Source organism: Microtus pennsylvanicus, chromosome 5, assembly GCF_037038515.1.
Source record: "Microtus pennsylvanicus isolate mMicPen1 chromosome 5, mMicPen1.hap1, whole genome shotgun sequence".
In the NCBI taxonomy this organism is placed as follows: Eukaryota; Metazoa; Chordata; class Mammalia; order Rodentia; family Cricetidae; genus Microtus; species Microtus pennsylvanicus.
Window position 1 is genome coordinate 107,294,434 of NC_134583.1, and position 71,927 is coordinate 107,366,360.

General features: G+C 44.8%; 1 protein-coding gene across 5 annotated transcripts; it reads left to right on the plus strand.

The window, feature by feature from the left end:
* Positions 1-24,575: 24,575 nt before the first annotated feature.
* Vldlr (very low density lipoprotein receptor) lies at positions 24,576-59,835 on the plus strand. 5 transcript variants are annotated; one of them, XM_075973767.1, is made up of 20 exons: positions 24,576-24,704; positions 25,295-25,449; positions 39,203-39,322; positions 44,069-44,191; positions 45,528-45,650; positions 47,370-47,741; positions 47,828-47,950; positions 48,040-48,162; positions 48,752-48,871; positions 48,974-49,099; positions 49,565-49,736; positions 50,295-50,513; positions 51,924-52,042; positions 53,034-53,173; positions 53,460-53,601; positions 54,799-54,945; positions 56,004-56,087; positions 56,426-56,506; positions 57,931-58,100; positions 59,204-59,700. In XM_075973767.1, exons 2-20 carry the CDS (start codon positions 25,368-25,370, stop codon positions 59,237-59,239), a joined length of 2,622 nt encoding a protein of 873 aa, XP_075829882.1. In that variant the 5' UTR covers positions 24,576-24,704; positions 25,295-25,367; the 3' UTR covers positions 59,240-59,700. The 5 variants fall into 5 exon arrangements, with proteins under 5 accessions (XP_075829882.1, XP_075829886.1, XP_075829884.1 ...); XM_075973771.1 differs by lacking the exon at positions 24,576-24,704 and having other exon boundaries at positions 25,149-25,449; XM_075973769.1 differs by lacking the exons at positions 24,576-24,704; positions 45,528-45,650 and having other exon boundaries at positions 25,237-25,449; positions 59,204-59,389.
* The last annotated feature ends 12,092 nt before the right edge of the window (positions 59,836-71,927 follow it).

Sequence of the window (71,927 nt, forward strand, 5' to 3'; positions counted from 1 at the left end):
CCAGCCACCCTAGAAATAAGTGTGGGGAGTCCTCACAAAAAAAGAAAAAAAAAAGAAAAAAAAACAAGAAAGAAAAAAAAACACTAAAAATATAATTAATTTTAAATTTATTAATTAACTTCGCATTTATTGATTTATTTACTTATTTTGAGATAGAGTCTCACTGTGCAGCTCTGGCTGGTCTGGGACTTTCAACATAGCCTAGTCTAGCATCTAACTTATTCTGTCTTTAGACCTCTGCCTCCGGTGTGGGGACTTCAGACATGTGCCACCAGGCCTGGCTAACACTGCCATTTTAACCAGCTAATGTCATCTGACTGTCTTCAAAGTAATTCCTGGGCTCCCCGACTTTTCTCAGACATTCCAATTTAATTGGCTTAGGACAAAGGTCAGCCATAGGCACATTTGGTACTCCGTGTTGATTCTAATATGAGGCCAAAGCTGAGAGACACCCCAGGGAGAAAACAACCCACAGTGTTAATTGAAGATGTATTGGGGTACCCAGAAATACCAATACCTAAAGTTTAGGAACATCTGCTTAAACATATTTGGCAATATGTCAGATATCTAAGTAAATTGACCCCTTTTATAAGAGGCTCGTAAAGAAATAGACCAAAACTCAAAGATTAATATACTGAAATATTGGCTGCAACATCATAAGTTTAAAAAAAAATCAAAGAATGCTATTAAATAGTCTGATACACTTGCATTGAGGAATGTCAGTGAAAAGCTCAGAGCTGAGATGACACTAATGACATTTAAACCAAAGTAGGCTATCAGCATGTCTATTACAGTTGGGGTCACGTGATGCAAGCGTTGCATGCGTATAAGAAAAGCAAGAAGACCATTAACAAGTGGGAGTACAGACGCAGGGCGGAACTACACGGGGATTTACCTTTATACCTCCCTGTGTTTTTACAAATATTCTATGTACTCACTGATTTTATGATCCGATAAGGAAACATTTCTCTCCAAAGCTTTGCGTGACAGCAACCTTTGAGGTCCCCATTTGGCTGAACAATCCTTGCCTTAGCCCTGTGTATTGACTGAGCAGGAGGATAGCCAGTCTACAGGAAGAAAATAGGGCTCCTCAACATTAAATGACTGTTCAGAAAACTGGAAAGACTGAAAATATTTTTTTAAACTTCTTATAGTTCTTCAGTAAATTAACTTTTTATGTGTTTGTGTAAAATATGATTTGATTCCATTTAGAGGAGAAGAACTGAATGGGCAAGCTTGTGGAACTTTGTAGAACATGGATGGCAGTGTTTTCTATACTATGGTTTCCAAAATGTCTTGGCCTCTACTTAACCAGAAATTTTTCTTCATGTTTTCTAAATTATTTATTTATTTTTATTTTATGCGCATTCGTGTTTTGCCTGCATGTGTAGGTGTTTTGGCACATGTGAGGCCGTCAGATCCCCTGGAACTAGAGTTACAGACAGTGGTGAGCTGCCATTTGGGTGCTGGGAATTGAACTCAGGTCCTTTGGAAGAGCTGCCAGTGTTCTTAGCCACTGAGCCATCTCTCCAGTCCCCAGAAATATTTCTTAACATGCTAAATGTATCAAGTAATCCTTGACGTAATAACTGCTATGATCTGTCCGCTCAACTGGCTACCCTGTACCCTTAAGAGATAAGCCCCGCCCACTCCCCCCTTATGCTGCAGCAAAGTGGATCTTCCATGCCTCCAGCCTCCCTCACACCTCTCTCTTCTTCCTCCTCCTTCTTCTCCTTCCCCTTCCCTTCTATAACCCACTAAATAAATTCTATACCCAAACTCTCTCTGTATGGTGTGTCTCTCAGCAGCGGCAGCCTCGCGTCACCCGCTGCAGCCCTTTGTGGGACCCGCCACCCCTCATGGTCCACCGCTGCCCCTTGGGTAACCTCTGGGTCACCTGCCACTGCCCCACTTAGGACATCCACTGCTTTTTAAACAATAACAACATAGGGAGTCACTCTAATTGTCCCATCCTGAGTAATCTCTTTCTCTTTATCCTCAGGATATCCCCTTCTGAAAGAGAACGACTGGTGCCTCACTGTCCTATAATATCCTTATATTTATATTTACAAGTACAACATTGACTTTTATTTCATGGCAGTTCACGGCTCATCCAAGCATATCGCAACACTGGTTTCGAATTTTACATTCCCCGGGAAACAGCTGGCTTACGGTCATTATTATTGAGTTAACTGCTGTTCTGATGACTAAGGGCGATGGCTTGTGTGACCCTAATTGAAAGGTTTTCAGAAAATGTGCAGTAGTTCCGGTAGGTATGGACATGAGTACAAGCTGAGTCACTGTCCTCAAGACGGAAGAGGAGCGCTCTACTGTCACTCTGGCCGGAAGCTAGGCAGAGCCTGACAAGGTTGCTGGCTCTGTGCGGTGACCACCCTCAGCTGTGGGTAGGGGAAAGGACTCTTGCTCAATTGCCTGGGAGAGACAGCCTTGAGCCTTTATTGTCCAAGTCACGAGGCTTTTGCCCACAAGAGAGAAAGGTAGAGTAGTTATCATGAACACTCCAAGGAATACTGCAGCTTATGTGGATTAGGTGCAGCCCAATTAGTGAGAAAAGCAAAGCCGAGAGCCAGTGTGATTAGACAGTCCACATTTGTTAAGGGCAAAGACGGTGCGCTATATATAGACCATATCCCAAGCAGGCCTAGTGGAGGGGCGGCATGGAAATTAGCTCAGGAAAACCTATAAAACAGGCAGTTGGTCACTGACACTTCTCCCCTGCTCAACGCACTGCCTTTCCTCAGTACCAAACCCAGATCAGACTTTTGCTTTTAAGTATCAGCTAATCTCACTAACTCTAATACCATCAAAGGGTTGCTTTGTGTTAACACTCCACATGGTGACGGTTCTTGGGTGTGATTACATTTTGGAGGGAGAAGAGAGGCAGACTCCAGAACAAAGAACCTTCTTGGGTCTGGTGGAACCAGCTGTATCCCTTCTTACAGGATGCCAGCATCCCCCTCTCCACCAGCATCTCCACTATACCAGCATCCCCCCTATCCACCTGCATCCTCCCTCCCCACCAGCATCCCTCCTCTCAATCCATGCAGCCATAGTTTGTAGCTCCATCTCTCTGCCTCCATTCTAGGAGAGGCTGCCTCTGTTTCCATCTGCCAGGGAAGACTATGCTAGGAGGAAGGGCCCTACTATATAAGACTTCATTTACGTGAAAATGAGCAATATCCACATGCATCTTCCATGAAAAGACACTGAACAAATGACTAACATTTATAACACTTCACTCTGACCTCATCACAACTCGACCAACAACCCAGACGTTCAGCAGTTCAGCAACGTTTAATGATGGTTCCTTTTGTTTTGGTTTTGTCTGTCTGTCTGTCTATCTATCTATCTATCTATCTATCTATCTATCTATCTATCTATCTATTGAAAAGGTCTTTCTCTGTGACTCTAACTGTCTTGGAACTCTCTATGTAGACCAGGTTGGCCTGCCTTGAATTGACAGAGACCTGCCTGCTTTCTCGCTCCCAAATGCTAAGCTTAAAGGAACATCCTAATATTTTGATTTTGGAGACATTGTTAACAATAATTTTATACTAGCTAACATCTATTTGACTCTATTTTGTGTGCTTGTTTTTGTATTTAGCTAAAATTTTAAATGAACTTGATCTATCACCACTACGACCATCACCATCATTAAGTCTGAGATACACAAACCTCAGAATGGGGAAAGGTTTTGCCCCAGGTGACATACAAAAAAGGATGGAGCCAAGACAAGTCCCACATTGCCCATGTCAGGACTAAGTTCTGAATCACTGTAGAAGGAAGAGGCAGGCTGAAGGGTTTTGATCCCTTTAGTCAATGGGAATTACAAATCCAAGGACATGGTCCTGTCTGTGGATTTGACAATTTATATGCTTAGGGAGAGGGTTTCATTCTCTCTTGCTCCTGTGCTCTGTTTGGTGGTTGGGATCAGAGCAGGCGCAGCTTGCTCTTCATTTCTGAACAGAACAACTGGATGAAGGCAGCTGGATCAGAGACGGCGTCTAAACCATTCTGTATCAGTGTTTGCCCCTATTTGATACCTATATAAATTCTCGAGAGCCCTTGCCAGATTCTCGTAGCATCTCATTACAGTAGCTGGTTTCACCTGCATGCAAACACTACACTACCTTCTATGCTAAGCCACTGTCATGCTTTCCCGCTGTGCATCTCAAAAGCATCAATAGGTTTGTTTCATCACGACCTACCCCCTTACTTCATGTGAGAACGTGATATTCAGAAGGGGTCAATGAGTGACCAAATGCTGGCTTCTTTGAGCTTTCAGTTGCCAAGCTTTTTGAACCTCCATATTCCCCTAGTCGTTGCTAGGCCTTCTTATCCCCCCAGGTAAAGGTGAGTGCGCTATCCGCTCATTCTGTAGCCCCACAACACAGGACAGTCAGACGCGATAGGGAGTCAAGTCAAGCAGGAACTCAGTTTATTACTGTGAGTGTCGGTTTATATAGGTTAAGTGACATGGTGTGATGTAGGGGTACCTCCAGCCAATGAGAGGCAGCCAAACCCTCCCTCAGACTGGAGGGGCGTCTACCTAATTTCTGCTGTCTCATCCTCACTCAAACTCGAGCTAGGCTTTTCTCTGTCCTACAGGCCTCAAAGTACTCAAGCCAGGTTTTTTTTTTTTTTCTGTCCTATAGGCCTTGAGTTACAGGCCCTGAGATAATTTTGGCTCAACAACCAAAGGTCCCCAAACTGGTAAATTCTGGAGTCAACAAAAACCCACATAGTTAGATGCCCCAGTGCCATTTGACCCACACTTTCTGTCAACAAGAGGCACTTACAGAGAAGTCTGATTGGAAATATATTCTTTGAGTGTCCTTTTTTTCTTTGGAGGGTGGGAAATAATTTCACTAGGTCTTTGTCTGATGTTCGATGTCGTTTTGTTTGTTTTCCTTCCATAGCTTGGAAAGGGAGGAGGTGAGAGAGTCTTCTCATGCTGTAACTTAACCTTGAGAAAAGAAGACTCTGTGGCACAGAGAGAAAATGGATCAACTGCTCTTTCTTACAGACCACAAGTTAATCACTGGGGGGACATAAGACCAAAAAAGCTAAAAATGGAATTTGCAAAAATAGAGCTGTTCTTGGGGACCACTGCCTCTTTATAGAAGCCGAGACGCTCCCTACTGACAGCGGATGCTAAGTGGGGCGTCAGCCCTAAATTTCAGCTGCCTGATGGATCCCATGACTCACCGGTTTATTTCCCTGGTTATTTGATGCAAGCGAGAAAGACCGAAGACGATTTTGGCAGGCTTCATACAAGGCGGATCGATATTTTCCATTTCTCCATTTACGTAGCCCTACAATTCACTGGCTGGGGGAACAAGTTGACCAGGTGCTGTATGAGAAAGTCCAGCAGACCCATACGTCAAGGCAAAGAGAAAGAAGGCAGCGATGGGAGGAAGCTGAAGAGTTGGAGGGAGCAAAGCAAGAAGATGCACGTTAAGGAGTCTGCTAACTACTACTGCGCATGCGTTCCAGCACAGATGGCGGGTCCAGGAGAAGGTCCCCTCACATACTCAGTGCTAGCCCAGCGCTACTCTTTTGCACTCTGTGCCACAGTCAAGAACACCTAAAACCACAGAAATCAGAAGCTTCACGAAATCCCAAGAGAAGCTAGAACCCAGAGGCTGAAACCACTGGCATCATTCCTTGGTAGATGATCATCAGACTTGCCTTGGTAGGCAACCGGTCAGCTTTTGGAGCTGAGGTTGACACCTCGGGCTTCAGGCTCCCTGTCATGTTTTTTTGTGCCTCGCCTCTAGATCCTGCATTTATTCACAGAGAGGTGAAAGATGCCAATAAAGAAACAGCTGGCCAAATACTAGCCAGGTGAGCAGCAGCTTCTACCTAGGTCCACGCTTGCCCTGGTGGAGTAGGATGAGGGCTATCAGAAGTCACCGTATAGGCTTCAATTAGACAAGAGATAGAAGATAGTACAAACTTAAGGACATGAGAACGAAGCCACGACATGGTCAGGGAATTAGGAGACACCCACGAGACAAATGACCCTGCTATAGATACTAAAATTTGTGGAAAGCAGCGACAGTAAATAGTATGGAAAAATAGATTGACTGCCCCTAAACGAGGGGGAAGAGTCAAATTTAGGAGATAAAGCAACGCAGGCAGGGCCTTCCAAGCTTGAACATGTTCTATACTATTTTTAACAGAAGCATTTATTACATTTATTTCTGGATTACCTAGCACATGGGTTGAATATCCCTTACCTAAAATGGCTGGGATAAAAACTGTTGCAAGTTCCAGAGCATCACAGGTTAGGGGTGCTTAAACTATCTTTTGATTTAGTGATGCGGAGCAAAAAGACATCCCTTTTGTGAAGCAGATGCTGCAGATCTGTGCAGACAAACAAGAGATAGGGGAGTCGTGTAGTTTTCTGAGAGACTTAGCAGGTGGTCTCCTTCAGGAAGAAGAAGAGAAACAGAGGGTACAATCCAAGTATCCAAATGTTTTCAGGGAAAAGCACCGGCCCTCCACATCTGACAATTTGAGCTAAATCCCAAACTCCGAGAATTGTCCTCTGAATACACAGTGTGGTACTCCAGCACTATGTGGGTGCTCATGCGTGTGTGTGTGTGTGTGTGTGTGTGTGTGTGTGTGTGTGTGTGTACAGCAGGGAAATAATAAAATAAAATTAATTTTGTAAAGCCTTGATTTTATTTATAACATTTTATGATCAAAAAGTACATGAGTTTGAAGTGTTACTTTTAAGTGCTGTATGCATTTGCTCTAGGTTTTCAGGTATGAAAATAAAAGGAAGACGAGACCCTCCAAAGCTATGAGTAAGGAGGGTGAAGGAGAACAGCAAAGATGGAGTAGCGTCAGGAAAGGCCATAGGGTGTCCTTCTCCACGGTCTCCCTCTTCCCCTGAGGCAGAGTCTCTCCAGGAACACATTTTCTCAGCTGAGGCAGAAGCCAGCAAGTCCAGGCAATCCTCCCATCTCCATCCACCTTGGATCTTGGGCTATAGCGCAGCACTGGGCCCCCAGATTATTGACTTTTTTAGCAAGCACTCCTAACCATACAGACAACTCTTCAGACTTCAAGATAAAAGTTCTGAAAACCACAAATAGAGAAATTTTCTTAATCTAGGAGAAGACCCAGAGACACTCTCCTAGGAATGGTTCCACCGGAACTCCAAAAGATCGGCGTCAACATATAAATTTCAGGATTTGTCCCCATCGGAATATCACATCCATCTAAAATGGATGCATATCATCTGGCACACAGGTGTTTCTCTGAATTTAAAATTAAAGTTTGTGTGTACAGAGAATTCATTTCACAATCAAATTCTGAATCAATGTCCCAGGAAATGGACAGTCTGGGCTGGGCTGGTCTGTACAGTGGGGCGCATTTACAGTTCTAAAACCCCAGTGAGGGCCCTGAAGAAGCTGAGCACCTGGTGCTCACCACCTGCTGTGCTCGACACACAAAATCCCCTCCCATTTTGACCGAAAAGACGCCTTTGTTTTATACTTCCATTGGTATTTACTGTTAAATACTTCAGTATTTAGTAGTAAAGCTAGCAACTTCTGAGGTTCGCAGTGTTGACTAGAGGAAGAAAAACATTGCAAACGTGTATTGATTGCTCCCTGTCATTAACTGAATGTCAGATAATGGAGGAGTCTCCCTCACCACAGGCAGAAGCCACCCTCTCATCAATCCCAGTTGCTTAATTAAATCACCCCAAAGCTCCTAATTTCATTGTGTCCCTTCGGAGATCCACATTCATTCATTGGGAAAGGAAGACTCTCAGACAGTTAAATGTCTGTCATGTTGGTTGGGTGACTTCTGAGGAAACAGTCTCCACAGCAGAGTAGTTATCAGAGTCAAGTTAGTGACAGGTTCTTCCTCCCTAATTTTTAAGGCTATCGTTTTTTAAGATCCTGATTTCTGCGAGCCTCATCATCTAATGAGGTTTTACCAGAATTTAAGAAAATACAGTTCCATCCCCTTCCTGAAATAGAAGTAATACAGGGAAGCAAGGGGGTGGGGATGACCTATTTCAAAGCAATGTAATAGAGCCCTCTGCAAAAGATCATAGGAGGGGCATCAGAGCCTAGAGGTCACCGAAGACATGCTTTCGTGGCTGAGGACACAGCTCAGTACAGTGCTTGCTCTCCTTGCATGCAGAAGACTCTGAGTTCATTGCCAGCATGTACATATGTGTGCACGCACGCACACACACACACACACACACACACACACATTAATTAATTAATAATTCTGTTTTCTGAGGCTGAAGACATGGCCCAACATCCACATCAGGTGGATCACGGTTGTCTGTAACTCCTGTTCCAGATGATCCATGTCCTCTTCTAGATTCCACAAGCACATACATGGCACACATATACACATGCAGACCCAACACTCAAACATATAGAAAATAAAAATAAAGTGAAACATATAAAAAATAAAAATAAAGTGAACATTTTTCTTAAAAACATGCTTTCAATGAATTTGCTGTTGAATTAAGGAATCAGAAATTCTTAATATCTGGGAAAGCAGGATAGAAAAATGAAAAAAAAAACCAGGAGCAGATAATTAGGCATTTAGATGGGAGAACTAGTTCAAAAGTTAACACCGTATCTCTTTCTGTAATCAAGATTCTTTTCTGCCCGCCCCCTTTCCTAAGAGAAGTTCTTGACCATGACAAAAGTGGCCTCTGAAAAAGCTGCTTTAAAGGGCGTGGGGGGGGGATCTTAGCAAGTCACATCAGCTCCTGTCACTACCAGCAGCTGCTCTCATTTCACCTTCGATGAAAGGGCAGATGTCACACACACTTAGTCTTTTCAAAATTGTCTCAGGAGGCGCAGTAGTTCTGTCTTGAGACAGGTATAATTGAGTCCTCAGACCCCAAGGCTCCTCAACTCTCCATTGGTGTAAATTCCTACAGACACTTTCCCTTCTGATACCCAGGTCTCTCACCTCCCACCATCCCCCCATCCCTGGACTGATTCTCATCTCATTAAACAGCCCCTTTGCCTAATTTCCTAAGGCATCATTAACCGGTGGCATGTGGCATATGACATACTTTATGGAAGGTCTGAAACACAGTGAAGATCATATCATAGCACCCTGCACGCTCTGGTAATATAAAATGTAATAACCTATTTTATGCTGCTTGGTTAAGTGAAAAATGGAATGAATTTGTATGCACACCCTGATAGCGTTAACATTACCCATGAGAAGTTTTTTGTTTTTTTTTAAGATAGAAATATGCACAAATGTGACAAGCAGTTAAGGTAATAAAATCACTATTAATTTCTTTTCTTCCCCTCCATCAAATTTTCTGCCTCTTCTTGGAGGTGCTTGTTCCAGAGGCACGGTGGCCTTTCTTTGGCCCCATGCTTTGGGCTCCCTTTTTCTATAGCTAAGGGGATGTTGTCTTTGCCTGGCTAAGGGAACTAGTCCCGGAGCCTATGGCTTTGCACTTGGGTTCCTGCTAAGCAGAGCCGTGCCCTTGTGGCTCATCAGAGGTGACCTCTAGCTCTGTGGAGCTCCAAGCTTCGCATGCATTCATTCAGTGACAATAAACAGTGAGAACGGATGACTGCTTGCAACTTATTTCTTTCCCTTTATGGGACTGGACTTTGGCATGATACCAGTGACAGCCATTGTACAAAGCAGCCCTCTACAACTCGATGGCAGTCGGTACAGGGAAACCCAATCATGAGAGCTGCAAACACCCTTTTTACGAGTAGCTAAGGAAACTAACTCACTTCTGTTCTGTGTTTGAAGGAGGATGGAGCTGCTCCTGAGAACATTCATTTTCTTTTCAAGCAGGTAACCAGACATATGAGGTTCTTTTCCGTTTAGTTCTGGTCACCATGACACTCAAAGATAAATTTTTATATCACAGGAATGGATTTTCTATAGCTAACTTCACCTTATGGCTTTCATGTTTTCTCTATAGTACACATTTATGTTGTTAGAGAGAGAGAGAAAGACAGAGAGAGAGAGAGAGAGTCTCACATAACCTAAGATAGCTTTAAACTTGATATTTTAATACAGGCTGGCATTGAATTCTTGATCTTCCTGCTTTCAAGTCCTAAGATTATAGATGTGTACCAACACATCCAGCTATATTGTATCCTGAAAAAGAAAAGAAAAAAGAAAAAAACTCTAAATGTGAGTGTCTTAGCTGGGTTTTATTGTTGACTTTATACAACCTACAGTCAGAGTCACTGGGGAAGAAAGACCCCCAACTGAAGAATTTTCTCAACCCGACTGGCCCGTGGACACGTTGGGGAGGAATTGTCTAGATTAATGATTGATGTGGCAGGCTCCAGCCCACTGTGGGCAGCACCCCATTCCTAGGAAGGTGAACCTAAGACTGTATAAGAATGCCAGCAAACAACAATCCAGCAAGCAACTTTCTTTCATGGTTCTCAGGTTCCTGTCTTGAGTTCCTGTCCTGGTTTCCCTCAGGGGTGGATTGTGATCTGAAGTGGAAGACGAATAACCCTTTCCTTTCTGAGCTGCTTTTGGTCAGGGGGTTCATACCAGCAACAGAAGGACGCTAGAGCAGCAGTTACAAGAGGATTGACTCCCATCACAAAGAGAAAGAAAAATGGGAACCACCTATGGAATGACGGCCTCCCGTGATCAGAACCGCTCTCATTCTTCAGGAAGGGCACCGCCTGCATCTTCTTTGGCAGCACAGCACTGATAAAAGAAAAGAATGCTTGTCCCGCCTTCAGTGCTTTCTCCCAGAGTCCTGGGCCACGCTCCCTGATAAGCCCAACTCTTTCCCAAGGTCTAAGCGGGCAAAATGCTTTCATTGCCCATAGTCAAAAAGTTTTTCTCCGGGCTCTGTGCAGGGAAAGCGTGTGTGTAGAAGACTGGTCACTTGCTTTCCATCTGCACACGCACACATTAATATTCATTCATCCGTTTTTTTTTAAGGAAAAGAAAACCTTAGGCGACTCATAAGAATTCCTCTGCAAGTAACATCCTCTACACAGTGAGAGATCCCAGGTCTGCTGAGCCAGGGGAGCTAAGCATTAAATAGCAAACCTGGAGCTCCGTGAAGGCCTTGTGGACAGCCTCCACCCTGAAAAGCATTGGTTTTCAACCTGCTGGTCAAGACTCTTTTGGGTGGCAGAGCCAAATGACCCTTTCACAGGGGTTGCCCAAGACCTTGGGAAAACATAGAATTTTATATTAAAATTACACACCAAAGTTACAGTTATGAAGCAGCAGCGAAAATAATTTGTTTGGGGGTCACCACAACATGAGGAACTGTATTAAAGGGTCACAGCATTAGGAGGGCTGAGAACCACTGGTATAAAGGTTACTAAACACTGTAGTAACTCGGAGGTTCTGTCAAAACTCAGAATAAAGTATTAAGAGGGAATCCTCTTAATGCCAGGAGTGGTGGCACCTTTGTAATTCTGGCTCCCAGGAGACTGAGGTTGAAGGAGCTGGAATGAGGCCAGTCCGAGATGGATCGGGAGAGGTCAAGGGAGAGGCCACCCCCAAACAAGAGCAACTGCAGCAACAGTGGACACTCCTAAGCATGACAAATAAGAGAGGTGTTTTCTCTCAGGTTTAAAACATTCCATGCAATATGATCCAGAGTTATTTTGGTTTTCCTTTGCTAAATTATCATTTTTTTCTGAGGAAAATTATCTATATCCCTTTGTGCTAGAATATAGATTTGTGAGAGAGTTAGTCTCTATAGTGTCTGTTTTGATTGACTTCCCTTGAAAGAATAAGCTTCCTGAGGCACGGGTGTGCACACTGCAATCCCAGTTCTTGAAACGTGGACACAGGAGAATCAGGAGTTCAAGGCTAGCCTCAGCTACATTAGCCTCTGTTCAAACAAACAGTAAACTAAATCAATAAGCTTCCAAAGACGACTACATTATCATAAGTAACAGCAACTAAATGGAGCAAGTTCAAGTTCATACCATGTGTCTGGGACTATAAAAAGTTCTTTATTAAATTACTTGTGCCATGAAGTTGCAGTGGTCCGCATGCTTGCGTCCCTCCTAAATCCTCAAAGTCAACCTCTGAGCTTAAGGCAGAATCTTTTGTTTTTTGTAACAAGACAAGACATAGCCAGGCAGTGGTGGTGCATGCCTTTAATCCCAGCACTCAACAGGCAGAAGCAGGCGGATCTCTGTGTGTTCATACCAGCCTGGTCTACAAAGTGAGTTCCAGGACAGGCTCCAAAGCAACACTGAGAAACCCTGTCTCGAAAAACCAAAACAAACAAACAAACAAACAAAAACAAAACAAGTCCTAGCACAATTGCTCATAGGTTGCACAGACCATTCTGTGACAGACACCTTCAGACAGTGCTGTAAAGTCCCCATCACCCACTCCACCATGAAGATTTCTGTGACCTTTTGCAGTTGAGATTGAGATCATGGTCTTTCTCCCAAGGAGAACTGCTAGATTCCTTGCACAAATGTACTTACTCTTATTTTACAACCTTCTGAATTTAAAAATCAGAATATCAACACACGGTCACAGCAAATACCTCAGCAGAAGTAGAGAGGGAATCATGTCTCCCAGTGGAACTAAAGTGAGGCCCAGAAGGCGTTAAGGACCTTTGGAAAAGGCACGGAGCTCATAAATGGCAAAGCCTGGATAAAGACCCCAGCTTTAGAGCCCAAATGGCACCACGTAAAGGTGATGAAAACAGAAGAGTTTATGATTATCCTAGAGTCAAATGAGACCCTTCTACAACAAACAACATTGCGTAAGTTTATTCTTTCCCTCTTGCACAAAATAACTAGATTCAGTCCCTGGACAAACAGATAACAATACTTCAAGTGCAGAAAAAGTTTTCTAATTGATATGGGCGTCAAGTCTTTACAGTACACACTCACAAACTCACAAGGACACACAAACTCCTATTACTGGCTCAATTATTAGTGGTCCCTGTTCAGGTGATGGGACTTTGTATGTAGATGCTACAAGCTTCAGTACTGAATCACTAAACACCATGGGCTTATTAGGTCCTTAATTCCATAACTTCAAGGTCTCACAAAGCTGGGAAAGCTAGAAGCTCCAAGAGTGAGATTTCCAGGATTTTTCTCACTGTAGTAGGGGAGCTATGATCCCAGTAGCTCTAGCGCTTCATATTACAGAGCAGGGAAGACGGCTCAGTGGGTAAAGGGCTTGCTTTGTAAGCATGAATACCCCAGTTTGGACACCAGCACTCTCATAAGGAGCTGTTCACGGCCATGCGCCTCTGTATTGGTGGGGCAGAAGAGACACAACTAGCCCCCTGTTGCTCCCTAGCCAGCTGGTCTAACCAGTGAATGCCAAGTTCCGTGAGAGACCTCAAATACAAGCAGGTAGGTGTAACTCTCACTGCCCTCTCGTCAAAAAAAAAAAAAGAAAAAAGAAAAGAAAAGAAAAAAAGCTTATTTTTGCAGCAGAAGACTACTACAGGACCCACAGCTGTTTGAAATGCAGATAGTAAGTGACCTGGGGCACCCAGCCACAACTGGCACATCTACAATGTTCCAGTCTGTGAAGTCTATGCCTACAGCTCAGGGAACATCTGGGAGAGAGGGGTAGAAAGGATGAAAGCACCAGAGAACAGGATGCATGCTGCTAGATAATGTCTTCTAGATATGACAGGGATGCTGACCCCATGAAATCTCAACAACGTAATTGCCCAGATAAAATCCGAATAATGACAACACCGGTCAGCATGCCAACGTGGACAGGGACAATTCACAAGGTGCCAGTGCCACTCTAGATAAAGAGCTATAGCAATCAATGGCTCCTGAGAGAGGGAGAATCGGGTTTATCCAAGGACAAGATTTCTTAGAGATTATCCAATCCCAAGCAGTCACTTTCAAACATAAGTAATAGGAGTAACACTAAAAGAGTTGAGATATAGATTAGATAGATAAATAGATAGACAGACAGACAGATAGCAGTGATAATTACAAAAGAGATCACTAATTTGAGAGGAAATTGCTGGAAACATGTGTTGACATTAGCTCAATTCTGGGAATAACCAGGCTAGCTAAAAGATAAAACAATTATATTTTTATTTATTATAAGCAGAAAACTCACGAAACAGGAACAAGAAGTCCAAACTCAGATGTGCCGCGAGGGAATCACAAAGAGAGAGCACACCTCAGCCACATGCCTTGTTTTTCTCTGGGTCCCAGAAAGACACACCCTAATTTGGTCTCACCTGTTAAAGATAATTGTCTAAATAAGAGTGATCCAAACCCAATACAAAACTATTTACAATAGGAACAAATATGAAGTATAAAAATACAACCAACATAAAAAATATTAAGCAAGGAACACATGTTTTAATAGACATTCTATTTCAAAGAGTCTAAGTCTTGCATTGGAAATAAGCTTGGCTAAACCATAAGAGGATGGTAATTACAACTATCTAATCTTCAACCCCATCAAAGGCCTGAGAAAGGAAATAATATTACTTGAGTAGGCAGGAAGTGAAATCAAGCAGCTACCAAAGCAAGCAGTATATGACAGAAACAATTGACTATCTGAGCAATCACCCAAAGTCTCATTTGCAATGCTGAAGCAACCAACTTTGGCTAAGGCCTAGTATAACTGACAGACGATTTTCAGAGGCAGGAAATTTTTCAGAACCATCTTGCCCTGTCTTGGCTAGGTTTGGCAGTCCTTTTCCTTGTGTCCTGATTATCCAGTCCAGATACCATGAACTTTGTCAGTGGTTGTGGCATGGGCAGTTCCTTGCTCAAAGGCCTGTGCCAAGAAGAAAACAAACTCCAAGTGGAGTGTCTTTGGGGCTCAATATTCTCTTGGGAATAGATTGGTGCTGTCAGGAGCAATCATGTCTCATATCAACAGAACCCTAAGTTATTTAAATTCCATGTTCTACAGATCATTGAAGTGATTGAAGATTACCTCTCTAGGCAGAATACAATCTCTATGTATCTAAAGAACCTAATTAATCTGACTATATGTATAACAAACATGAACAACTATTGTCCTATAATATTTAATACCTGTATAACTTAAAGACTAAGAATTCATCTCAGAATATTAAATAATCGTAAACAAATGTGCAGCAAGTGAGGGCAATGACCTCAAAATGTAAACAATGTATAAGCTCCTGTTGTTATATCTTCTTCACCATGACAGAAGCCCCCTCTGGAACTTTAAGGCAAAGTAAATCCCTTTTCCCCTAAAACAATAACAAGATGGGGAGTTATAAAGGAAGTCACACAATGTCAACTTCTGGCTTCCACGTACATGCCCACACATGTGCATCTGCATATACATGTGCACATACGCATGCATGCACACACATACACACAAAAGAAATTCATATTGCTCTAAGAAGGTCATGCTTCCTTCTCCATCAGATGACTCTGGGCAGCGAAGCACTCTGCTCACGGATCATCTCAGAATCCTTGGAGAACATGCCAGACCCAGATAGGATGGATCTCCCGAGCATTTTCCAGGCTTAGTCCAGATGTAACTGCTCTGAGGGCACATGCAGATCTCAAGAAGAATGGCAACGGCTTCTGGAACATAGAAAGTCAGTGCTTGGTGCCTCTACTGGGCTATCTCCATGAAGAAGACATAGAACAGAAAAGGAACCTCCAATCTCCTCCGTCAGAGTATAAACTTAAGATTAGTGCCTGATCCACATTGTCTCCATCAGTGAACACACACAGCATCCCGCTCGGTAATTACAGCATACAGTGACATGTTTGCATTAATTTCTTTCCAGGAAACAACATTTGTTCAAGATAGACGTGGCTTGTATAGAGTCCAAGACTATGCTGCAGTTGCGCTGGAAAATTGGTACCATGTGTGCTTTTAACATGCTGGGTATGAATCTAGGTCCTTAGATGGATTTAAGTGGCTAAAGAAAGTACAGTAAGTAAACCTGAGCTACGTTACCCTCGTCATTACGGGACCTTTAGAGTACTTGTTGGGAAAGAGTATGCCCTGAATATCATGGGAATAATATCAGCACAATCAGGGAAAGGTTAAAAATAAACAGGGTAATGCTTTGTAGTCCCGACTTTGTCAAAAATGATGACATCTCTGCAATGACAACAATGTCACAAACCCTTCCCACATGATACGGCCATCAAGAGCGAAGGTAAGTATGAGAAAAATACGTGATTGTATCATGCAATTCTGTGTGGGAAGAGGGGGTAGGAACTCAACATGATGGGTGAGAGGAAGCTACAAGGGCCAATACAAAAGTATTTACTATGCCTTTGGAAGAAGAAACACAACCATTTATCAGCAAGAATAATGTGTACAGCAAGAACAGGTAAGAAGACGAAGTTGACAGTACAATTCTAAATACATGGCCAGTAACACTACTTTCTTATTCAGTCCAAATAAATCCAATACCCCCACCACAGACTCACAAAGGTTTTTTTTTCTTTTAATTGTTAGTATTTGGGGAGAAAACCAGAGTCCTCCCCAAATCCAGGTAACAACAGAAAGCCATTGCCAACAGACTGCTCAGTATAATGTCCGGTCAAGTCTAAATACAGGACAGGTATCTATAGCTGAGATTTACCTGGGTGGTACTGTTTCCTACCCAAAGAACCTTGGTAATTAAGAAACAAAGAATCTGGTGGTAATCAAGAGCCTTGAGGAAGTAAGGGACAATGAAAGTTGTGGGTCAAGGGGTACAGATAGAAGGGAAACATTTTGCCATCCACTGCACAGCCAATTGGGCATAAATCAAAATAGCATATTTTGTATTTCACAACTGGGAGCCGACATTTCGAATGTCCTGCCCTAAAAGGTGATAGACAAATGAGGTAAGGGGCCAATTAGCTTGATTTAATCATGCAACATTTATATAAAAACATGGCATCATATCCCAAAAAGGTGGACTGTCATGATTTGTTTATCAAATACAGCATTAATGTAATTTAAAATCAAATTTTATTTAAAAAATAAAAGAAAAAAGTAGAAGAAAAAGTAAGACACTAATGGAATAATAACTCTGTCTGACAGACTATCACTCAAGTCCAGGCCGCTCGGGTCAGAGGCAAAAGAAGCTGGAATAGAATTTGACCTGAGAAATAGTTCTCTTTTCAGTGTCAATTTGCAAATAACCCTGGCTGCCACAGTTCCGATAATTTCTCCAATGACTGTCTCCTGACTTGAGGAAATGTTATTAGATCCGTAAGGAACAGTTCCATTTTTCTTCATATCCTAGGAACTTTCTTCCCTGGTCAGAGCTCCTAAGATATTTTCAGACAGGCAAGCAGAAGAGAGAAAAGGGTTTGGGGGTGGAAGAGAATCAACAGAGGAAAAATGCAAGCAACTTGACTAAGATGTGACAGACATTTTCTTGCAACACACACACACACACAAAGAAGTTATAATGACTGAAGACGGTAACTTCCGCTTATAGTGTACACCTCAAGTTGTTAGCAAGATTTTGGCAACTGTACTTGACTGAGAAACAGCAAGAGGACATCGGAGAGGATTTTTTGTCTCCTCAGGGAGTGCTCTGAGACTCCAGGGACTTAATTCCAGGGGGTCCTGCTATGCTACTTGGTATCGCCTTTTGTTCTCACTTTATTTTTGCCTTGCTCAAAACAAAGATGTTTGACAAGTATATCTAAGTCCTAAGACTGATCATTAGGGAGGAACAAGCAAAAAGTGAGGACACTTCTGTCTGTCTTCCTAAAGTGTGAGTTTGCCAAGAGACCTCGCTTAGACTCATCCAGCCGACCATGAGTAATAATGACTGTAATAAAGCCCTATGGAGGGCTAGGATCAAATCCTTGGGGACGCTGCATGAACCCAAAATGGGCACTTGAGCTCCCCAAGCTCCTGAAAGGGAATTATTCTCCAAGGAGTTGGTCCGCAGTCTCCTTCCAAGGAGTAATGATGTCATGTTAGTGGAGTACTTTGAACCCACACAGAAGAAAGGCAACACACAAGTTGAAGACATTTTTCTCACGCTATGTAAGACATAGTTATCATAGTTCTGTTCTGCATGTAGAAATAATCTGTCCCTCTTGCAAAGTCGGCTCTATAAAGTCACTACACAAAGAGACAGACGATCCTCCATGGCCCTTCTAGATTGTTGAGGCCTTTGAATATCCTCTCCTTCTTTCCCTCTCCCTCGTTCTCTCTGTTCCAATCTCTCTGCTCTGTCCTTCCCTCTGCCTCTTTATTTCTGTATTTTGTGTTTGTTTGTTTCTTCATTTGCTTGTTTGCAAACCTTGGCAAAGGGGGATAAAGAGCAGAAATACAAAAAAAAAAACAAAACAATAGTCTACCCTCCTCATAGACACCCACTGAAAAAGAACCTGATGGAATATCTCCCAATACTTTTATTTGATATTACACAAACATGTATTTTAACCATAAGTTCTGCCCTCAGGGTATATATACTTCTTACACAGATAGCAAAGGAGTATGTTTTGATTAATATTAATATTCTGATGATGTTAGGACAATATGATTGAAAGAAATAAAAGTGTCAGAAGAAAGAGACAAACCTTGACAATGCTATGTAACCCAGGTTTGCCTAGAACTCAAGATCCAGCTTCTGCCTCCCAAAGCAGAAGGGTGAGCCACCATACCTAGGTTCTCTTTATGATTTAGCAAAATAACCACATTTTTGTGATGTCTGCTGAATGCATTATTCCTTTATGCTCCGAGTCATAATCTATTTTCTGTAGAGCTCATTGGAAAGATCTTTAAACCCTCAACGGAAGATCCAGCTCTTACTAAAAGAGCTTCTTCCCTAGTTGTAACAAAATCCACCCCCAACCCTCTGATCCATCTGTCTATTTGTTCCAGACTTCTGACTCGAAGAATCCTTAAGCGGTCTTTCCTTTCTCAGATGGCAAACCCTGTCATGCCTCATAATTGAGTGGGCACTCGATAAATGAATGCTATAGAGCTCTGCAAAATAATACACTTCCTATTGGCAGCAAATCCAAGAGAAACTTCCTTAGAAGAAAGGACTGTCAGTTACCACTTAACAAGCCGGAGTTGGCTCCCATAGAAAGAGCAAACAGAACAATAGCAACTTGCTCCCCAGCAGCAGCCCCATGGCTATCTGGTTGCTGCCTCCAGTCACCTGGCACGCTGCTGGTCCCACAGAAGGAGCTCAACAAGTCCTTGTTGTTAGATTGATTCAGAAAGGCATGCGACTGGTGATATGTAATCCATCACCTGATAGGTGGACGCCAGCTGCGTTTCTCACAGCCTGGCTGTGCCCAGCTTTTGACCTCCTGTGGTCTTTGGCTCCCTTACAGCTGACAAATTTAGCTGAGTGTGAGATGCCAGGCCGAGAGCAGGATGCCCAGAGCAAGGACGGGAAGCCTGTTCTGGAACTCTGATGGCCGATTAGCTTTTGCAAGACCCTCATTTTCTCTACAGATAGTGTCACCTTCAAACTCTATCCCAAGATGTCCTCTAGAACACTCCCAGCCACAGCTGCAGATTAAACTGGAGTAATTCAGAATTTAAATGTACACCAGACTTACCAGGGAAGCCTGAAGACGCTAGTGGGCAAACCCCACTTACAATTATTGCTCTTCTTTTTTTAACCCCCTCCTTTATTTTATTTTATTTATTTATTTATTTTATTTTTTATTTTTCCTGAGACAGGGTTTCTCGGTGTAACCTTGCTGTTCTGGAAACTCTCTGTAGACCACACTGACCTCGAACTCACAAACGTCCATCTGTCTCTGCCTCCCTAGTGCCAGGATTAAAGGCATGCGCCACTACCGCCCGCCAATTACTGCTATTCTTAAGAAAAACACCAACACTGAAATTCTCATAAACCAATCAAAAGGGCTCGTGTGCAGTATGGATCAAAAGCAATACCTTACATTTTTGCAAGGTCTGACTTCCCTCTGCCTCCCTTTTCACATTATCACAACAAAAAACATCACTGTTATTACCAACTGGAACCTTTTATTCATAACTTGCTATGTGCTGGATGCTGTTTTGAGCAATTGTTTGAATGTAATTGATTCTTGTAAGAAGTGGGTATGCTTGCTAACCCACTTCCAGGTCCGGAAGGGCTGATACAAAAAGTTTAAATAATTGGGCTAAGTTCTTACAACCAGTAAGCATCGGAGTCAGGCTTTGTGCCACCAAAAGCCTGCCTCCATTCCCCCTCTTAACCACTGACCCACACTTCCTCTCCATAGTCACTCAGTGGCAAAGACTTTCAGGCACCTAGAGGGTGCGCTCTGGATCCTGTGCAAAGAAAATCACCTTCTGGATCATAGTTCTAAATATGTGTATCAGTTCACGCCAACTCTTGAGCCCAGATCTTTCACGGGGACCTAGAAGCTCTGAACTCAGAGAAGACACCAGCATCTTCCTTAATTCACCGATTTCTCGGGTACCTCCACTCACTTTAAGTTAATCTGCTTTCCTCCAGCTCGGGAGGAAGCACATGTCTCCTTCATGGAGTACTACCTGTGATGTCACAGGAAGCACACACATAACCAACTAAGAAAACATTAGATCTATTGCTTCTACCCACACGCAAATCTCGTCAAAGTTCAAACCTGGAACTATCATGATGAAACTGCATGCATTTCACGTCACCCCCAAATTGGCTTCCTTCATGCTGTCACCATGACAAGTTCTGACCTTAACCCCCAGCCACATTGGTTAGAAGCAAATGTCTTTCTAACCAAGAGAAAGTTCTTGGGCTTCCCCACAACTCAGCAGATGGGGAAGGTGCTTAGGGCTTAAGCTTTCAATGGTGCACCTGGGGATAGCTCTGAATAATCATGCTCTTAAAGGAGGAAGTTCCACAGGTGGGTTAAGAGGTGATCCTCAATGGGCATTCCTTGACTAACAGGGTCCGTATTCCTGGGGAGTATGTCAAAAACTCCAAATCCTCAGCAGCGCCCTGAATCACAAACTCTGGGGGTGGAGCCAGGCACTCTACTGAGATTGGCCTTTCAAGTGGCTCTGATAGAAGTTAAAAATGTGTGACATCTTAGTTTACACCATCAGGCCTTGCCATGAGACCAGGAGAGAAGGCAAATCCTGGGGTTTCCGCCAGCCTCTCACACAATTAGAGAGGAGTAGAAGGGAGGCCTGGGTGTAAGCATCTCAGTACATCAGAGAGGGTCAGCTCTGTTCACTCTGGCTTGCCAAGGCTTCAGCGATCAGCAGTACAAATTAGTCAGCTGGTTGGAAGAAGACTTCTAAGACCTAAATGTCTTCTTCACTGCAGGACTTTGAAGAGGGGAGATGACAGAAGGGGATGAACTTTGTCATTTTCTGTGGTCCCTGCCCTGATGAAAGAGTCAAAGAAATTGGACAAATAAATTTACATAGTTTCCACAGAAAAAAACCTGCCCACTTCTCAAATAAAACCACATTGGAGTCATTCTCTAAAAACAGCTTCTTTCATACATTCACATATTTTAAATAATTTATTTCAGAGGGATTTTATGGATGTATACATTGAAATATGATCATCTCTGCCTCCCAAATCACAGGAATAAAATTATATATACAGACTTCTGAGGCGCTATTAAAGCAGGATTTTTGAGGAAGAGGTCTGGGAGTCTGCGCTGAGAGCAACATTTCTTCTTTCCGTTCTCTAATACACTCCACCACCCAGCATCTCTAGGTTTCCCTCCTCTGATGTTATTCTGCCCTATCTCAGGCCACTTCAGAGTCACCTTTCAAAAAGAAACTGGATGCCAAACCCCTGATCAATTCTACCCCCAGGCCTCCCTGTGCTTTATGGTAAGCCCCAAAGCCTCTGGGTGACTCACCAAGCCCCACTAAACCTGTCCCTGCCTCATTCTTCAGGACAGCTTCCCACCTCTAGTCCCTTGAGCAATTCTAAATTCTCACTCTGCCTTGAACGCAAGCTGCTCTCGTGCCTTGGCTTCCTCAACTCTCTGAGCCCTTCCTTCCCTCTCTCAGTGTAGCACTGGTCAAGTTACCCCCAGGTGACATTGTGCACAAACTCTCTGCAGGTTAAGTCAACATAGCTTGGTTCCTCTCTGTGTGTCAGTGGTCAGCAAGCCTTTTCCCTATCAGGACAAATGAGAAATCTTTTAGGCTTTGTGAGTAACATGGTCTATGATAGGTGAGTACATGGCTCCAAGCCTTTAAAGTGTATTTAGAATCCTTCTCATGCACAGGCATCATCAAAGATGTGTGTACAGCGACTCACGCAGTCAATGAGAAACCTGGACAAATGGCACAGCCACTTCTTGAATGTTCCCTGTTGCCAGGAAGACAAAAAGAGAGTCTCACACAAACAACTCCACAGGCCCAGAAGGATAGGACTTCTGTCCATTAATTAGTCAAAGTTAGTGTCTCACTCAACCAACAATAAAAGGTGGAGGCAGGATGTGACTTACTGGGTGAAAAATGCTGCCTACATCAGCACAAGGGCAAGCATCTGAGAAGGTCTTTTCTTATGGCCTCCTCCTGCAACTAACCCAGCTGGTTTTTCCTTGTAATCTCATGCATGCATGCATGCATGCATTCATTCATTTTGCGATGCTTCAGATGGAAGGCACAACCTTGTGCATGCTAGGCAAGCAACCCACCACAGAGCAACAGCCCCGGCCTCATCTCTGTATTTTATAGCATCTCAAACAACTCTGGATTACAATGCTGCGTGTAACAGGCTGGAATTTTCAACATGTTTGTCTTACCCGGACTAGCTCCCTCTTCAGACGAGCATCTATGTATGGCGGTTACCTTGCCTAGCACCACCCTTCCAGCATGGCTCAGGGTGTGTTGTTTAGACAAACTGACTCATGTGGCGGACCATGGGAGTAAAGAGGATCACCCGAAGGCTCCTGAATCCCTGTCGGTTGGTGCACATCATCTACTCATGATCAATTTATTCTGTGAGTTATTGGTTATTCTCTTTATATTAATCATATGCATGCCTCCTTGTTACTTCTCTCTGATAAATAATGGACGCCAAAGACAGCTGATTCTTGGGCCACAGAAAACTTTATCACATGGGCTGTTTTTGTTTGCAGTCTACAGGTCAGAGGGCAGGCAAAGAAAAAGGAGTGGTTTGGATTCTGTAGTTTGAAGTTGCGTAGCCAATCAGAGGCAGAGTGAAAATGACCGACCAAACGGCTGCAGGATGGAATACAGAGCCATAACTAAATCCACCAAGAGTTTATTCACGTTAAGAAGCAGAACACATGTTTGTCAAAGATAAGTCTTACTGTACCATATCAATATTTCCCTTGTGGTGTACCTTTCTCTCTCAAGGAAAACATTAAAAAAAAAACAAGCACGTGACAACTTCACCTTCATTCCCACCCATTCCATCAACTAACTGTAGAGTGACCATGAACTTTTCAAGTCCCAGGGATGCTGAAGATTCTGAAGGCCGAAAGTTAGACCATCCCCCTCAACTTGGTCTGGGAGGTAAATAACAGCTGTGAACACCTGTACTGTGAAATGGCATGAATTTGGTTTGTCACACAACATGTGTGTGGCTGGCTGGTGCAGTTTTCCTACCCACCAGTTTATACAAAACAGCATTTACCCTGAGCTGCTTAGAAAGACTGCTTCTGTATGGGGGCTTATCAATCAAAATGAGGATAAATTATAGGCACCAAAATGTGTCCTGGCTGAGAATTACCCCGTCTCTGGGTACAGGAAGTTCTCAGATAAACATCCCCCCTAGAAGCCTGCCACTGACCATTGCTCAGGAGAACCGAGGCGAGCAGAGTACAAAGCCAGAAGAGAGCTAGAACAGGAAATCTGAAATCTCTCAACTTTGTTTCTTTCAAGTTGCAGGAACTTATAAAAAGGAGAGTTCACACACTGTATCAGCAGTGAAGTAGCTCGGTGCCCCCCTTTACTCTGCTTAGGCCAGAGTAGAGAAGGCATCTCAACTGGGGGAAGATTTTCAAGAAAACTGAAGGACGGGAAGAGCAAATCTTAAGACTCGGATCCTGTCTGGCAAAAACCCAAAACTCCATCCTTTCTGGGAGGGTTGACTTTGCTTCTTCCTTCTTTGCCTCAACAAGGCTTATAATTGAATGTTACTAAGTATACCAAGAAGAAATCTACCCGGGCCCCCATCCCCCAACCAAAAAAAAAGGTTAAGCTTTTAATTACATGCCCTCAAACTATCATTTTGTGCAATTAGCAATTAACTATAATCGTTGATGAGAGAATGCAGAGCTGCGCTGGCAATTTCCCTCCTCCCCGTCCCAGACTCGGTTATTTTAGTCTTGTTCTATTACAGAGGAAAAGCCACAACCACGAGAGCTCTCTTGTTTTTTCTCTCTCTCACACACACTCTTACTTAAAGACACATTTAATTTTTAACAAAATGGCATCTCAATGTGCCTTTGAGACAGGACTCCGAACCCCACAGCAGAGCAGCGGAGATTCGCAACCCTCCTCTTCATCACTTTCAGGCTGGAAAGAAGAGTCCCCAGGAAGATGCTACCTACCGACCTCACAATACCAGCCCTTCCTATGGGCTCAGGAGAGGGAGGTAGAGGGTTTCTTGCCGCCCCCAGACCCCTCAACTGACAGCCCGGAGGCGGTGGCAACAGCAGCAATAGTTGCATCAGCGCTCTCGGCCCCGGCGCCAGGAGGGTACAGTAGCGACTGTAGGGAGCTAGGGAGCGCACAGCTGCTGCGGCCGCAGGTTCCCTGGATCAGGAAATTAGGACAGGCACCCGGGATTGGAGGTGAGGACGGTGTGCGAGCCAACCAGCGGCCGCCCCGGGTCCCCCGTGAGCCCCGGGCGGACGCGCGGAGCAGCCGGGCCCCTAGAGCCGTCAGGATGGCGGCGGGGACAGCCCGAGCCACTGCCACTCACGCACGCACGCTGCCACTTGCCCCCGCACCCTCCGCACCGCACGCGGTAGAGCAGTGCGTGCGGGAGCTGCTGAGCTGAGCTCCCCTGCTGGGGTCCCCGTGCCGCTCTGCCGTGCTCCTACCGCCGCCCGAGTGGGTGCCCCGACCGCTCGCCTTCGCTGTCCCCGGCGAACGGGCTCCCCGCCCCCTCCTCCCGCGCCGTCCCCTCCCCTCTCCCTCCCCTCCTCTGCAACGCCTGCATTATTTTCCGCCCGCAGGGTCCGCGCGCACACCGCGGCCTCGGCGGGGGGAGGTGACCGGGTGGGTGGCTGGGTGGGTGGCTGGCGGGGAGTAGAGCGTTCAAGTTGCAGGGAAGGGGTACCCGCTCCTTCCGCGCTCTCCGTGCTCCGGGCTCCTCACTCCTTCCCCCTCCTCCTCGCCTCCTCCCTCCCCGCCCCCACCTCCTTCCTCCTCTCCGAAGGGCTGGTAACTTGTTGTGCGGAGCGAACGGCGACAACGACGGCGGCGGCGGCGGCACCATCCGGGCGGGCAGCATGGGCACGTCCGCGCGCTGGGCGCTGTGGCTGCTGCTCGCGCTGTGCTGGGCGCCCCGGGACAGCGGCGCCTCTGCAAGCGGTGAGTGGGGACGCGCCCCTCCGCACTCGGCCCGTAACAAGCCGGGGCGCCCGCGATCGCTGCGTTTTGGGGGGCTCTGAGGCTCCTCTTGCCAACCCCCTCCTAAGAGGCGCCTCTCCGCGCTCCCCTCCTGCCTCCCCTCCCCGCCCGGGTGGCGCCTCTGAGCTGTCAGAACAGAGGCTACTAAGAGCTGGGCCCCGGGGACGGTGGGGTTTAGGGTGTCCTAAAGCGTCCCTTGAACTTGTTGTCATCCCCCTATGTCCTCTTTCTTCCCAGAACCTCTGTTTTACACGGTTTTCATCTCCCTTGACAAGGGCTTGGGGATGTGAGCTTTGGAGGCACTGAACAATGGTTCTGCCTCCTCTGCCAGGCGGGCTGTTAGGACCGTGGCAGAGCACCGGGCCTGAAAGCCCGGGTGCGCCCCTCAGACTTAAGCAGGGTTGAGAGCGCTCAGTGGGTGAAGGTGGGCGTCTCCGAGGACACCGGGCTCCAGGTGCCAGCCGGGCAGGGAGTCCTCTCGCAGCCGTGAGCAAGCGCACGTTCGGTGGGCGGCAGCCTGGAGGCCGAGCCATGACAAGTGCGCAGCCTGCGCACCGGGACTGCGACTCCCCAGGCGCCGGGCCGTCTCTCAGGCTCCAAGAGTGGCTTTCAACTGGACTGTCCTCCGAGTGCTTTTCTTCCTTCCTTCCCCGGGGATTCCGCAGCTAATGCGGCGTTTGTATAGTCTCTGTGATAACTGAACGGGGGAGGGGAGTAGGACCCAGACTTAATCAGGTTACTTTGCCGAGCCTCTTTCTGGGTTACGCTTCCCCCCAAAGAAACTGAGTCCCAGTATAGTGACGGCAGTTAGCCTTTATTCTACACAATAGATCGAAGGTGTAGTGCTAGAGCTGGGGTGTGACTGTAGCTTGGGGAGGACGGGGGTCACTATCGTACGTCCCCAGGGGTCAGCGCACTGACTTGGGGTCCCTGTGTGTTTTCAGTCTCCCATCTTGGTCGCACAACTTTCCAGAGCAGGCAATAAGACGCCTTCCCAACAAGGTCCCGTTTGTTCCTTGGCAAGTCACTTAAGAGGTCTTAGAGGTCTTACGAGGTGACACCAAAGAGCTTGCTTGCCAACCAGCTCTAGGTAATTAGGGCAGAATACTGTCCCAGCTCTAAGAGTCCACAGTGCCCATCTCCTGTCGCCGGATAACTTAGAAGGCCGGCCTGTGTGCGGTCACGTGTGTCTTGGAGTGAGAGCGAACTTTCAAGTGTGTGGTCAAGCCGTCTGTCGACTTATGCTGGGGTGTTTAATCTCCCAGCGCCCCTGAGCCTTTGGCTCCGCTGTCCCGAGCGTGAGAAGCTGGGCAGGGCTTTTCTGCCCCTTGCGATTGGCTGGTTACTGGATTGCGTTTAGCTTGGTCACGTGTTTTCACGGACTTAATTGAGCTGCCCCAGCTGGGTTACCTTTAAGATCAGCCAGGCTCAGAGGGGCTGTTCCTTCTGGTGCTTTCTCCTGCTGCACTCTGAAGAGTCCATGTGTAGTGAGGCTGGAGTACTATGTGTGGGGAGCCAGCAAGCCCAGAGAAGTCCCTGCTTCACAGAAATTTTCAGACGCTGACATTAATCATTAATGGATGAGTAACGCTAACTTATTAAACCATCTCTCAGAAAAAGTGACTTGTGTTATATATTTTGTAATATTTCAAAACATGACTGTATACAAATGTATTATTAACTGTGATCCATGGAGGTGGGAGAGAAAAGAGTCACTTTAGCTGCAGGTCCCTTTTGTATTCTGGGAACTTTTGATGTGCTAACTTTCCATTAGGTGCTGCTTTTTATGGGGTGGTAGGAAAGCACCCCAGGCTGCTGCAATGAGCTAGTCCGAAGTCAGAGCTGTTCAGTTGGGATCTGTAAAGCGAGGCTATTTTTTGTTCCTCCCCTACTACTGCAAGTGGAAGATGATGGTGCAGTAAAAAGTGGAAGGGAGAACCTGACACACCTAAACCATCAGAGTGGGTTCAGAGATGGGGTTCTGAACTGCCCAAACATCGAATTGGTTGAGGCAGGTATTGAACCCCAAGTCAACCCAGACTTTCCATGTCTCAAGTTCAAAATACCAAGATATGTGGACTGATTTTTCTACCCCTAGCCTTCTATGCTCAAGTTTTCCGTGTCGCCTTTCTCCCTGTCCGCCAATATCCATGCCCACTCAGAGCCTGCTCCAGACTACCTGACATGTGTCAGCGGGTTTGCACTAATTTCCTACAAGGAACTTAAGCGAGGCTAACAAGAGGTGTTACAAAGACTGATGACAAAATACACGGGGGGGGGGGGCGGGCTCTGGGGCTCTTTCCTCCAGCCTAGGTATACGATGTGAGATGCTGTCTAGTCTCCAAAGCCAGAGTTCTGCAAGAGCTCTTCCAATATGACCAATGTTCTTATGTCTCTTACTCTGTGAGCGAGTGACTTACCAGCAGTGCTAGGAATCTAAAAGGCCAGGAGAAATGCCTGGCTTACCAGTGCACCAAGAGAAGAGGGAGACCATAACAATTTCATCTACATCCAAGAAAGGCCTGTAGACAAGGGTGTTCTTTTTTTCCCCCTTTGGTTTTTCGAGACAGGGTTTCCCTGTGTATGAGTCCTAGCTGTCCTGGAACTAGCTCTTGTAGACCAGGCTGGCCTCGAAGTCACAGGGATTTGCCTGCCTCTGCCTCCTGAGTGCTGGGATTAAAGGCGTGCACCACCACCGCCCAGCCAAGGGTGTTCTTTTTTAAAAGAGGGTCATAATCCCAACTTGATGGGCAGTTCATTTCCTAAAGCCTGGAACAGCCTTTTTGGCTAGAATCATTCTCTTACCAGAAACTCTAGTGCTGGCCCTGTGATATTTCAACTCTTTATGCTCGAGTCTCCCGAGATCTACAGCATGAATATAAAGTCCAAGAGCAGCAGAGCTGGCACAAGTTGAGACTTCAGGCCGACACTGTGTTTGCCAACACCGTGCAGAACTTGCAAAGGTGGTGGTCTCTACCTCCCAAACAATTACCAGCTGACCATTGGGCTTCTCTTTCTTATTTAAAAACCGAATAACCATAGGCAGGATATATCTCTAATACTTTTGTGATGGTTCTGGGAGAGCTAGAGTGGCGTTGTAATCCTCCTTATGCTCCCTGAAACCTAATGTCCTAGAGCACAGCCTTAAGGTCAAGGGCGCAGCTAGGACCCTGGCTTCAGGCTTAGATGCTCAAACCCTGCCACTTACCAAATAGCATAGAAAGAGAACGTGTATAGGAAATATTTCCTAGCCCCTCACAGAGTGCAAAGTTGTTCTCAGTAAAGAAAACAGGATGGAGACGGGGCAGCTCCCTCTTCAGCCTCTGGTCCTGGCCCTGATTGGCGTCACTGACCTTGCTTCAGAAAGCCGCTGTCACGCGCTAGCCTATGAGACATTAAGCACATTACAGAGCCGAAATGGGCCTGAAACGGTGCTTGTCACACATATACCTGGCTAACACGGGTGAGTCTCATGGCAGGCTAAGGCAGCTGCCCCTTACATGTTAGGAGATAGATTCTTCTAACTTGAAATAATCTCAAGAAATTACCCAGACTACAGTGCAGGAGATGACTTTCAAGAAAAACAAAAGCCCTTCTTCAGAGGTTATGAGGGAAGTGTACATACTGAACAGGAGTAATCTAAGGCTGTCTTTCCTCCTCTCTGAGGAGGGGACAATCCAAGGACTGGTAGCTTGTCCTGAGGTCCCCCAAGGCATAATATAACCCAGTTCCTGAGAACCTGATTTTCTAAGTGAATACTGGCTCAATTTTTCTCTATATATTTGTTTTTGATAGAAATCAGTATCTCTCTGCTAAGCTCTAGTGTAAATTTACGATCAAGGCCCTGATAGTGGTAAATCCCAACAAGTTAGACGTGCTAACTAACTGCTGTTAACTAACTAACTGAGAAAGCAGGTGCCACCGTAAGCTGGGCCCAGTTTGCCTTCATGCGGAGAACCCTAGATGATTTGGGCCTGCCAGCCATTTTTTAGGCTCTAAATTAAAAATGTAAGAGAGAATCTGCTCTGAATAGGGAGAGTAAGCACAGAGACCATCCAGAAATGTTTCAGTGTTTCTGCAGAGGGCATTTTGCCAGCTTCGTGTGGTAGAGTGGGGAGGGGAGAGGGTATGCCAGAGCCAGCATTTAAGAAGTGCATTTAGGGCAAGAAACTACAACTCAGAAAGGTTAGACATTCACAAGAGAGGCCAGTCTTGCCACTAACTTGGGGCATCTGGGTTGGCAAGGTGGCCAGTTGCTGTGTGCCCAGAAATAGTATTGGCAGTGGAGGTGAGGGGGTAGGGGAACGTGCAGTTTGCCAGGAAATGATGATTGACATTTGAGAGTTTACACGTTTATAACTAAGCATTTCCGACACAGACGGTTAGTGTATACTATTTTGGTCTCCAGACCTGCCGCTGATCTTCACCTTGCCTAAGCATGCTTTCCTAAGGTCGTAGTTCTTAGCTGGCAGGGAGATTTAGCAGGCAGGCTAGAAACTGAAGCCAGTCCCCCTTGTCCATCTGCTCAGGACCACTTGATGGTCAGCACAGAGAGCTGGCCTCTTGGTGCCATTTTGGTTTCTTCGTAGGAAGTCAAACCAGGAAATTCAAGATCCAAAGAGAGCTGAGCATAGAAACTGTGAATGGAGTGAGCAGAGGGGGGTTTCTTAGTCCTGAAAGCCACAGACATCAGCTGAAGATGCCGTGAGAGTCCCCACATGCTGCTTTGATTATAGCTCAGGATGTTTCCCTAACATCACCAGCAACTCAGACTTCACGATGCCAGCGCCAGAAGGGGTTTTCTCTCTGCCAATGGTCCTGTGAAGGTGATGATTTAAACCACAGTGGGCGATTGACAGCATTCCCGAAGAGCAATAGCATGTCAGAAGTCAGTCTTGGGTTTGACATAGCTAACTCCGCACCTTACTAGATCTTCCACGCGTGTTAGAATCTCTCCTGTGTGGAAATGTGGCTGATACACTAATTATGGCAAGCAAATGTGCAAGTTATGTCGTTCTTCAATGATTACTTGCCACCCAGAGGAGATGAAAGTACCCTCACTGGTACAGGAAGAGGGTACCTCTTAAACTTTATCTTTCAAAGGGTTCTAGCAGGAAAAACTTCATTTAGCAGGCCACACTTCCTTTCAAGTTCAGAAAAGCGGGAAAAATATTTTGACAAAAGTCTCTAATGCACAACAGACTTGTGGGTTAATTCATTAACCAACTAATACATTCATGATATTTGGGTAGGACTTTGCAAATCTTTGGATGCTAGGTGACAAGCCCTAAGTGCACGGTGGCACTGGGACAGGTATGAAAAGTTTTGGGAAAGAAGCCAGATCGTATTTGTCACTGGGGAAATATTTAAGGGTCCATCGGACCTTAATGAGGAGGTGCTATCTGAACGTACTCCCGTGGGGAAGACCACAGGAACCATACGGACAAACAGAAAAAGCATTGGCGAGGGCGGTCAAAGGCAGGGAAAGTAAGGGGAACCCCTTAGAGCTGTTAGCTCAGCTGTGGTAGCCTGAGCAGATGGTGGGTGATGGAAAAAGGAAGAAGTCACGGGAAGCTGGTAGGGAGCTGAGACTCAATCCTGGAGTCAGTGGGAAGCCAGGAAATGATCCTATCCTTGGCCCTTCTGGATATTCCGAGGGGCTTAAATCACTGTCTTAATTTGGAGAGAGAAGGAGACAGCCTGGAGGCAAAGGGAAGGGTGATTTAAATTTAGATCAAGTGAGAGATGAGGGATTAGACGTGGCCAGGATCTGATGACCCAGTGTCAGGGGAGAAGAATCCGAGCTCCCTCTTGGGCTACTGATTTAGAGTAAGTGACAAGCCAACTAAAACGAAGAAGCCAACTAACACGAGAAGAGGGTACGTTTGGGAACATGCCACTTTGCTCTGCATGTTTGCTAAGGCATCTGGATGAATGTTACCTATACAGTGTCCCCAAAAGCTGTGTTCAGGCTGTCATCGACAGGTCTGTTATAAAACACTTCCATTTATCTCCTGTCTGCACACAGTGACAGTCATGAGGACTTAGGGGGATTAACAGTATATTCAGGGCTACAACCTTGAAAACAGAGCCTCTTCCATGATTTGTTGCCTCTGTAACTTCTTGGTCTTCATTCTGGTGTCCCCTGAGCTGTTCTCTAGCCCCAGGTAGATAAGGTAAGGATATGACTTGGTTAGTGCATCCTGCTCAAGAAAATCAAGAGACTCAGTTCTTCTAGAAAAAGCCACCACAGGAATTCTAGCAGCATATTTAAAGGCTACGATAAGAACAGGAAATAGGGCGCTATCTCATCCATAAAACTATACTGTAGAGTGTCTTTTTGAGAAGGGAAACCTTTTCACTCCTAATCGATACAAGCAGACCGTACTAGCTAAATTCCAAACAGATGGAATATTTCCAGAATTATATAGTCGCTAGTTGGCGAGTGTAGTTTGTGCTCTTGGTAGCATGGCATTTAGAGCCAGAATCTAACCTGGGTTCAAATCTTAGGTCAGCCCAGTGTAATCTTGGTCAAGTCACTGTTATGTTCCTTCTTTGTCCAAACTGTAAAGAGGAAAAGGGGAAAGAAAGGTCACATAGAACTAATGAGTTAAGACATGAGAAGTCTTAAGGCAGCAATTGGCCAACAACACAAAGCATTTGGATATGTCTTTGAATGTAAGATGCTCTCGGCCAGGTGTAAATGGAACAGCTTGTGACGGATGAAGTGTGGAGTTCATTCCTCGGCGTCTCAGGATCTCTTCCAGGCCACCTTGCTGCGGCGTTTTCCTCTGACAGCCTCTCATTCCAGTAGGAAAACTTATTTTGCTGACTCAGAAGTCTGCCTGTCCTAAAAGGAGTTTCAGCCTCTGAATAGAAGGCCTGGCATTAAATTAGCAAGCAGTAGAGATGAGGTAGACTAAAAATAAATGCCCTTGGAGGCCCTAGAAGTGCCAAAAGCAATGGACTGAAGAAATACCGGCGGATGATAACACCTTCCTGTGTAGGCAAGTGAACTGAATGCTGAGCCTGGCAGAGTGTGGCAACATGAGATTTCCCCCACCAAGAGATTCACGTTCTCTCTGAGCCTGACACTCTCGGCCATCTCCTCAATATCCTAGGTATCCAAGCAGAGGACTCCTGCCTATGGGGAAATCCGTGGCCCATCCTGAAGGCCAGCTAGGCTATTCACTATCAGGCCAGTGCAGGGTTTTACTGAAACATACGTGCTGGTTTTCCAAGTTAACCCTCACAGAAGCAATTAGATAATGGCAAGCTGACATCTCTGTGCACACAACCCCATGCTTCCTGGAGCCAGTGAACTGCTGGGTGTGGGTAGCAGGCACTGTCAACTATTTAGGTGAGCACAGCTCCTGGGGCTTAAACACCTTCGAGTAAGCTTGAAGTCTGGTGACATGTACAAGTGACAACAAAAGCAGGACATTCCTTGACATTTTGGGACATCTATTATTAACTTTAACTGGGAGTAATGGCGTACACCTTTAATCCCAGCACTCGGGAGGCAGAGGCAGGAGAATCTCAGTGAGTTCAAGGCCAGCCTAGTCTACAGAATGAATTCCAGGACAGTCAGGACTGTTACACAGAAAAACTCTGTCTCAAAAAACTAGAAAAAAGAAAGAAAAAAAAATAGAGCTTGCAGAAAACCTAGACAGTTTAATCTCTTGACAGAAGAGGACCCTTTTCATATTCCTAAACTAACACCAAGAGTCTTTCTGCCTTATGATGGAGGCAACTCCAGGGTCCCTGCCTCTCCCCCATCCCTTTAACCCCAGGGTATTTCCTGTCAACACTGCAGTTTTAAGGAGCCCACTGAAAACTATATTTTACTTCATCGTCCCACCTTTCAGAGCAGACAGATCTAGGGGTACAGAGTCCCCAGCATTTCCACTCCCAAGATTATTTATGTCTTACTGTGACTTTAGCTCCACTTAACAATGAAAAGAAACTCGGCTGTGGATGATTTCATGCCCGCTCTGTTCCCTCTATGAACTCTAATAGCGAGTTTGAGATTTAACATTCATGGATGAAAATAGACTGCGGGTCTACAATCCTATAATCCCCAAAGCTCTGAGAACCAAAAGCTTCTTAATTCATGTGGTGCTTTCAGTCCTGGACCTCCGAGCACCAGTGGTCTCAGAGGAACACCCAGATGGGAGGTAGAATCTCTTTGGAACCTGCAGGGAAAACCCACAATGTTCTGGGCGGGTGGCTGAGGTCTCTGCACTCTACTTAGTGGCTGAGCTCTTCAGGCTGCGCATGAGACAGAGAACTAAACAGAAGCAGGGAGCACTTTCTGCCTAGCCGTAGCCTCTCAAAGTGCTTAGCAAGCTAAGAATCTGAGAGGCATGGCCGAAAAGCTTCCAGTCTTTTTGTTTCTCTTTAGAGGATCCTTTATCAATCTGACTGGCTCTCCATCCTCCTTTCCTCCATCATCTTTTAGACAAGCAGGGACATTTGGGTACCCACTGTCTTCCTTGTGTAAATGAGGGTCATGTGTGTCGTGGTTGACATGTCACTTCCTGATGAGCAGGCAGAAGCCTGGGTGATGTGGGCACATGTGAGATATGAAAAGGTAGAAGTTCAACTCCTTTTCTGCTTTAGGATATTGAAAAGAGCAGACGAAAATGCTTATGTCTGTTAGAGCCCGCATCCTGAGCCAAACCTCTGGGATTTTAACACAATCCATTACTGTTGAGAGTTTGTGTAATTACAGCTAAGTCCAGAGTCCAGAACCACCATGAACTGTATATTAGCCCTAGCATGTTACTATGCAGGGCTTTAGCCCCAAGACAGCTTGAATGTCTACCGAATCCACCACACTGGCCTCATTTTTGAGGAAGTTCTCCCACAGGCCTCGTCCTAGAGTTCTGTTTTGCTTTTATCTTCTAAATCTCTCTCCAAGTCTGATGGCTGCTCATCGTTCTCACTAGAGAGAGTTCAATGGTTTGACTCACCCTTTAGAATGAATGCCCTTAAGACATCAGACTTTTAGCCTTCACTGCATCCTGACTACAGTGGACCATTCTTTCTGTGTTTCCTCCTTTATTCTCTGACTGTAAATGCCTTTTTCTAATAAAGTCCTCAAAGTAGATGTCTGCCATCCCCATAGTCCTCAAAGCTGGAAGGACACAGTCATAGCAAATGGCCCCTGGAACATATACCTCCAGCTTGGAGAATATGGAGAACATTCTGGAAACACAGCGGCAATGGGAGGGAGGAAGGGAGGACAGTCAGGTATCTCAGACTTGGCTTGTTGGCATTAAAATCAAACAACCAATGCTCACCCGTATGTGCTTTGTAACTCACTAGTATGTTTTATTCAATAAAATATTTGTAGAATGAATACACATTATGAAATGTTGGTAGGAAATACTATCAAGTTACACTGCTGTGTACCTAAGTTCTAACTTGCTAAATGTTTAAGAGCGGAAAGGTTCAGAGAGTTTTAAAAGTAATATACACTGTACCTCAAGGTAGCCACACCATGTGGTAATCTTGGCTTGAGCCAAATTTCCATCTTTGGGAATTAGCCACAAAGTGCAGAATTCTCCCCGACAGCAGGGCAGAGTTGACACTAGGGAGACCAACTAGAGCATTGTGCCTTCCACACAAGAGTTCCAGTCTGTGCTTGCCTCTGCCCTGTCTGTTCCTATGCCAGCTTGCCCCAGCTGCAAAGGCTGAGAGGTAGCAGGAAATCTGAAGGCTTTTTGCTGGCAACCACCCTCCCCCCAGCAAATCTGCATGCACCCCAGGCTTCATGCTGGGTTTTGTAAGGCTGTGTGGTGTGTTTAAGGGACAGGAGCTGCCCCTCTTATCATCGAGCAATCTGGTCCTGCAGAAGGATGCTAATGACGAAAGCACCGGAAATGTCCTGGCCGTGGAGGACCTCCATGAAGTCCTAGTTCACACCTCTGTAAATAGCCTGACTATGACAACCGAAGCAACTGAGCTCAGGAAAGCAGAATCAGATCTGTGGCTCTAGCTTGCTCTCCTTTTGTCTCATCACTGAGTTAAAAACGCCACCCCACTGCCTCGTAGCCATGCTTTCTGGATGCTTTTGACTTGTCTTTGGTGCACACCTTTAATTCCAGCTCTCAGGAGGCAGAGGCAGGTGGCTCTTTGGATTCTCTGAGGTTTGGAGTCTCTGGTTTGTGAACACATATTTTCCAAAGGAAGCCTCACGGTTGTTTTGTTTTGTTTTGTTTTGGCTTGGTTTTTGTTTTCCGAGATAGGGTTTCTCTGTGGAGCTTTGGAGCCTATCCTGGAACTCCCTCTGTAGACCAGGCTGGCCTCAATCTCATAGAGATCCACCCGCCTGCCTCTGCCTCCCAAGTGCTGGGATTAAAGGCGTGCGCCACCACCACCAGCTTGGAAGCCTCAGTTTTTAAGACATGGAACCATTATCAACCCTTCATTTGTACCCTCTCCTTGCCACCCTCACACATTTGCTCTGTTTGTGAAAGCAGTGTTACTCTTGAATAAAGCTGTGCATGGAGCCAGGAAGTGCTATTAAGGATTAGGGTTGTCTGCATGTTGTTGGTGACACACAGTTTATGCGAAGAAGAGTCCCGAGGCCTTGGGATGGTCCCTTGTGTCCCTGGCCTAGCTAGGTTCATTAATCTGGGGTTGAATCCAAGACCAAGACCTCTATTTCAGCCACCATGCCCAATTTTTTAGACATTAAAAGGGATATTATTACATTTATTTACTTATGTATTTTTGTGTGTATGTGTATGCACACGTGTTCCATAGCATGCCTAGGAGGTCAGGGGACAGCTTATGGGAATCACTTATTTCCTGCCCTATAGGTTCCAGGAATAAAACTTGTGTCTCAAGGTTAGCAGCAAGTGTCATTTCCTGCTGAGCCATCGCACCTCTGGGTCCTGGAAGTAAAAGGACTAAAGGGAAGGAAAATGAGTTCCCTGTTCTTTTAGAGCTATAGCCACAATGCTAGAGAGAAGTCCTAAGAACGACAGTGTTGAGCAATTCATCGCTCCTTTACTTAAACATGCGGTGATGATGTCTTAGTTACTTTATTGCTGTGATGAGATACCATGACCAAAGCAACTTCTAAAAGACAGTTCTTAATGGGGGCTTGCTTACAGTTTCAGGGGGCTATTCTATGACCATCATGGTGGGCAGCATGGCATCTGGTAGACAGGCAGGATGACACTGGACCCATAGCTGAGAGCTCCCATCCTGATCCATCTGCATGATGACACTGGACCCATAGCTGAGAACTCCCATCCTGATCCATCTGCAGGCGTCAGGTAGAGAGGGGGTGGGCAAGACTGATGCTGGGCTTGGTGTGCGCTCTTTTTCTTTTCTTGCCTTCCTTCCTTCCTTCCCTCCTTCCTTCCTTCCTTCCTTCCTTCCTTCCTTCCTTCCTTCCTTCCTTCCTTTCTTTCTTTCTTTCTTTCTTTCTTTCTTTCTCTAAAATCAAGTTAGAATTTCTCTGGCTATCCTGGAATTAGCTTCATAGACCAGGCTGGCCTTGAACTCAGAGAATCCAAAGAGCCACCTGCCTCTGCCTCCTGAGTGCTGGAATTAAAGGTGTGCACCACCACGTCTGGCTGGTGTGGACTTTTGAAAATTCCTAATCCTTTCCACACTGTTCTACTAACTGGGAAGCAAACATTAGGATTTATGAGCCTGTGAGGGCCACTCACATTTAACCACCACAGTGGGTTAGCAGACTTCCTACCTAGACAATGTCAGCTAGCCTGTTGAGTCTAGGCTACCTGTATAGAGCAGGGTACTTGCACTAAATACTGGATGTAGGCAGCGATAACACAAGGGCCAGTATATGTGTATCCAAATATATCTAAACTTGGCAAAGGTACAGAAAAGCCTATCTATAAAAGGTTAACCGGTGCCTCTGTGTAATGGTGATGGATGGGCTTGCAGGGTTGGAACTCGCTCTGAGTGAGCCTGTGAGCACATGATAAGTGGAAGCCAAGGCCGAGTACACCGCTGTCACTTTAGAAATGCTGTGTTCTCAGTGGACCTTCAACTTAGGAAAAGTTCGTGAAACTAGTTCTGTCTTCAATGATGAATTATCCTTATTTTTCTTTTTAAACATTTAAAGATTTTATGTTTGTTTCCTTCCACCATGGGTTGCCAGGGCTTGAACCCAGAAAGTCAGGCTTGGCAGCTTTACACACTGAGCCATCTCACTGGCCCACTGTTTAAAAATATAAACCCTGATAACAACTTAAAACACATGCTGTACAGTTACACAAAAAACCATTTTCTTTATATGCTTACTCTATAAGCTTTTCTCTATTGTTGTGGGGTGTGTGTGTGTGTGTGTGTGTGTGTTTAAAGCTTGTCCTAGGAACTAACACATAAACATAAACACACACCTTCTCTTAGGCCTATAGAGGGTCAGGCTCACAGGTACCTTACCCTATGGGTACTAAGTCCTTCTGGGCTCTCTTGTGAAGGAGGGAACTGGAACTTTCTCTGGGTCAGGTTCTTCCTTCGTTCACATTTTTCAGAAATATGCCCATGGTGGCTTGGCTGCTCTGTATCTTCTTTTCAGTCAGACAATTCTCTGTGAATAGCCCTCTCGGTCTGTGAGGACACCTTAGTACTGGGTATCCCTTCTTCCAGTGCATTCATTCCTGAGCTACTTGAAGTCTGAAATCTTCTCCTAACCCTTCCACCGTCAGTTTCCTCAGAGGCATTTCTTCTTCTGCAGTTTTCTTTTGCTGATTCTTCAGCTGTGTGTTCTCTTGATGCTGGGGTTATTTTGCTCCGTTACAGTTTTATGGGCACCATTGGCGATGAGATACCTGTTAGCACACTGACTAAAACATCACTGGCCGGCACGTGATTGGACTTCTTAGAAGCTTTATAATCTACACTCCTTTTCTGTTTCCATTCCACTAGCTAGGACCTGGCATCTCAGCTGTGCCTCTCTGGGAGAAAGCCTGGAAATCTGGTGTTCCGTTTTAGTTTGTTGACCAGTGAAGGACTCTGCTGCTGTTGTTCACTGTAGGCGGAAGTATGTAAATCCATGAGAGCCCGAATAAAAGGATATCAAAGATTTATTAGAAACACTCACGAATACAAAGTTAGAGAGCCGCCTCCGTGGTCTTTTGTTCTGCCCTTGGGTGAATGGAAACAGCAATCCGGATCTCTGGCCACCACAGGAGAGAGCGAGCACCTGCCCCCCTCTCTCTTTTCTTTGTTCTTCCTTTTTCTTTTTTCTTTTTTCCCCAAGACAGGGTTTCTCTATAGCTTTGGAGCCTGTCCTGGAACTGGCTCTTGCTTGTAGACCATGCTGACCCCAAATTCACAGAGATCCACCTGCCTCTGCCTCCTGAGTGCTGGGATTACTGCCTCTGCCTCCTGAGTGCTGGGATTACTGCCTCTGCCTCCTGAGTGCTGGGATCAAAGGCCTGTGCTACCACCACTGGCTTCCCCACCACTCAGCCTGGCTCCCCCTCTTTCTTTTAAAGGAGTTATGTCAGCAAACTAGAAGCACCACCTCTCTTGGGTCAGAAAGCCCAAGGTCATAAGCATGGCAAATACTACAGTTCACTGCCCCCCAACCCATCCAAGCCTGACCCATAGCATGTTACAGCATGCTGAGTCTGAAGCTGTCCCTATCCATGGGCTTCGGGGGACTTATATCTCTAACTTACCTTCTATGCATGCATGGCTCAATGTTCCTTCCTCATCCTAGGGAAAAGAGGGAAATGTGATAATTCCCAATTCCAGTGCACAAATGGTCGCTGCATCACACTGCTGTGGAAATGCGACGGCGACGAAGACTGTGTTGATGGCAGTGATGAAAAAAACTGCGGTAAGTTTCACTTGTTACCAAGCAAGTTTCTTGGTTGTTACTCCTGCGTTTTATTGAAACGCGCCAATGTTCTTTAGTTTCTACAAATGTATTGAGATTGTGTAAATAAAATCCACTTTAAGGTATGACCGTGAATCAGAGTCCAGTGAATCTATACTGATCGGGAGGCATATAATTGCATATTTGACATGAGGTCATTGAAAGGTTTTCTTACCCTGATATTAAGTCTCTTCTCCAATGCAGTAAGCCAAATTGGGCCGAATTAAAAAGTAAAGGACCAAGTTTAACCTAAGCAAAGCACTCCTGGGTGATTCTCTGAAAGGGAGCAGCAGAGAATTCGCGTGGCTGGTTTAGGGGTTTCTACGTAGGCCTTGTCTTGAGCTTAGGAAGAGGAGCCTGGACGTCTGGCTGTCTCTCTGAGACAGGATTCAGAGAGGGAGGAGGGGACTGAGACAGAGTATTGTGGCGAAATTTCCAGCCGAACAGTAATCAACTTGAATGTGGAATTTCCTTCACATGATAAGACCTGATTTATCTCACCTCAGACAAACATGTGCTCTATAGGAAGCTGAGAAAGGAAAGAAATGACCCGGCGTAGAAGCAGAAAAAAGATTGCTTAAAAGTAACTTTATACATTTATAAACTGGAGCAGGGGGATGTATGGAGAAATGTCTTAGTGGTTAAGATTGTGTTTAGCTTTTCCAGAGGGCCTGAGTTCAACTTCTACCACCCATACTGGGCAGCTCACAACTGCCGGTAATCTGAGCTCTAGGTATCCGATGCCCTTACCTGACATCCATGAGAATCCCCTGCACACACACACACACACACACACACACACACACACACGGCATGCAACTATGCAGACACACACATGTACACATAAACAAAATAAATAAATCTTTAAATTCACAAATGGCTCTGATTCAAGATGATAGCAAGCTATGGACAGAACAAAATCCTGTAAAGTTTAGTTAGTTAACTAACTCTGGCATAGGAAGGACAAGCCGGCACACATCAAAGATCAGATAAGGAGTCTTCTAATTCTCTGCTCGCAATGCTTGCTTACTGGAAAGCAGGATAGAAGACATTCTCTTCCCTAAGGAATGTGACTATAACAGCATAGCCTTGATCAGAAATGATCCAAAGGTCATTACGCGAAATGCCTGTGTGAAAAGCTCCATAACCTCATGTCGCAAAGAACAGCAGAGAACCACATGTCAAGGTCACACAGACCTGGAATTCTTGCTGAGGTTTACCTTTTCATCCCTCTGGTCTCCATTATAAAAATCCCAGAGCAGTGTTGAGTGGGAAGATTAGGGTGACCACTGTCATTTGCCTTTAGAAAGATGATCCATACGATACTGGGTGTGGAGGCACATGCCTATCCCAGAACTTGGAAAGAAAACAAAGTCAAGGCCGTGTGGGGTTTCAGAGACTGCCAAGTTCATTATGCCACTACCTGCTCCTTTGTTTATCACCATTAAAATGCTGCAGACAGCATCCTCGGCAGCAATACCCCAGTGACAGTGGCGGCTCTGAAAGCCCATTCTGAAAAAAAAGCTTACGAAGAATAGTTCTCCTGCACTCTCCTTTTCCTCGTGTGCTTTTAATGTAAAGATTTCAGTCTGCTCCACAGAACACCGATTTCCCTATTTCTACGTTGCCTAGGGAATATGGTTTTCTCAATCCGTATCTCACTAGGAGGACCTCTTTTCAGCCATTCTCTGGTTGCAAGCGGCAAGGCTTCCGAGAAATCATGCATTGGGCAGAAACTATCCCCCACGTATTTTTATACTTCCTGTTATAGAAGGTCTTATCATCTAACTCAACAGAGACACCTGGGTCATCTTAGGAACAATGACTGGATTTTCTTAAGTCCTCTCTGCATAGATTCTCTTTACCAGCCCCACGGGAGAAGGGCTTGGGAGAGGGGAAGAGAAAGATGAACAGCAAAGTGAATCAGGATCACGTGAGCTGGGATAAATTACACACATCCATGGGCAGGTTCGTTGCTGAGTCCCAGGTATGGAGGTAAACAGGGAAAGAGCAAGCATACCCAAAGCGGTCTTAGATGCATGTTTGAAATGGAAAAGCTATGTATTTACTTAGAACTTCCAAAGCCTCCTTCCGACTTCCCCATCTGACCTTTAACCCATACTTAGTTGTAATTTTGGGGAGGGCTCACTTTTGAGCTTGACAACAGGTATAGTCAATTTGAGTGCAGATTCCATGTCACTTGTATCTGTGAGTTCCCAAAGTAAGTATCTGATGGCTTTCCTCCCCCGTGGAACACCTTCTATCTGCATGCCAGTGTGTAATTCAGATATCCTTCCTTTGCCCTTATAGTGTATGCTCAGAACTGAGAAAGACGATCTCTGGGAAGATACGCCCCTACTTATCTTTGCTCAAACTGTCTGTTGCATAGCTGATCTTTCATAACGTCATGACATTTTCCACTTGGCAAAGCCATCTGCTCTCTTTATGGCCATTCCCCTGTTCTCTCATTCGCCACTTACAGAGGTGAGCGCAGGGTGAATTACAGCAACAAGCCCCTTAGCCTGGCCTCTGTTTCCATATGGGCCCAGGAGATCACCAGCCTTGTGTAGCATTTGACGTGTTAATGCTGTGTGATGGTGATTTAGAAACAGGAGTAAATTTATGAGCTGGCATCGCTTTCCTTGGTTCCTTAGCTATGTAGTTCAAGGATATGAATAATCCCTTAGGGATCATCATAATTTATCAGCCCATGTTGAATGTTGCAAACTGACTATCTCCCAAGTTTAAAGGCGGAATGAGAGGGGGCTTAAGAGTAAGCCCTAGCCTCCAAGCCTCCCTACCTCGCTTAAACCCCTCATGCCAGGGGATCTCTTTTAAATTTACAACACACTGCAGGCTTTGGCTGATTTACAAACACAATATTGATTAGAGGGATGCTTTAGAACAAAAGTCTAAGCAGAAAGTATAGGCATAAAGGTGTGGAAGAACCTAGTCTAAAAAGACAATCACGGGCTGTGGGTGTGTCTTCTCTGGCTGCTTTGGCATGAGTTCCAGATTCTGGGACTCCTTCACAGGCATGGTAGCCAAGCTACCTGATTTGTTTGTCTTTACTGTCCTGGTCTAATTAATGAATGACACATTATATTCTGACTCTAAGTCTGCCCTATGAAGAATTAGTAATAGAATTGGTATTTTTGCCTTAGGCTGTTTGAATGGGCACTGTGAATTATGGAACTTAGGACCGGTAGCTTCAGTGACTTTGGGTTGGTTGGTGTTAAACCAAGCATTGGCTGAAGGCCTCAAATCTCTTTGAATTCCAAGTCCTACCACTTGTTTTAAGTGTGATAATTGGCTTTACGTTTGTCTAGTGGATGGGTTTCTCTGCCCCAGTAGACCCGTTAGAGTGGCAGTATTCAGTGTGGAAGCTTCAGCATATTCTCTATGCTAAGTGCATGTGCTGTGAAGAGTGTTCCTGCAGCAGGCTTAGTTTACACTGCTGTGACAAAAATACCATAGGTAGAGAGACTTAAATGATAAAAACCTGATTTGGGGGTTCTGGGTATTAGGAAATCCCCAAACTAAGAAGCAGCAGATCCAGTGTCAGATGAAAGTCCTCATTCTGAATTGCAGATGGCTCTTCCCTTCCCTCCCCTCCTCCCCTTTCCTTACTTTGGTTTTTTGAGACAGGGTTTCTCTGTGTAACAGTCCTGGCTGTCTTGGAACTCTTTTTGTAGACCAGGCTGACCTCGAACTCACTGAGATCTGGCTTCCTTTGCCACCCAAGTGCTGGGATTAAAGACATGCACCACCACCTGGCAATGACTGTTTTCGTAGTGTGTTCTCCCGTGATAAAGGAGAGGGGGGGGGCACAAACAAGCACTAATGGTTCTAATGAGGGCTCCAGTCCCACTTGTGAAGGTCCATACATCCTCGTGACCTAATCACCCCCCTCAAGTCCTCCTTCCTGGAAGAGCGCTGTTCAGGGCATGACATTTATGAAGACACACATATTTACTCCACAGGATAAAGTTATCCCAAGGGCCAGTCATAGGATGCAGTGTTTGGTTGTTAAGATGACTTTTCTTTGGTGTGTCGCCCCTAGAGCTCACGCTGCAGTGTGATTTTGAATAGTATGTTGAGAGGTGGCAGGGCATTTATGAAGTGATGAGGTCTGTGAGAGGGAATAAATCCTTTCTCCCTGGGCTGGATGAATTACTAAGAGAGTGGGTTAAGAAGCAAGGCTCAAAGTCCTCACCCAAAGCTAAGCAGGTGCTGGGGTGTGCACTTAGGATTCCCAGCATTCACAACTCTGAGCTGAAATAAGTTTCTCTCCCTTAACCCACTCTCAAGAGTTCCATTTTAGGGACAGAAAATGGCCTTGGAGAAGAACACCTCAGGGTTTGTGAATGAGTTGGAAGAAATTCATTGGCTTTAAACACTGTAAACCAACTTCGTTTTAAGGTGCCCCTGGGTGAATAGACAGGATCTACTTGGATTCAGCCTTTGCCTTCCCTTGACTTTATTGTTCTCCAAGTCTCTCCAATGAATAACTCCCTTCTCTGAGGCCTATGAGGAAACAGATGAGTTTTCTATCGATTCCCTAAATGCTGACAGATAAATGTCAGTCGATCGGTGCAGCATTCCTTTTAAAGGGAAACATACCCCAATATAGTTTCTACCTGAATAGGAAAGCTGAGGTCTGGGGTAATTGACTTCAATTCTAACCCTGAGAATAAACTCCTGTAGTAAAGAAGACGTGTGCCGAGTCTGACTTCGTGTGCAAAAACGGCCAGTGTGTTCCTAACAGATGGCAGTGCGATGGGGACCCTGACTGTGAAGACGGTTCTGACGAGAGCCCGGAACAGTGCCGTGAGTGTGCCTTGACTTGCTTCGGACCGGTCCTCTTTTGTGCTGTTCTGTCTCTGTTCTAAGTGATGCTTTATCGATTGCTTGGCATTCATTTTTCTTTGCCTGCCTTGAACTTGAGGCCAACTGACTTGAAGGTCATTCGAGCTATTAACAGTTATTCCATCTCCTTTAAAGACTGCTCTCCCTAGTCTAACAAGACTGACATTCTCTTGGGTAGCTTCGCCTTTGAATACTTAAGACTGAAGCCAGCATTCAATTAAGAACTCCTTGACTAGGTGCATAGACTTCAGCTGTTTGACAGTAACTGAGCAGACGGTTCCCTGATTCTGGAAGTTAAGATGTCAAGGTTTTCTAAGGGCCACATGTAAGCTTTGAAATATATGGATTTTCGGGTTATGAAAACATGCTATTATTAAGACAGCAAGGTGATTAGTAATAGGGTAATCTGGGGATTTTAACAAATGTATAACCTAATGCAGGGACCATACAGTTTGTTAGTGAATAAGAAAAACTTCATAAAGGTGCAAATATGTCTCTTTGCCCATAGGCTGATATGTAGGGGAAAGTCCCAAAATCACAGAGAAAGGTGTGTTGAAATCCAGTAAACCGGGATCATTTGGATGCTAAGATGCTGAAAGGCCTGAAGATTCATGGCAGTAGGGGCCTGCTGACACAGAAGAAATAGGATTGACAGGAACCAAGTTTAGGTTAAGAATATGATTATGAAAATAACCGAGGTGGAACTTCATTTTCTAGACAAGAAGTGAACAAATTTTGTTGGCGAGTTAGAAACCCGAGGGCCCTAGACTGGTCTACATGGATTCAGTCCCGTGTTTCGGGGGTTAATGACATGGTCAAATCAAGACTCAGGCCATGTTCTCACTTTACGTGTCTAAAGAAAGATGCGAATAGAGGCCAAGGAAGGCTACTATTCCATGGACGCTCTCACAGGGATTAGCCCATCTGACCTTTAATAGACTCAGGATTAGGTGACCATATCTGGTGTGCCCACTGATATCCAAACACAGGTAATAGACTAGGAGCAGGCCAACAAATCAACTTAACGGTGCCAAGGAAAACAAAAGCCAGAACTGAGCATGCCGCAGAACCTTGAAGGAGTGGCATGGTCAAGGTTCTTGGGGATGCTGCCAGGTGGCCTTGCTTGGCAGAGCTTCTAAGGACGGAGCTGGCGAAGGATCTGCCCGGCTTCCACCCGTCAGTGTGCCCCGTGTACCTGCCCACTGAGTCCCAGGTGTTGCAATTCCAGGCAGCACGGGAGCAGCAGCTTTGCACTGACCACTTTGGAGGCTCTTTTGAGACTGTATGTCATCAACAGATATGAGAACATGCCGCATAAATGAGATCAGCTGTGGCGCCCGGTCCACTCAGTGTATCCCAGTGTCCTGGCGATGCGATGGGGAAAATGATTGTGACAATGGCGAAGATGAAGAAAACTGTGGTAAGAAGACCAGAGTGCCGTGGCATACCCCAAAGACCCTTGTCCTAAAGAAAGGCGGGCAAGGGATGCTAACGTAAGCCCGAAGACACGGTGCCACTGAGTCGCTTTTCAGTGGCTTTGCTGTCTGCTCAGTGTTGGTCCTTCTAAGCACCATAAAACTGTGTGAGGCCTTTTCCTGGTAATTGGCCACTGCCTGGTATATGAGCCAGGCAGATCGAAGCAAGCAGAGAAGTCATCTTGGTGCTTACATTCAGCCTAGTGCATTTAGTATGGCTTAGTAAGGCAGCGGCTATGTGGGTCTTTTTCTTTTATGACAGTAACTACTTATGGGCCTTCCTTACATTGGCTCAATTAAAACTAGGAAGTGGTGGGGCCAGCAGACACATTCCTAGGGTTCGTTAGGTTAGCTTCCTGGGAGAAGTTACATGAGTGTGATGTAAGCATTTCCACCAACTAGACTCAATGGTTACCTTAGCAGAAAACATGACCTAACATGTTGCCAGCAGATACATAAAGTCTGCCCAACCTTTGTGTCCTATGAAGATTCCTGTCTCTAAATGCTAGCACCGTTTCCTATTTTTTCACGCTTCTGTTCTCGGTGTGTCTAGAATGAAGTGTTCCGTGTTAGAGGCGAGGCCCTGGGGACAATCTCTAGGCTAAAAACAGTTGTGAGTGGTCTTGTAATCTACCACCCCTTTATAGTGCTTGTTAGCCTGAGTCTCATGAGCTTAACTTCAGGCTGTAGTAGTAGCCAAAGGAGTACAGGGTCCTGGTAGGTAAAACACTAGTCTGGGGCTCAGGGTCTTGGCAGGTAAAACACTAGTCTGGAGCTCAGGGTCCTTGAAGGTAAAACACTAGTCTGGCTTGTACAAGTCTCTTTGTGGGGGCAATACCACTGCACCTAGTCCAATGAGTTTCGTGTTCAGTCATAGAATCGAGCTTCAAACATTGCTGTGGCAAGCCCCGAAGCTGCCAAACATTTCCCTCGCAAATATACACTTTGCTTCCCAAGAGAGTCGTGGTCTCCTTTTACCAATTACCGTCAAATTGTGACCTCGGTATGTTTGGTAGGAATTGAAGTCGAAACCTAAACTGGCGACTGTGACTACCTTGTCATTACTAGCATGCAGAGTGGCTAGGCTGTGATTCTGATCCTAGCAGTGACAAAAAAAAAAAAACCTGAAAATTATTAAGATGCTATTCCTAATATTTATTTAAAGGATCCAAAAGAAAGGAACCATGTAGAACATTCTTTGGTTTGTTTCTTTTTGGATAGAGCCTGAATACCCATTATACCTTGCCCATATATGGCTGATGCATAGTCTCAGCCAGTGATGTGATTTGGGCTGGCATACAGTAGGTTGGTCTAGGTATGACTCTGCCTTCCAAAATGAAGTCCCTGATGCCAGCTTACGCTATTGATCACTGTCCCTTTAAGTGTCAGTTGTGGTTCTCATCTTAAATTAGTTTCTAGCCTTCTATTGTTTTCTCGGTCCTTTATTTCTGCTGTTATACATAGTATGGCTGCATCTTATTTTATACTGTGAAACCGTTTTGTCGTATCTCAGAAACTCGTTCTCAATAGAACAGCACTATAGCCTTTAAGTTAGAGAGCTAAAATTCATCATCAAAGATCAATATATTGGATGTGGTGATGAGAGTCTTGTATTAAAACAAGGATGCTGATGCACTTTCAATGGGACGTCTTCCCTCTAACAGGCAACATAACCTGTAGCGCTGATGAGTTCACTTGCTCCAGCGGCCGCTGTGTCTCCAGGAACTTTGTGTGCAATGGCCAGGATGACTGTGATGACGGCAGTGATGAACTGGACTGCGCACCGCCGACCTGCGGGGCCCACGAGTTCCAGTGCAGCACCTCTTCCTGCATCCCCCTCAGCTGGGTGTGCGATGATGACGCGGACTGCTCCGACCAGTCAGACGAGTCTCTCGAACAGTGCGGCCGGCAGCCCGCGATGCATACGAGATGTCCTGCCAGTGAGATCCAGTGTGGCTCTGGTGAATGCATTCACAAAAAATGGCGGTGTGACGGAGATCCCGACTGCAAGGACGGCAGTGACGAGGTCAACTGCCGTAAGTAACTTTCCAGTTCTCTCCCATGTACCGACTGGGGGACCATTTTGGCTGGCTTCATTCCATTGCCTTACCTCCTTCCATAGCTTCTCGAACCTGCAGACCTGACCAATTTGAATGTGAAGATGGTAGCTGTATCCATGGCAGTAGGCAGTGCAATGGCATCCGGGACTGTGTGGATGGCTCTGATGAAGTCAACTGCAAAAATGGTGAGGTTCTCTGCATGGCGTTCAGGTAGAACCATTGGTGCCCTGGTCAGCCCAACCATGGAACTTCTCTCCTGTGTTTGGCCTTATAGTCAATCAGTGCTTGGGCCCTGGAAAGTTCAAGTGCAGAAGTGGCGAATGCATAGACATCAGCAAAGTGTGTGACCAGGAGCAGGACTGCAGGGACTGGAGTGATGAACCCCTGAAGGAGTGCAGTAAGTGAGGGGCTTGCTTGAGGCCAGAGCTGGGGCATTCCGTTCAGTCTGTCAGAACTAATGCTGTTTAGACCCTGCTTGATGCCCCGTTGAACTCAGAATGAACTAAAATTTCATATAAGCTTGACAATAAAGTGTTATGATGTGGGATTCTAGTCAATGACAAACTGATTTGGAGTTTAGAAAGATGACTAAAAATAATAGCAAACTAGGTAAATCCTGCATAACTAGCTGGTAGCCTACCATCCGACCTGAAATGTTTTATCTATGAAGCAAATACTCAGATCTTAGCAAGGTCATCAGCAGTGGTCTGAGTTTACAAGTGAATAAGATGAATATCAGCTAAGAATAAGATGCCATTCTTATTTGGACTCTGGGTTATGAAACGGAAAAGAAAACGAGCAATTGAAACTGGGAGGAAGATGTTTGTGCAGCATCTTAGAGCGTTGGATGGCGTATGGAATGAGAGATATGATCAAAATGCATTGTCTCTGTATGTGGAAGTCTCAAAGACTTCCATAAATCTAAAATATTATATTAAAAACAAAGAATTAGCTTCCAGGTGACTTTTGCTCCCCTTTTATTCCAGATGTCAATGAATGCTTGGTCAATAACGGGGGCTGCTCTCATATTTGCAAAGACCTAGTCATAGGCTATGAATGTGATTGTGCCGCTGGGTTTGAACTGATAGATAGGAAGACCTGTGGAGGTGAGTTGAAGCCAACAGTCTGGCCCCAGAGGACATGGGAAAGGGCAACATGCACCTGGTGAGGCCCCAGAACAGCAAGGCTAATTCTGATTTCCCTCCTAGATATCGACGAATGCCAAAATCCAGGGATCTGCAGCCAAATTTGTATCAACTTAAAAGGCGGCTACAAGTGTGAATGTAGTCGTGGCTATCAAATGGATCTTGCCACTGGCGTGTGCAAGGCAGTAGGTAAATGGACGCGGACTGGGACGCATCCCAGGTTGCTCTGGGATGGTTATGAGTTAGCGATTCCACAAGGGACGTCCGGTGACTGGGACAGTCGACCTACACCTAAAGTCATACCCCAGATCAGTGCTACCAAACTCCGTGTGCAGCAGGCTCACCTTCACGTGCATGGGCCTTGGTCTTTCCTTTTGCACAGGATACTAGGACTAGTTGCCATATTTGCTTCCTTTCTGCTTCTGAAACTGCATATTGTAGGCAAATGACTCGCTTATCAGCCATCCGACTGCTGGATGCTATAACCCCAGGAGTGCCTTCCTAAATAAGACAGAAGTACTTACAGCTCCAGGGGGCTTGAACTCCAGGCTGAGGATAACTGAGATGGTTATCAGACATGGTCCTCTGTGGAGAGATGACTTAGGAGATCTTGCTTTACAGCAAAATTAAATCAACCTGGCTTATGTCTTATAGGCAAAGAGCCAAGTCTGATCTTCACTAATCGGAGAGACATCAGGAAGATTGGCCTAGAGAGGAAGGAATACATCCAGCTTGTAGAACAACTAAGAAACACGGTGGCTCTTGATGCTGACATTGCAGCTCAGAAGCTATTTTGGGCTGATCTCAGCCAAAAGGCCATCTTCAGGTAACTTTCACTTGCATTCCTGACATCTGGACACCTAAGTCACTGTCTTTGGGCCTGTGGAAAGGATTGGGGTAGGGGGTGAGGCTTGTCCTGTCTCTAGCTCCCGTCTACCATCTAGTTAGTTGGGATTATAAACCCCACACTGTTATTAAGTTACCATAAACTGTTATTTAGGGATGAATCATTGGCCATGAAGGAAAAGGATCTGAATTCCTCATATTTTCTCCGCCTATAGTTGTGAACTGTCTTCTCTTGCTACAAATAGAAAAGATGGTAGTAGCTTTAGCTCACTGGAAACTGTAGAGCTGGGGTGATGGCTGGTGAATCAAATGGTTTTCTTCCAATTTTGTTGGGCTTGCATCTAGAATACATCGCCACAACTAGATAGGCTACAATTTTCCATCCCCAAGCAACATGGCTGAATAACTTCGGCGGTGAGCTATGGGGTTGCTAGAGTCTCCCCGAGTAAAGGCCTAGACCATTTTATAAGCAGAAAGTCCAATCTTCAGGGTCCAATGGTGACAACTTTTAAATTTCTTGTGACCTATTCTGTTTCAGTGCCTCAATTGATGACAAGGTTGGTAGACATTTTAAAATGATCGACAATGTCTATAATCCTGCAGCCATTGCTGTTGATTGGGTGTACAAGACCATCTACTGGACTGATGCGGCTTCTAAGACTATTTCCGTAGCTACCCTAGACGGAGCCAAGAGGAAGTTCCTGTTTAACACTGACTTGCGAGAGCCTGCCTCCATAGCTGTGGACCCATTGTCTGGGTTCGTATTCTATGTTTTCCTTCGCTTAACCTTTTGAGTGCTAGCGCTTTTCTAGCATCCTAAGAGTGCCCAGGAACAGAATTATCTGGTTCAAGATATCAATGCCAGTATTCGTTGTTCAGCCCCTCCCACTTTTCCCTTAATTCCGACAGCTAATTCCCTTTCTTCTCTTATCTCGTCTCCATTCTCTCTCACTCTCTCTCTTTCTCTCTCTCTCTCTCTCTCTCTCACACACACACACACACAAACAAACAAACAATTTATTACCTTTATAAAATCTAGGATCTACAAATAGGAAAAAAATGTGATATTTGTTGTTGGAGTCTTACTGTACCTAATATGATCACCTCCAGTTGCCTCCATTTTCCTGAAAATGACATAATTTCCTTCTTCTTTACGACTAAATAAAACTTCATTGTATTCATGATGAACTTGAATGAAAATACCTTCTTGAATCCAATCAATACATAATGTATACTAATAAAAAGAAAAATGTTGTGAGTGGCCAAATACAGAGCAGTCCTGGGGCAGTGTTTATGATGTGCCTCCCAATCTCCTGATTGTCCAGCTGCAGTCAACACTAGTGATACTTTTGATTCATGTATAACATACAGCAAAAAGTGATGTCCAAATTCTTTGCCCATCCAGCTTCTGCACAAATGAGCGTGTGTGTGTGTGTGTGTGTGTGTATGTGTGTGTGTGTGTGTGTGTGAGAGAGAGAGAGAGAGAGAGAGAGAGAGAGAGAGAGAGAGAGAACAGTTTGCTGGATTGGTTAGGTCTGGGTAATCAGATCTCGGGCTCAAGGAAAATACTGGTGTTGGCATAACCCTCTTCCCTCAAGTTTCCATCTAAAACTGCATGCAAATTGTGTGAAAGTTCAACTGAAAGGACCAGACTTTTATCAAAACATTTCCCTGAGGCAGGCAGCTTAGAAAAAGTCGACTGTAGTTATCACAACTATCTCTGTGAAATATCATTAGAGCATCATCACCAAGCTCCTCCTTTAGAGCTTACGGAAAATACCTCCTTCATGGATCCAAATAAATGTGCCTTTAGAAAGGAATATCCAGTCTTGGTACTTTGGGCTGAGACTTATACATCAGCTCAACACAGACTAACACAGTTATAACTTGGAGATGATATTATTGTCTCCTGGAGTCCTGAGGAGTAGATCTGAGCCTCACACAGGGTAAGGCAAGTATTCTTTCACTGAACTATAGCTCCAATCCTTGTGCATCCTCACCGTTCAGTTCCATGTACTCAGAACAGAATTAGAGCCTCAAGCACCAGCATTTATCTTGAGAGCCTCAAATTCAAGAGTTTTCTTTGCCCTCTTTAAGTTTTGGATTTAAGCCGCAGCTTTCTTTCTTCTCAGTCACTAAGGCACGTTTCTGATTTAACTCTTCCCAGCTTTGTTTACTGGTCTGACTGGGGCGAACCAGCTAAAATAGAAAAAGCGGGGATGAATGGCTTTGATAGGCGTCCACTTGTGACTGAGGACATCCAATGGCCTAATGGAATTACACTTGGTACGTATGACCTTCCTCCTCCCTCACTAGCTAACTCCCTTCATTGAGTTTAAATGGATGTCCACTCTAAGTTTGAGGTGATACTTCTAGTTCTATCCATAGCCAGAGAGAAAGGCTGAGAAAACATGGTGGACTTCACAAATTACGGGTGCCAGAATGGCACACAACAGGCATGGGTGCCTTAGCCTTTTCTGGGTAATTGTAACACCCGATTTGGTGTTACACCCTCGGTACAGTTCGCACGCCTCTGTACCGAACGCGAGTCGGGCAAGGGCCTGGAGATTGAAAAGAAGACACAGAGAGACCAGGGTCATTCGGAAGGAGATCAGCCGAATGCCACTTTATTCAGCATTGGGGGAGTTTTTATCTACCTGACTGCAGCACAAGGATCTCTGCCCAGGCAGGTGGGAAATTACCATATTATCAATGGAATGAATGCCCTGCAGCTAACCACCAGGCGGGGCAGGCATAACACAGAAACACACGGGAAGCTTAGTAGTTGATCATAAACTGTCCTCATGAATGCACCACAGGAATAAGGGAGACCAGGGCCCTACAGGTAATAACTTGTAACCATTTCCTTCTGAGTTATCTGGGAAGAAGTGCAAATACAGAGCCCTTTTTCAAAAACACTTTCTATAACATATCTTGTGTCAATTGACTTTGAGAGTCTTAGAAATCCCATTGGCCCCTGTAGAGGGAATACAGTTACAGGTTCTATTGCTGGCTTCACAAGTATTATGGTGTCCCCATTAAGAGCTTCTGATGGAGAAAAAAAAACACAAAACAGAGTAGATTCTTTGGATTTTGTTTGTTTGTTTGTTTTTCGAGACATGGTTTCTCTGTAGCTTTGGAGCCTATCCTGGAGATAGCTCTTGTAGACCAGGCTGGCCTCGAACTCAAAGAGATCTGCCTGCCTCTGCCTCCCAAGCACCGGGATTAAAGGCACGCGCCACCACAGCTCATATCATGTCAATTATTTTCCTGCTAGACCTTGTCAAAAGCCGCCTCTACTGGCTCGATTCCAAGTTGCACATGCTGTCTAGTGTGGACTTGGATGGCCAAGATCGTAGGATAGTGCTCAAGTCTCTGGAGTTCCTAGCTCATCCTCTTGCGCTCACCATATTTGAGGTAAGACATGTGCCTAACATGGAAGCAAACACCGTTAGAACAGGTGTGTGGGAAGAGGAAGGAACAGTAGACAACCGAAAATTTTCTACCTAAAGACTGGCACACATTAGATACTAAGCCCTCAAAGAACTTTATGAAACCTGAACTTGCTTCGCTTACCCTTTGTACTCAATATCCTGGAGAATCATTCAATAACCTCATCCCATTAAATGATGAGTAAAACATATTAGAACTTGATTTGTGTCAATATTGGATGTACATGCTAATTGTTGGGGTTCTGTTTTAGGATCGTGTCTACTGGATAGATGGAGAAAATGAAGCAGTGTACGGTGCCAATAAATTCACTGGGTCAGAGCTGGCTACCCTAGTCAACAACCTCAATGATGCCCAAGACATCATTGTCTACCATGAACTTGTTCAGCCGGCAGGTAACATGAACAAACCCACTCCTTAAGGACCACGCCAAAGGAGTAGTATGATCTAGAACCTACTACCTACTAGCTCCTTAGCTGCTCAACTTCCTTTAAAATGGAGCCTTTGTCCTCGTGAGTCCTGACCAAACTCTACGCTTGATGTCTGATATCTCGTTCCAGCCATCTTGGAGAAATGGCTTCAGAGTCAGCTCTTAGCTCTTTTCAGTCCTCAGTGTCAACAGCATTCATTTTGATTTCTTCTGGGTTCCCCTTGCTAAGCCTAAGGCAGCAGCTTCTTCAGTGGCTTTCAAGCCATAGCTACATCTTAGGGATAGTTTTCTAGGTAGCAAAGCACCGCAAATCAACTGCCTTAAACAACAGAAACTTATACCTATCACAATTCTGGAAACTAAAAGTCCAAAGTCAAGGTGTTGGTAAGTTGGTTCCTTTTGGGGACTTGAGGAAAGGCTCTATGCCAAACAGACCTCTCTTCTTGGCTTATAGATGGCCATTTCCCTGTGTCTAGTCACACCTTTTTTTGATACATGCTTGTGCCCATATTTCATCTTCTGAGGACACTTGACACTTGGGGTTAATGACCTCACCTAACTTGATTACCTCTGTCAATACCATATCTGCAAATAAGAGCGCTTTCTAAGAATTAGCAGTTAGGAATTCAGTGTGAAAATTTTATAGGGAGACATAACCTGTCATAGCTATTCTCCCCCATGACACATCTTATACAGGACTCAACAAATCATCACACATATCTAGTCATCTTTTCTCTTGCCCAGGACACTGGCTCATCCATCTAACAAGAACCTCGCACCTCCCTGTGGCTGAGTTCCCTTTCTCTTTGTAGGAGTTAGTCAGTATAAAGCCAGGAAAATGTGACTTGCCTCCCTCCTTCTGACCCTTCAGTCTGAGCTTTGAACAAACAGTGTGAGCCAGGCCTGATTCCTCACCTCCCTTCACACCGACCTATGGAAGATACAAGTCTTACTTCACTTCCAAGAAACCTCTAACTCTGGTATCTTCAGAGTGTGCTTCCAGTACAATGATTGACACTCATTCAACATCAGTGATACACATTCTTCACCGATGTTACTCTCACTTGAGGGACTAACAGAATAGGCAAATTTAGCTCCATGGGAGTGTAGATGGTTAACACCGCAATGCCTATTTTCAAGAACCTTTCTCCTTCCTGACTAGGTAAAAACTGGTGTGAAGAAGATACGGAGAATGGAGGATGCGAATACCTCTGCCTGCCAGCACCACAGATCAATGACCACTCTCCGAAATATACCTGTTCCTGTCCCAATGGGTACAGTCTAGGGGAAAACGGACGAGAGTGTCAAAGTAAGGCTTTCTGCGTTTCAACTGCAACCAAGACATAAAACAAACACTATAAGCCACCAGCTACGACAATTTGTCGGCATTTGAGAAATTCAGGTGTAGCTAACTTTTTTTTTTTTTTTTTTTTGGTTTTTTGAGACAGGGTTTCTCTGTAGCTTTGGTGCCTGTCCCGGAACTAGCTCTTGTAGACCAGGCTGGCCTCGAACTCCCAGAGATCCGCCTACTTCTGCCTCCCAAGTGCTGGGATTAAAGGCGTGTGCCACCACCGCCTGGCCTGTAGCTAACTTTTGAAATAGATTACAGAACACTAGGTGTTATTGTTGTGTGGCAGGCATTCACTATCAGTACTTTGAGCTGACATTTCAACATCAGATGAGTTTGTCGGTGACTGGTGTCAATGTGCCACACACTAACTAGTTTGTACCCGTCGCTCTGTAACCTGAGCTAGTCAGTTTTCAGGTAAAGTCCTCCACAGAGGGCAGAATGAATGCAATGAAGACATTTGAGGAAGGAGGCCACAGTTGCAGGATACTTACTGACCTCAGTTGATGACATAAGTTTAAGCTCTTGGATAGTCTGAGCTTGAATTTTAATATTTTGTTCTCAGCTTCTGATTAATCAGCGAGCTGATTGCAAGCAAGATGCTCACATAGTGATTTCTTAGCATCATTCTGCGCCATACTGGGCACCTACTCAGTTTGCTGAGAAAATAGGTGCAAGCCCACGGGATCTGCATAGCACACCAGAGCATTTTTGAGAATATCTGTGGTCATTCAGGAGCCTTGCGTTTGCTGAGAGGCAATTCATATGGCTGTGAATCTTTATGAGTTGTCAACTTCCACATGCTGATTGCTCTGCCCAGAGTTTCATATGTCTCTGGGTTTTGCTTGGAACTGGCTATTTCTCTCCATGCAGATACATCCACTTCACAGTTGAGTTCTGCAATGGGTTGTCTCTTTCACCTGGAGTTAAAATAACCTTTCATCACAATGTGTCTGGACTATGCAGCCAGCCACGCAGGAACCTTAGCCTTAACCAGGTTCTTGATTTTTATAATCCAGGTCCTTCAACTCCTGTGACTTACAGTGAGACAAAAGATATCAACACAACAGACATTCTGCGTACTAGTGGACTGGTTCCTGGAGGTACTGGATCCAGTACTGCAAACTGTTAATCTCAACTAACTGCCGCTTAAATAATTAATGCAACATTTAACTGTGGTTCTGCTCCAACTGGCTACTTGTGCCTAAAGTCCAAAGATTTCAGAACCTGTGTATCCTGGATTTCTCTGACTTAATTAAACCTGTTGGTGAAATGGCCATGTAACTCAAATAATTCTAATCCCAAGTTCTTCTGGTTTGGAATGATAGTGGATACTAGACTTCAATTTTAGCTACAAAGGTATAAGGATTTCTACCTAAGGGGTAGATTTCTAAGTCTTAATTCAAGTCCTGACAGACTGATTCCTTGTATGTCCTTGTAGAGATCAACGTGACCACAGCAGTATCAGAGGTCAGTGTTCCTCCGAAAGGAACTTCAGCTGCCTGGGCCATCCTCCCTCTCTGTAAGTAAATTTGCTTCTTCTATAGACCCAATAGACAGTTCTAGGTCCTCTACAGCCACCTCCTTGTGGCCTCTTATGCTGTCATAACACACGGGACACTGAATTGCATTCACTCCCTCATCTGACTGGTACCCACTCTTCGGCAGTATCTTTCACATGCAATGGACTCCGTGAATATTCACCAGTTGCCTCAGAGGTCTTACTGCTTCCTGTGCTGAGTTTGCTAGCCTTGCTTACCCCTGCACACAGCAAGTCACGTTAGCAAGAGTTTTGTTCTAACCCCATTAGTTGTATTCAGAAGCAGGAAAGCAAAGAGACAGATGCATTTTTGAAAAAGATGTAAAATTCAAAAAAAAAAGTAAGTTGGAGGGGTTGTTGGTTGGTGTGTGTGTGTATGTGTGTGCACACATGTGTGTTTTCAAGACAAAGTTTCTTTGTGTAGCCCTGGAACTAGCTCTGTAGACCAGGCTGGCCTCGAATTCACAGAGATTTACCTGCCTCTGCCTCTGAGTGCTGGGATTAAAGGTGTGCGCCACCACTGTCCAGCCATAAAGGATAAAATTATAGTGATTAAAGATTTTTAAGCTCAGGGGAAAGGACCTCTAAAGCCACCTTCAGGCATGTAAATTGTCAGGAGCCAGTTTCCTCCTAAAATCATTACAGGAACCATCACCCTGGGGAGTCTGCAGAGAACCCCACACCCCTAATTGTGTTAAGAATGGTTCTATTGACAGAGCCTACCCCACACCCAAATTGGTTGTTAATGAGAGCTATCTGTTAGCGGAACCCACCCCACATTCCAAACTATCTAGGGAGCTAGGTGAGCCAGGCCTACTGTGACTTGACCGAAGATAACCTCCTGCCTACGTGACTAACGAGGACCATGTGACCAACGTGAACCACGCGGCAAGAGCCCAGAACCCTGTGCCCATCCCCCCAACTCCTTACCCTATAAAAGGTTGTATCTCGTCCCTAATAAACGGAGGCTCTGACAAACTTTGCATGGCCTTCTTCCTGTCTCCTAGCCCATATCTTCCAGGTAGTGCCTCTCCGTGACCCTGGAATAACTGAACTGCCAGGCGGGCTACTAACCCTAGACTAAGTGGCCCGCCAAGGCAATCGACAGTAAATTATAAGGCATTTTGTTTGACTTAGCTTACTGGTTTCCCAGGACCACTTGACTAACACTTCAAAGTGTTCTATAATTTTCCTTGTTTGGGCCTAGGTTTGGGATTCAGGACTCGGCATTTGCCTGGGTGTGGAATAAAAAAAGATATTCACAGAACCACTGGGCTGAACGTATTTGAAAATTTTGTCTCATCTGTATTCCAACTTCCAGTTATCCAAGCTCCTGAAAATGGAACTTTTATTAATGTAAATTCCCATAGATCCATGACTATTAGACTTCTGATTTTTTTTTTCAGTGCTCTTGGTGATGGCAGCAGTCGGGGGCTACTTGATGTGGCGGAATTGGCAACATAAAAACATGAAAAGCATGAACTTTGACAATCCTGTGTACTTAAAGACCACTGAAGAGGACCTCTCAATAGACATTGGTAGACACAGTGCTTCTGTCGGACACACGTACCCAGCAGTAAGTCTGCTTTGTCTGTAATCACTGTGTCTTGACATGAGTCTCTTCAAAGGAGACCAGAACCTCTCACTATGAGTACCTGGGCTGAGAAGGATCATGGCATCCCCAGATGATCCTTTATCCACTGGCAGCGTGTTAGATGCTGGGTGTCTGGCCCACTAACACAGTCAGTTGGTAAGCATCTTGCCCACAGAGGAAGGCAGGTGAGTCCTATTTGCCATTATTTTAGATTACGAAAATGACATGGAAAGAGCAGTAGGAACCAACTGGCTTGTTTTTGAACTTCAGTTCCTTGCCTAGTGGATAGCTAAAGATAAATCAGTGTGGGCATGTGAGGATTGTGTATAGGGAGTTGACCGAAAGTCAATAGCGTGAGTAAGACTCAATTAGCCGAAAGTACTAAAAATGCATGCCTTAGAGAGTTGTTCCATCCCACCCCGGAGAGGGAGCAGCAACTGCAATCACGTGTTCCTCCCCTCGGAACCTAAGTACATATCCAGCCTCCACTTCAGGACCATGCTGAATAAAACATGCTGAACGGGAACACCGCCCTTGCGAGTTCTACAGTGGAACTTGGAACAGTGTTCATTTCATATTCTGTGTCTTTTCACATTTGTTTCCAAGGTTTGCACTTCTTAAACAGAATCAATCACAGTTTGCTTGTTTGCTTCTCCTAGCAAGCAGGTATAGGTTATGTAGCCCTTATATGAAATACTTGGTGCCAGAAGTGTTCAGGGTTGGGGATTTATTTTTAGGGAGCATGGAATTTGGAGATTTTTTACATACACAAAAAGTCTGAACACAAAATCCATTCATTTCATGTGTTCTTATACACATATTCTAGGTTGCTTTACATAATATTTTAATGTGTGTTCATTTTGACCACAACCAGTACCATTAAGGTGAGAGGTGGAGTTTTCTAGAGGATCATGGTGGTACTCAGAAAATTCCAGATTTTCAGGTTGGGAACAGAAATCCAATTCATGTGTCTGGCCTCCATTTCTTTGGGTCTGTGAATGGTCAACTCAAAGTCCACTCCGTAGAGCTGCTCACAGTGAGTAACCACCAAGCCGAGCTCACCTCAACCTTTTTCTCCTCCGCAGATATCAGTTGTAAGCACAGATGATGATCTGGCTTGACCGCTGAGGTCTAGACCAATAACACCCCACTCCTGAACGGTAACCGAGCCAGCGCTGAAGTCTCCTTTCTTCCTCCCATCCGGAAGAACATCAAGATATCTTTCTGGGAATCAAGTTTGTGTACTTGGTCATTTTTATATTACTTTTGTAAATATTCCTGGCCACATACTACTTCAGCTTTGGATGTGGTTACCAAGTATGTGTAACCCTTGAATCTCTAGACAGTATTGCCATCTCTGGCCACGTATGCACTTTCTTGAGAAAGCCATATTCCAGCCACGAACCTTGTGCGGTAGCGACGCCCACCTGTACATACATTGTATAGGCCACCTGTACATATCCCAGAGAACAATCACTATTCTTAAGCACTTTGAAGATATTTCTATGTAAATTATTGTAAACTTTTTCAATGGTTGGGACAATGGCAATAGGATAAAACGGGTTACAAAGATGAAATTGCCAAAAAAAATTTGTAAACTAATTTTGTACGTATGAATGAAATCTTTGACCTCTGTGGAGGTTTGCAAAGACTGACTTCAAACTACTGTACATTTTTTTTTTCAAGTGCTAAAAAAAAATTAAACCACACAGCTTAACCATGGTTTTGGTTATTCCTCTAAGATGGTCTAGGAACAGCCTGTGTATCGCCAAATGTCCTAGATATCTAAGCTATAGCTCTGGGTGTTGTACACCCAAAACTGGGCTAGTATCTTTTATAACCAAGTCCTAACTAAAGAAATAGGTACCATTTGATATTTGTTCCCCCAAATTTATCACCCACCCTTCCTTCCTTCCTTCCTTCCTTCCTTCCTTCCTTCCTTCCTTCCTTCCTTCCTTCCTTCTTTGCTGGACTCAAGACTGTAAGTCTCCTGCCTCAGCTTCCCAACTTCTAATATTACATGTCTCATGTTTGGACCACTACACCCAGCCAACATATTTATTTCCTAAAAAACACTGTCTTCCCAGAATTCCTTTTGCTCACAGAAGATTCCTTTTCCCCCCTCCTTTTCACATTGATCTAGCAATATATGCTAAGATTTCCACAAGTTCTCATGTTTTGTTGTTCATGTTCTGTCATAATTTGTAGGTCAGTCAAAGACAAGTGCCTTCTATGGCATAGGGAAGGGTTTGTTCTTACAAGAGTCTGACTTGTCCTCCTGTGAAGATGGGTAGGAAGGATGCTAGGCAGCGTTGTTATTGAACAATCTAGGTTGTGGTTCTCAGCATGCCCCGGGAACAGCAATAGTGGCTGCTAGGAACTTAGCAGAAATGAATATTCTTGGGCCCCACTCAAAACCTAGTTAATCAAAAGCCCCAGTAACGGAGACCAGGAAATTGAGTCTTCACAAACTCTTCATGTAGTTCTGATATAACCGCAAGTTGGATAAAAACGATTCTAATGTGGCTTTATGGAGAATATAATTGTAACATAGTCAACACTATGTTGTCAGTCTATGACATCGCACATATAGGGATGTTCTTCCTATAGAGCATTTGTGGAACTTTGAAGATAAGGAGCTGGAGGTGGGAAAGTAGTACCATGTCAAGGGGGAGTTTTGTGAGTTTGCCATCATGTCCTTACTCTGAAGTCTCCAGATGCCTAAAAGTAAGAAGATGCATGGCTTAAAGCCCAGACAAGATGCTTTGATAACTCTACTGTGAGATGGGCACTGTAGAAAGGGCACTGATTCCTTGGGGATGAAATGGCTGAACAAGCATCTAAAACAAACAAGGTCATTTCATTTTTATAAACCCAACATTAGCTAGAACTCACTGTGTTTTAAAAGGCATTTCATTTTTAAAAAACGAAGTGCTTAAATATTGATAGAGCATTGTTCAGTATTGCTAGGGTAGTTAGTCATCTGGCGAGACTGCTAATTGGGCCAGAGGACAGTAGTTCACAAGGGATGAGAACCCCGACCTTTACCGCCCAAACAAGATCTTAACAACTGTATGTGAGCTGGGTTGACCTCAGCTGGCTGCACCTCTAGAGTTTAATGTAGTGGATAATTAATTAGGAGGTGAAATCTGAAACATCAAATTCTTAGAAAGGATATTTATAATTAAACCAGCCTGTCACATGAGGCTGCAGTGAGTGGAACCCCAAGGGACTTGAGGAATATCTGCAAGGGATAGACAAATCAACAGATTTGTGGACCCCAGTTAAAAAAAAGTCCAGTCAAGTCTCAGAGTCCAAAATTTTAAGAGGTTGTTGCAAGCTACATGCTTTTTGGGCAGAAGCAGACGTAGAAGATTAGCAGTTCCCTTAGGATATTCTAACAGCTACTTTGAAAATTTGGAATCAATTCTAAGCTTTTGGATCTGGATAAATAGGGGCAAAAATAATTCTTTGAGGCTTCAACTACGGCACTTACCTTGGTTCCAGACATCCCTTTTAAGAAATGAGCAGGCAGGTTTTAAACAGCACAGTTGCTGGCCAGTTAAAGGAATCACTTTTCAGCTGGGAACACTGCAGAAATCTGAGACCCGCCTACTGTCTAGCTTTTAAGTTCACCCCAACCCAAAGATGCTGGTGGGCTTCCCATGTATCATGTAGTTGAACAGAATTGATTTCCTAGCGTGCTTACCTAGCAAAGTCTCTCCTACTGGAACAGAATATCCCCTTAAGCCCAAATGAATGTCATGCTTCTTTCTTTCACTTGTGGCAAAACAAACAAATTTATAAAAAAATAAAATCACAGACCCTTTTGCTTCCTTAGGTTCAAGAACAAAACAAAATGCTACTCCTGATCCAGAACTTTGAGCCTTTTGTTTCTAAAGCCAGTGTTTCACCCTCTTTGGGAAGACTGAAAAATGTGTCCCCTATATCAGTTATATTCTAGATCCTTAAACTGGGCAAATTCCTGAAATGGAGAAAGGTCTGCAAAGGTGTCTCAATTTCAAGGAGAAAGGAGATGGCTTGGAAGATGGGGCGGTCATTGTTGGGGAGTTTCCTGCTGTTGCTTGTTTGTTCACAGAGGTTCCAGCTCACAAGAGCTTCATGGAAGGATAACGACCACCATTTCTGCATGAATCTCACTCCCATCCACCTTCAGCAATGAAAAGCTGAATGTAAGTTAGTAAGGAGTCCTGGATGGAGGTCACGTGTGCCATCTCATACGGTGTCACTCCAGTCTGTAATTGTGTTTCTGAACCTGGTTCGTCCGAGAAATGAAGTGGGACTGGAGACCTCGAGGACATTTCAGCCTCCCTGTGTGTGTGTGTGTGAACCCTGGGACAAGAGTGAGACAGGGAGCCTGGGGGATGTGGGCTTGACAGGAGCTCTGGGATATCTCAAGAATAGCTTTCTTCTTGGCTGTGCTAAGTGAGATGGCAGCTGGGTGGCTATGTATAGGGTTCTCCACATTATGTCAATAGCACACACTTCTCTGTCCCGGGTGTGCTGGCCTGGGCAAGTCACTAAGCATCTCTGTGATGTGGAAATGACAGGGACACACTGGGACAAAGGGATGCATACATCAGTGGAGCCTGAGAGCTCAGCATCATGCCTGGCATCTGGTGTCCTTTGGTAAACACCCAGACTATCACTGTCAGTATGTGTTGGTCCACAGCCTGAGAACTGGTAAGGGACTTTACCCAGTGAGCCTTTCGGACAGCTTCACTCATGGAGTAACAAAAGCCTTTCACCTGGAATAGTTCTTCCCCATCATACCGAAGTCTGAAGTTCAGGAAGGATTTCATCTCCGACAGGTGAAAAGCCTTAAAGGACAATATGGTGTAAACTCAGACTCATAGCTGGTTTGTGTCTGCCTCGGCCTTTGACTGCTTCTCCTAGGACATGGAACACATATTGGCACCTGCGGAGTCTTTAAGTGGCTGTCTAAGAGTTTTTAATGACCCTTCAGTTCCTACCATATGCTTAATGTTGTGCTAAGTAAGTGTTTTCTCATCTTATTAGATCCCCACAGTAACCCTAATAGGCAAGTATCTTCGTTTTGCAGATGTGAAAGCTAAGGTCATAAACCATGTTCCAAACTAAATAAGCTTGCAGCCATGGTCGCGGGGGAGGGTGGTGTCCTGTGCAAATGTTAAGCTGGATATCACATTGTATGTTTGCTGAGTCTCCCTTCCTACAGATGTCTTCATTTTCTCAGTTGCTTTAGACTTCCCATTCAGCACGATGGTGCACAGAACTATAAAGCTGGCGTGGTACCATGTATATAAGTCGGTTAAGACACACTTTCAAGATGCTAGACTTGGTAGTAGCCATCAAGAGATAGCTTTGAAGGATAAGATCCAGATTCCCTACAGGAACTCGGAGATGTCATGTCCTTCTTTAGCAGAGAATACTAGGACAAACAAGCTACCACCCAAGAATTCTCAGTTTCTGAGGCAGCCAAGTGGAGAGTACACCAGAGAAGACGGGGGGGGGGGGGGGGATGTTCACAGAATGCTGGTGCTGTGACTTCCCAACTGCTCCCAAGTGTTCTAGAATCTGCCCGAACACCCGGCTCTTTCTCAATTTACGTGTACCCTTGGGGAGAAGAGAATGTTTTTGAACAAAATGACTGGCTTTCACAAAACTGTCTCGCCTTTTTTCAACATCACACTTGATACTAAAAATATGATTTAGGAGTGTGTGACGCCTCGGGAGGCCCATGCACACGACCTGACCACTGCCTTAGGATGGTCACTGTTGCCGAGGCACACACTGGAACGCGTCCAGTCCCTGCTGACCTGTAGATAATTATTTTTCTCTAAATGAACTGTACATTTATCGTCAATAAAAATTTATTTTTGAGATAACTGTTGCAAGTCCATTTTTTCTAGAGATCTTTTCAGAAAATATTTGCTTAAATATTCCTTCTCGCTCAGCTGAATAACTAAGAATGACTCAACTGCCCTTTAAGGAAAACACTAAGAATCACCCAGACCTGAAATGGTCAGGCTAGATGACCCCTCTCTTGCCACACTGAGAAGGGCAGTAGGGCCTCAGTACAAGTGACGGTGTGTTAGGTACCTCCTCACACCCCCCCCCCATCCCTGTCCCTCTTTCCATGAAAGAAACAAAGTCAAAGCCATGTTCCAAAATAGTAACGAACAGCCCTTCCCTCTGAGGATGGCTAGACCAGGCTGCACGTGCCTACAGGGATAAAACAGGCATTGACAAGCAGGGGAAACCATTCTTGCATTTTCTGCCTCCTCGACTTTTCCAAGGTCTGTTAAAATAGATTCATGATAAGGTTAAATCTTCATGAGCCTTAAGATTTTTCCACGTGAATCTTTTCTAAGAAATGGGCCTCCAGTGTTTGGATTATATGGGCTGAAAAATCTTGAAACTGACTCTGGGAGCAGATAGGTAAATTGAAAGATAGAGAAACTCAAAAAGGAAAGACAGGAAGAGGGAAGAAAGGGAGGGAGAGAGAAAAGAGGAGAAAAGGGAGGGATGGGGAAGGAAAGGCAGGGAAAGAAGGGCAGGGAAGGGAGGGATGGAATCTTGGAAACATTGAAGGTCACACACTATAGAGCCCTTAATCCATGTAAAGAGGCACAGCACATGGGACTGGCCTCCCACCCCTTGGCTCTCTGTGTGCACAGACATGTCTACCATCTCAGCTCTTCCAAAACTACCACACCCACCCTCATAGTTACCTCGGAAGCGTGGGCCAAGTGGATCATTCAGGTGACGCCTGCTCTTCTTGCACCGTCCCTAAATCATCACTATAATTTTCTCCCACGTAGAAATATTTTAAAATTTATTTTATGTGTATCAGTATGAGGGTATCAGATGCCCTGGAACTGGAGTTACAGACAGTTGTGAGCCACCATGCAGGTGCTGGGAATTGAACCCAGATCCTCTGGAAGAGCACTGAGTCATCGCTCCAGCCGGTCACTATTATTTTTTAGTAAAGTTAAAATCTTTTGCTCATGAACCACTTAGGGATCGGGTTTCTGATCTTGTATTAATCTCGCATTTACAAGTGTTCATCCTTAATTCTCTCCTTGAAACACTGGCATCAGTGACCTTTTCTACACTCCTAAAAAACAAGATTAATTGTCCTGCACTTTTTGGCTTTGCGGGAAGCCTCACACATGACTTCCTGCTGACAAAGAATGCCAGTGGTTGCCTAGGATCCACCACACAGTGAGGTCTTTTTCATCAGTGGGGGACGGCAGGCTATGCCTCACTCCACTCAGGAAGGTGAGGTTAGTGCACCCTCTAGATTAACTGTGCTCAGTAGACAGATCTGGCTTATAATCTAGGAGATGAGAGTTCAGGTCTGAATAACCAGCTGAGTGTGGAGTGTTTAATTCTGGGACAGAACGTTAAGCCTTTAGTCATGATATTTGTTTTCTTTAGTTAATAAAGATGATTCTTGGATTATGTGTAGGTGCACGTGTCTTGTGTGGGTATGTCCACGTAAGAAGTGCCTGTCAGAGCTAGGGGTGTTGGATTCTATTGGAGCTGGAGTTACAGTTGGGAGTCACCCAACATGGGTGATGGGAACGAAACACAGGTCCTCTGCAATAACAGTTTAATTGCTATTAAAGAATTTGAAAGTTATTAAATAAAAAAAACAGTTTTAACTGCTGAGTCATCACTCCAGCCCCCGTATTTGTTTTCATCCATTCATATGTGACATTTTCTGAGGATTGCTTCCTTAATATTGAAAGGAAATCTACTTCTCAGCCTGATGCCAAATGAATAGGCCTGTGGTTTTCCAAGAGAAACTTCTCAGTGGAGGACAGAGTAGGGTAGGAAGCCCAGTGTTCTTCCCTTGGGCCTCAAAGGAATTGTGATGACGGTCTTAGAACATCTAGAACAATTTTGAGATGGGAAGATTCTAGATGGAACATCAATTAGGGCAAAATGCAAAACTCTTTGAATGAAACTAAATCGGGATGTATGGGCCTAGCCTTCCTAAGTTACTCCTCTCTCTCTCTCTCTCTTTCTCTCTCTCTCTCTCTCTCTCTCTCTCTCTCTCTCTCTCTCTCTCTCTCTCTCACACACACACACACACACACGTCATATCACATCACATCACATCACATCATGTATTGTCCTTATTTCATTTGCTTAGCGTGCCCTATTATGAGTCAGGCATTGTTCTTGCTGCTGGGGAGTCAGTAAGACTATGACAGACAAAGCCACACCCTTCATGATGCTCATTTGAGCAGGGAGCCAGGAACTGAGTAGACATTAAGCCAGGTGGAGACAAGAACTAAGACAGAAAGTAAAAATAGAATACAGACTGATAGCTGTAGTTTAGATAACCTGTCAAGGATACCCTCCAGGAAAATGACTGGATCAGAAAAACCAAAGTACAGGGCAAGCCCATCAGGGGAGGAGCAAGGTCCTAAGTGAAAAGTATGCATGACTCATTGTAGACAAAGCAAGGTGGTTATAGCTACAGGAGGCAAAAGAAGGAAAGAAGGCAGCAAGGACCAAATGTGGGCAACTTCAAGAGTCATGGTTAGAACTCAGGCATGTCGAAGTGATGGGATAACATTGGGGGGAGGGTGGGGGTGGTAGCAGAAACACACCCAGTATTAAAAGGTTTGCATGGGATGCTTTGCTTATAGTACATTTCACGGATGCAAACACAAAAACGGGGTGTACATTAGAGGATTATGGTAGTAGTTCTGGAAGATGCCCATGGCTGGGGTAGGGCTGGCAGAAAGCTACGCTTCACCTGAATTGCATGAGGAAGGTATGTGTACACGCTGCCTCCTGCAAAGGGTGATGTGTGAGCCACATGTCCCTTCCTCCAGGCTCCTGTCTCAGCTGCGTTCTACCTGAAGACACCAAGGAAGATACCAACTAGACAGCCCCTGACTGACGAAGGATGCTGGGCACAAACCACAGAGATGGAAACCCTGACAGTGCTGCATGCAATGTAAGAAGAAAGTTAATGGTGCTGCTCCCAAGCCAAAGGAAGTCAGACTCTAGAAGAATCTAGCAGCACCTGGAGCATAAACTTTCACCTGTGGCACAGGGCTTCAACATGTCGGTCCGTCCTTTTCTATCTTCCAGGAGAAGTTCTTCTAGGAACACATTTGGATGGGGTCATCAGAGGACAAAGCCCCAGGCCAGGTCTCAAACACCCACCTCTGGAGGTATGCTTCCTATGGGTGGTATTTTCTCTTTTATAACACAGCGGCCTTAGATGGTGTTTTCTGTCCACCCAGCCGCTTCTCCTGTCCCTGGTAACCATTTGGCTCTTAAGAGCTTCAGGGAGCCATCCAAATTGCTTTCTCTAGGAAATTCTGGGATCCTGGCATTTCGGAGATAAGGGCACCGAGCCTGATACCGGATGGAGAAAGACGTGACTGTTCTGGTGGAGCAAAGAACCCACTCATAAGACTGGCTTCAAGGCCCACAGTGTAGCAATAACTCTTATCATAGGCCACAAATTTCCTGACAGCGCATGCCCTTCTGATAGAGAGAGAGAGAGAGAGAGAGAGAGAGAGAGAGAGAGAGAGAGAGAGAAGGAAAGAAAGGATAATTGTCTAGGAAAATAAGGTCTCCCTAGGATCTAAAATTTGAAGGATTTTATTTAATGTGCTAAGACTAAGACATGAACTGAGTTTCCAAACTGCCACCTGCATGTCACAGAACAGAATTCAAATGTTAACAAGTAGCATATGAAAACAGAAAGCCACTTCCCACACATCAGCCCCAGCACCGGCTTCTGCTCAGAAGAGCAAGCCTGCCTCTTGATATCTCAGGATCTGGTAACCTCCAGGAAGGACAGTGCTGAGAATAGAGACTACGTGCAGCTCTCCTCGCAGCCCTTCCCCAGCAGCAGACACAACGTTCCCAACACTCTATGAACTGTCTCCATTGGGAAACAGATAAAGATTTCAATGGGCCTAATTAATAGCATCAATTCACCAGAAGTGGCATACTAGTTTGCCTTGCAATCTCAGGCTCTCAGGAACCCAGAAAAATTGAGATGGAACGGTATCTGCTTTTGCCTTGGCAGAAGGCCTGAGAACATAATGTCCCTGGGAAAGGCAATTTCTATATTGCTGTAGGGATGGGAAATCTTTATATTTCCTGGAGAAGGTCTCTGAGCTGAGACTGGGGAATGGGCTTATTCACAGATCCAAATTTCACGTAATCAGATAAGGTGGGAAGAAGGTGGAGCCAAAGTGCAGGGAGTGGACACTTGCATCCTGAGTAAACAGACAAGACCAACGTGAAATACACAATTTTGGATTACTGTGTGTGTGTGTGTGTGTGTGTGTGTGTGTGTGTGTGTGTGTGTGTGTGTGTGTATTAGATGAATCCTACCATCTCCACCTCCATGGTCCTATAATAAAATTTTCTTGAATGGCTTTTGATGAAATTGATAGAAAGGCCATAGTCCTAGACCCAAGTAGACATGTCAACAGAGCAGTGAGGGACTTACCAGGCAATCCATTAACAGAATAAATTGAGTTACTAGAGAAGCAGAGAGCCCAAGAGACTGAACACTTCAGGGAGTTATGTTCATTCATGGTTCAAGTGCCCTTATACACATGGCTTGAAGGTGACCTTTAATATACAGAGTTTGATCATTTTGTATATGAAACAAGGTTCATGGTGTAAAGTTTTCGCCTTCTGGTGTCATGTCAGAGCTAAAAAGTTCCTATTTGGTGTTTTGGGGTTATGGATGCACAACCTATAATCTTGACATGATTTAAAGTACGGGGGAGGATAGGTATAGGTTATACGCAAGTACTACCATTTAAGGAAACATATGAGAAACTCTTCCATCCATGAAGTTTGGTTTTGATGGGGATCCTGGGATGGATCCCTGGTGGATACTGAGACACGACTGAAACACAAAATCTCACTTTTCGTGTCAGCGACCCGGGATCTTCTGCTGCCTACTTATGGGGTCTAAAGATGTATATAGCTCAGCCTAGAATTCTCCAGTTCACACATCTCAATAACTCCAAATTTTCTATTACTGCTTTCTCATTACCAAGACCCAATATTTAAGAACTAAGATGCCACTAAAATGGACAGAACCAACCAATGTAAAAGCAAAATATGGGATTTCTTTATACAATTGTAATAATTCAAAATTTCACAAAACTCCCAATTCTACATTGACGACAACATGCTTTGGCTAGAGGACACAGAAGCTGGAGCTGAGCTGAAGGTGTCCTCCTTGCCGATCATTGTACCTAGAGCCAGAAAGTGCTATGCGGGACTGCTGGGGGAAGAGTTGTTACCAATGGTCTTACCGAGCTTTGAACCACGAGTACCCTAACATCAACCTACCAGACAAGATTTGCCTACCTGTGCAATGGTAGTATGGCTGTTTTGTGGCGGGGGTTGGGGGAGAGGTAACCAACTGCTTTCTGACTGGATTTAAATCCTACTCCATAGGGGGGAATGCATTCCTGCTATACATAGTAAACCCAGCCAAAATCCTACAACCAGTGAAAGAAATGTAATACTTCAACTCCAGGAGTGTAATGTTGACTTTAACTGTGGCTTGAGGAAAGGGGCGTGTTCTGATCTTTCAAACTGAACACTTGACTCTCATATCTGTGCTTTTGCTCTGGGGAAAGCCCCACAACGGTAAGACCATGAGAGCCCGGGTTAGAAGCGATGGGTTCTGATGGTAGTTGTTTCCTACTTGCCTTATACTCCTGGCAAATTCCCTGCTATCCCTACATCTCCATTTCTTCACCTTACAACAAGCCAATGATAAACTCTGCCTCAGTCACTCCACACAGCTGTTAGGAGGACCAGATGGGAAAACAGATTCGCACCATTCAAATGGGAGCTCTCTCCCCTCCCAGAGCTGTTTGAATGAAAGGTATTTGCCATGTGCACATTTGGCAAGTTCACAGCCCAGATAGAGGCTGTGCTGAAGTTTGACACCACAGACTTGGGGTTTACAGGAAGAGCCACTGTGCAGGGGGTTCTGTGGTTAAGATAATGACAAAAGTAAGTCATTCACACTGAGGCCAGAGGGCCCTATTCCCTAATCCATTACACCTTCCAGAGTCCCTGACCATGCCTTCCTCCTGACAACAGTTCTTGATATTAGCAAGGCATGCATGCTTTACTAACACACAGGCTTTGTTGGACTTAAAGGGCAGAAAGAAATCCCGAAAGATACTCTTAGAAAACTTGTGTCTTAGGAGATATTTTCATGAGCTGTAACGGATTTACAGACTACAGTGGTTTTGACCTTCAAATAAGCTTGCGTCACCATTCTTACAGTGGAACTTACTCAGTGTTTCTTTGGCCCTGGCCTATCGTGGAAGCTGATGCAATGCAGGGCAATTCAGTGTGAGCAGCTGTGGCAGTCCGGTCACACTGCAATGCTGTTCTCTTAGACACAATGAGCTGTATAGAAGGAAGTACCCTGAACACCATGTCCAGAAGAGAGGACCGAGTCCAGATTGTACTTGTTCATATGACACGCCTTCAGAGATGTGGGCAGCCAGCACCTTCACAGAGCGCTGTCAGGATGAGTTCCTTCAGACTTCTGTTTCTTTTATGACTGTTTAAACATACAAAGAAAAGGAAATCCAAAATAGTCTTTGAAAACCCCCGTCAGTTAAAAATGTTCTGGTCTAATTTCATCCCTGACACTTCCTAACGCGTGTGAGAAGCCAGGCTGGATTTGCTTAGCTACATGAGGACACCAGGCAGGAGGACTCACTCCTCAGTGGCTATGGTGACAACCTTCTTCTAGCTTTTCCGTGAAGAAGACATTTCTTGCCGTTGTCACCAGAAAGGGTCACTTTCTCTCTGGTATTAACAAATCTCCCTGAGCCTTCCAAAAGTAACTCAAAACTTTATCTCTGGAATTATGCCAATCAGAATATGTTTTTCTCGGTGCCTGTGCTAAGCCCTCTCACTACCTACAACTGCCAGATCCAGTTTCTCAAGCTAACTGTGTAGATATTGTCTTTTTATACCAAAGGTACGCTCATAAGACTGGTGTTCAAAACCCTCCTCACCAAGTATTTAAGACAGCCATAACAATGTAGTTATCGAATGTATTCTAAGAAATTGAAGACCATTGAATATTTCTTAAATTATTTCTAGATACAAATGTTATTTTGATACAAAACTAGATGAAATATTACAAGAAAATAGGTCAATGCACCCCATGATCAAAGACACAACAATTACTCAGGTATAACTGTTCACTGATTTAATACATTATTAAGAAAGAAACATTGAAATCTCATATTATAAATATAGATCATCTACTGCATTTTAATTAGAGTGAAAATAATCCTACCCTGTCCCTAACATTGACCGATTTCATGTATGCATATACAACCACATTCACACAAATTTACATATTCCCACTAACCTGTGGATCATTATCACTTATGAAGGCAAATGGAAAAAAATCCCAAAGAAAATGCTAGCAAATTCAATTTGAAGGTATTATAAAGTGGGAAATCTGCCATGACCAAACCATAATTCTTGAGCTAAACTAGAAATATTAAATATTAAGCAATCTAATGGCATATCAATGAATCAAGTAAGAAAAAGCTTATGGAAGGCATTCTGTAAAATTCAACTGACAGATTTAAACAAAAGCCCTTGGAAACCCAAGACTGTAAGGAAACTTCATTAAGATGGTAAAGAGAGAGGGGAGGGGAGAGAACACACACTCTTGAGAGTCAACAGCCCATTTTCAAACTGACTGACACGTGACTAACATTGTTTCCAGGACTCTCAATAAAGTGAAAATAC

What these genes read in the sequence shown, in the direction of transcription:
- Vldlr (XM_075973767.1), top strand. Translation starts at nt 25,368, where the DNA reads ATGGGCACGTCCGCGCGCTGGGCGCTGTGGCTGCTGCTCGCGCTGTGC. An exon ending in CAGTGATGAAAAAAACTGCG is followed by an intron (nt 39,323 to 44,068) that starts GTAAGTTTCACT and finishes AAACTCCTGTAG; the next exon opens with TAAAGAAGACGTGTGCCGAG. An exon ending in CGAGAGCCCGGAACAGTGCC is followed by an intron (nt 44,192 to 45,527) that starts GTGAGTGTGCCT and finishes TGTCATCAACAG; the next exon opens with ATATGAGAACATGCCGCATA.